Consider the following 72089-nt stretch of genomic DNA (forward strand, 5'->3'; position numbering starts at 1 on the left):
AGCTAACGACCAACCTTGAAGACAAAGCTGAAAACAACCCTATGACAAGACTGCACAAGGTCATGTCAAGGGACGACACAAGCTAGGAAGGGGGGAACGTTCGAGGATTGACTCAACGGGCACCCACCTAGCCGTACACCACATTTGTACTCTTATTAGTTTGTCAAGCTAGTGTAGTGATACTCTGTGTAAATCCTAATTCCAGAGTAGCAGTCAATTCCTTGAGTTGTAATGATGTCATTTTAATTGTAAAGGTCTATGTGAACTGGCCACTGGCCATTTAGAAATCCCTAAGTATAAATGTCAATAACTTCAATATGAAAAGGAGGCCTTATCTTGAGATTGAAAAAGAGATCTGTTGTATGTGCGCTCATGCTACGAATCTGCTCCAACTTGTAATCATCGCAACTAATGATTGGGTAATCCATTTTTAGTTTAGAAACTTGCATTGTGTTCCTCTCTCTTTGCTCTTTCATTCAAGTGTAAGTATTGTCAGATTTGTTGTGGTTTGTGACTACGCGTTAGGGAGAACAATCATTAGATTTGAGTGCTTAAATCACTGTTTTATGATGTTTTGACTATAGAAGAGTGTTCATAGACCATAGGGCGACCTTTCTGGACTGAGCTATTGCAGTTTTCAGGACCTTTATCATGATGGATCGTGATTTTGGGACCTTGTCAGATTGCAACCAGAGTTGGTAGGATGTGTCCCTAGGTGTCCTAGACCTCCTCCTAAAGTTTTGTTGCATTTCGAGTCCGTTCGAGTGCCAAAATGGTGTGATAACCTAGAGCTGTGAGAAAGGACATAGGCACATTTCCTTGATCTTTGAGTGTTGGTTTTCTTGTTGAGTTGGTGTGTTTGTTTGTTAAGGTTCACTTCTTGAGATTGACAATCTCAAAGAGTCTCCGTGCCCCAACCGAGTCACTTCCCTGAGTATTGATGTTACGTTAGTGCCAGATCGCTATGCTACAGACGTTCAGCGCAGCAACCCGCTAACACTTGTACTCATCTTCACAATGTAAGGTGATCACAATGAGATTCTTCTTTCTCAAACACGATATTCATGAGTTTCCAACCATAACAAAAAATATCCTCCTCATTCTAAGGGTCCCTTCTAGCTTATAATGTTAATAGTAACCCATACACATGTAAAAATATATTTCTCCACACTGCGATGGGTGTTGGGAACAAAATCATAGTCCAATCATTGCTATGGGCATCAATATCACAATGGATATGAGCATCAATAGCAAGTTTAGTGTATCAAAGTCCATACTACCAATTTTCATCCGTAAACGACTATTTCTTCAAGGGGTTCCTTCCAAACAAGAGAAAAGGGAACCTCCTCTCCTTGAGGAAACAAATGTTTTTTGTTGTATGAAGTTTTTCCAAGATTTATCCATGCTCAATTAAGAAATTTGAAATGTAGAACCAACTTTACCATATCAAGATAACAGATCTCCCCTATTAGTCATGTGATGAACATGTTGGGATGTGGGCCAGGTGGCCGTGAGAAACCACCCTTACAAGTTTTGCATTTGAAATAGCCTTAGAATCTACAGCTGCATATGCAAGATTCTACCCGAACTTGTCATACAAAGTGAGCTTATACAGCCCACGACATAAAATGCCAGATGCAACAATTTCATCACCAAATTTGAGATCAAGGCAAAGTTGCATTCACTATTTACAATAATGGCAATGGAAATTTTTTTTAAAAATCCCATTACCAAAATTCCCAGACGAATTGTTGCCGGTAGAAGCATTAGGAACATGGGATTTACCACTTGCTGAAAAACCATGAGAAGTGGCCACATTGATGTTACCACCTTTTTTTTAGCAGCAATAAAGGCATGTTCAACTGCACACTGTCTAGTCCTGTTTTTGGGGGAAAGTGACTCTTGAAACAACAATGTGCATAATGCATCAAACTTGATAGCTTCTAGATTTCCTTGGGTTATGAGTCTCCAAGTACTAGCAGAAGTCTTGTAAGGATCCGGCAAGGCATTAAGATCAGTCTACACAAGGGAACTGTTTGAAGTGACTTCACTTGCAAAAATAATTTTCTCATTGATATCAATAAGGAAAGTGTCCATGTCATCTTCCTTGTGCATGATCTTCAACTCCAGCTCTTTACGCATCAATGCAATTTTTGCCTCATTGCGACTTGCATAAAGACCAGCTAGAATGTCCCAAGCTTGTTTTTCAAATTTTTCTAAACAAATGTGAGGAGTAATAGTGCACTTCACAGACAATGCAATCAATGCATGAGCCTACACATCTTTGACATCTCAACGAGCGTGCTCAGCCGTAGGCAAAACAGATCTGACGACAGCAACCCCTACCACCAAAACCTGCAACATCGCCTACATCATCAGGACCAAGACGTACATCAATGCCCTGCACAATGTTCCAAACTCCCTTTGACACAAGAACATGTTGCATCATGTAAGCCCACATAGGGTAATTGTCCCCATCCAACCTATCCGCATAAACATCTTGAATCCATATGTGTTGGTGTTAGCCATGGTGAATGTTGCACCTGACGTGAAAACTGCCTAAAAAGAGGAAAAACAGAGTGGGAACAACACGTGATATATAGCACAAACCGTAGAAGACTATGGGATCTATTATGCAAAAAAAGACACTAACAGATATTTTGCACAAAATGACAAAAGAGTCTATGCAGTACTGCTTGTAGTGGAAATGAAGGTAGAAATGAGCACAAAATGACAAAGTAGCATGTGCAATACTTCTTGTAGAGTTTGCACCGACCTAAAAACGCTTGAAAAAGCTCATAGAAATTGGAGAAAGTGAGCAGACGTGTGTTGGAGCTGGTGGCGACTAAGCCCGAGAGGATGCAACCTGCTCTGATACCAGTTGTTGAAATTAGGATTGTAAGAAAACACATATAGCTTGGAGAAGACAAAGGAGTCTCAAGGCACACAACAAAGAGTATATTACTTAGTTTGCAATGGAAAGATAAGTTAGCCCTAGAGTGATGGGCGTATATACAATGCATGGGGGAAAAACCCTCCTAGTGAGGGAAAAAATGCCCCGACGGTCCTAAGTGTGTTCACACACATCACTTACACATGTATATGGTAACATTATTGAAGTGGAACTAGAGATCCATAGGTGGGTTGTTGAGCATAAATTTCCAGATGTTCAGGTTGGTTTATGGATGCATATACGATAGTCAATTGTATAACTACCTACTGAGTGAGTAGGTTGTTGCTCAATGGATGGTGCTTGACACATACCACAATTGGGGACTCCCCATTCTTTAGTTATGATCATTGTACATGTAGACCTTTATTCTCAATGTTTTTTTATGAAAGATATCACACCAAGGTGTCTTGTACAAGCACTCCAAGTCTACACATCCCTCCCTTGCATAGTTTCCACACCAAGTACCAAGACAAAAACTCGATAACACAAACTTTCTACTTGCACTACTCATTGCTATGTTGCCAGCTCCTTGCCATTGGGCTAATCATACCTAGGAATGGCTAAGTTTCCATTTGTATACTATTTTCCCCTACATAGTGTGGAGCCACACCTCCCTAAGTACTCATGGAAGGACCACTTACTTGGATGATGAGAACCTTGAGACATTGTGCATTCCACATCTTCTCAATGAGAGCATCAATGTCATGGTAATAAGGTTGATATTGATGCACAAAATATTAATATCTAATTCTATGATAAAATACTCACACTCCACTAGTGGAGTAGGTCTATTTATTGCCTCAAGCTAATTCACCATGAGTGCTATCATTGTCACTAAAAACAGCATTTAAAGAAAAGGTATCATGCATGAGAAAGAGACAAGAAAAAGTCTCAAGTTAGCAAGAAGTCTGACAATGATGGAAAAGGAAAAGCTAAGATGAAGGCTACCAAAAGGTCATGCATTTTTGCTTGTCAAACAACAGACTTGGCCCTCCGAGGCCCTCTGGATCCTCTGGGATATAGCCCTCACACATTGGGCAACATGAAGGACCCTTCGAACAACATCAAGAGCCCTTTGGGCAACATTAATACACCGACAAAAGTGATATGTGAGCAAATAAAAATAGTGTGAAATTGGTGTAATGATGAGGAGCGCTTCAGTCCAACAATAAAAACGAGTCTCAAGCACTTGTATCACCTAAACCCTCCACAAGGATTCTTCCTACCCAATCGTGTTTCGAGACGAATGGACATCCAGGGGAGGTAACTAGTCATAAAATACAAGTACGTTGGTGTAGTGAATAGCAGCACTCCATTCCAACAATAGAAATGATCCCCAAGAACTTGCACCACTTAAACCCTCCATGAGAATGGTTCCTATCCAAACCTGCTTCCAGACGAATAGACACCTAAGGGAGGTAACTATACGTGGACATTTTTATAGGAAAAAAAAGGCGCAAAAAATTTACATGATAAAGCTCAAGGATAAACCTCAAGTTTTAGCTCTAGTGAGGACTCTAGAGAGTGTGCCAAAAGGGGTGTTTGGGAGGATGGGCCATTTTTATATAGGCCCCTCCAAACTTGGCGTCTCTTTGAAAATTTTGAGCCCGTCGGGCTACTAAAGGGGCCCTCCGCACAAATCAAATATCTCTATAGACAAACAAGAACTCTCGGTTTCAACAGGTTAATGTGAATTTGATGTTATTGACACTCCCATTGCGTGTTAAGAACGTGAGTTATTACCACTTTACAAACACTACATGTAAAGATGTGAATGAAATCCCTATCAATGTTCTAGTCCTTATCACTAGAATGGTAACCTAACAGGACATAAAAGTGTCCTTTCAGGGTTTTGGGAAAAATTTTCAAAACCATAGTAGACCCACTCATTTTGAAAAATCCTTTCATGAGCTTATAGTTCAATAACTACTACATATGGAAAAATGAGAAATTTGTAATTTTTCTCATCCCTTGGTCACTACAAGCCTCCAAAGTTGATGGACGAGTGCATTTTGCCCAAAACAGCAATTTCTTACGGTTGATTGCATATAAATAAGACTGAAGAATTTTGTAGGACATGAGATAAAATGCCCCGTTAACTTCAATGGGTTGGTGACCAAAAAATATGGTTGCTTTTACCTCACTAATTTGTTTTTGGGCAAAAAAAAGGTACAAAAAAGTTGCATTTTTGCCATTCTGTGGACCTATCATCAAAGTTTCTATAGTCACGCTCAATACAGATACTATATACATGTTTTCTTAGTTCCCTTTGGGCCTCTGGATTCAAAAGGAGCCATGGAGCATGTCAAAAGGATAATGGATCTCTTACAATTGGAACCTTGGGGGCAATGATAAAGTGCTAAATACAGCAAACATGAAAAAAATGGGTTTAGCATTATGACCTCTAGAAACCCATAGAAACTACTCAATATCTAGCCAAGTTTGTAGTCTATGATTAGATATGGCTACTACCTACAAAATACACACAATTGGCCTAAGAAACTAGCAATATTGAGAAAGTTATACTTGCTACTCTAAAATGTATCGTATTCTTCAGCAATAAAAAAAACTCAACCATCATCATATACTATGCTATATAGCATATTAGGTCCCCCAAAACTTTAACACGTTTTGGTTACTTTTCAGTGTTAAGTTATTCTAATTTTTCTATGTGTGAGCATTGTATTTATGCTATTCTAATTTTTCTATGTGTGAGCATTATATTTATGGCAAACAAACTAGGAACGCCTCATCGCCATCGAATAGGAAGCATTTGCAACCAATAGAACTTGTTCATAGCAATGTTTGTGGTCCTATGCTAACCAAGTTTCTAGAGGGAGCCAGCTGTTTAGTGACTTATATCGAAGATTCCACTAGAAAAGTGTGGGTTTATCCTTTGCATCATAAGGATTGTCTTTTTGAATTTCAAAAATTATTTGCATTGATAGAGAATTGATATGACACGAAGATAAAAAGATTACGGACTGATAATGGTGGAGAGTACGTCTCCATGGAGTTGAATTTTTGTAGCAAGAGAGGTATTAAGAGGCAGATTACTACTCCTTACACACCTAGTCAAAAAGGAGTTGCAGAAAGAATGAATTGAATGATTTAGGGGCGAGTCATAGCGATGCTTTCTATGGCAAATTTGACTTAAGGTTTTTGGACAGAGGTGATGCTACACATCATTATTATAGAACACAATTGAACTACCAGATTTTAGAGGTGCTATGGTCCAAAATGAATTCATGTTATGATCATTTGCGTGTTTTTGGATGTGAGGCATATGCACATGTGCCCAAAGAGCTTCAAAAAAAGCTAGATCCAAAGTTATACGTGCATTTTCTTGGTTATGGTGCAGATGGAGAGCTGAGATATCGTTTCTAGCACCCAAAATCTCAAAACTCACTTGTAGTTCACGTGTTACCTTCAATGAGTCAAAGATGCATAAAAAGCCTATCAAAGAAGTTGAGTATAGAAAAGCCACAGTCGAGGACATTTTCTTAGAATTTGTGAAAACTAAAAGGACTAATAAAGTACCTTCCACTAACAATGCTCCAATTGATAGGCCCAATTGCAGTAGGCATACTTTGAGAGGATCTAGTATATCCTTGCATCCACCTGAGAGGTTTCAGCTAGGGTTGGACTATGTCATGCTAACAAAGTGCGATAAGCAATTTTGTTACAAAGAAGCCATGCAAATGGATGACAAGGTCAAGTGGGAGAAGGCCATGCAATCACAGTACAACTCGATTGTTAATGATGAGACATGGGACTAGTTGAATTTCCACAAGGCAAGCATGGCTTACCTTGCAAATTGGTTTACAAGAAGAAGTTTATATCCAATGATCCTAAGCCTAAGTACAAGGGTTCATTCGTTGCTAAGGAATTCAAGCAGCAAAAGGCAGTTTATTTTGACAAAATCTTCTTGCCATGGTCAAGATGACTACACTGCACACAGTGCAAACTTGGTCTAGTAGCCATTGCGGACATGGAGCTTGTCCAATTTGGATATGAAGACGTCCTTTCTTCACGGGGATTTTGAATTTGATGTTTACATGAAGCAGCCTCAAGGTTTTGAATGACCTAACAGGGAGTAGCTTGTATGCAAACTCAAGGAAGTGCTTGATGGCTTAAAGCACGGTTCAAGCCAGTGGAATCAAAATTTTGATGCTTTTATGAGATCCCAAGGATTTAAAAGGAGTCAAGAGGATCAATGCTTATTAGGCACGGAAACTTGGTTATGATTCTTTGGTTATTTTACTTTATATGTAGATGGCATGCTCATTGCAGGAAAGTTCCACTCAGGAGATTTTCAAACTAAAGCAAATGTTGAGCAAAATCTTTGCTATGAAGGATTTGGGCAAAGAAAGTCATTTTCTTGGTGTGAATATTAAGAGAGACAGGGAAAAAGGCATTCTTGGATTGTCTCAAGAATCTTATATCCACAAGGTCTTGCAATGTTTCGATATGAAAGGGGGAAGGCAATGAGTACCCCACTACAATCATATTTAGCAAGGAAGATTCTCCAAATTTAGATGTTGAGAGAGCAAAAATGGCAAGTGTGCCATATTCTGCAGTCTTATGTATGATATGGTAGCCATGAGGCCATACATTGCATTTGCAGTGGGAGTGGTTACATGGCTAATCTTTGCAAGTAGCATTGGATAATAGTAGTGAAACACATCCTCAAATACTTGAAAGGTATAGCGAGAAAGTATTTACACTACGATGCATCTATTGTTGGTTACATGGATGCAGATTATGTGGGTTGCAAAGACAATAGGAGATCCATGTTTGGCTACATATTCATATTTACAGGAGGAGCCATTTTTTGAAGATCACCTCTTCAAGATTATATGTCTTCTTCCACTACAACGGCTTAGTACATTGTTGCATCAAATTCCAGCAAGGAAGCCATATAATTGGCATGTTTAGTGGGATATTTAGACATTCAACACGTTCCAATTTTGCATTGTGATAGTTAGAGTGTCATTGCTTTGGCAAGAAATCCTATGTTTTTAAACACATTGAGGTGCAGTATCACCTCATTCACGATGCATTGAAGGATAAGTGATTGAAGTTTATCAAGCTCTAGATGCTGTTAAAAAGAGCCTGGTTATGGAGCAATTTGCACATTGTATCGAGTTAATGGGTGTAGGGTGAACATAGTTGCATAAGGGTGAAGTTGTCGTGCTTCACGATTGTACATACTAGATTTAGGCATAGCCACTAATGACCACAGTGCCTTTTAAGTGGGAGATTTTTGGGGTAAAGTCTTGTGTGGCCGCCTAACCACATGACTAACACCACACACATCAACTCTCTCAACTCTCCATATATATATATATATATATATATTTTATATATATATATATATATATATATATATATATATATATATATATATATATATATATATATATATATATGCAATAAATAAAAACATACACTCCTCCTTCTTAGTGCGTTGTTTCCCACAATCATTGCTCTCTTTGTCTTCTTCCTCTTCCCATACGCACGCATGGACACACCACAACTTGCCCTTTACCATGTGCTATGATATAGAAATTATGCCATATACTGTTGACTTGCATAGAGACATTCAACAATACAGAGTACACAGATGCTCCAGGGATAAATTTTTTGGAACAATCTTCAAGACTATGCTATGAAATTTTAAAGTAGCTCTCATTGATGTCTTGTTTGGTTTCTATGCCTACACTACATTTTGACCATCATATTTTATGGAGACCTTTGAAGAGGCATTTTGTGCTAGTTTCTTTGAGCTGATATCCCACATGTTTGGACCCACCATTGTAGATCTAGGGATGAGGTTTGTGTCTTACTCCTACATAGACCTTAAAAAAACATCATCAAACATACTCATCATAGAAGAGAAGAAGCAACGGGCTAGCTAACCGTGCTTCCCTTCTAGAAGATCCAATCGTAGCGCAAGAGGATATCGCCAAGTCCATGGTTTAACATGATGCGTCGTGGCTTGGAACAAATCTAATTGTGTTGATGCAAGTAGAAGTTTCTCCATCATACCCATATCTTGGTAAGTTATTTGTGCAAGTATGGGTGCTCTTTTGATGTAGGTCTGTTATCTCTTTAACTCTTGTAAACTACCATCATCTAGTATCTTTTACCTGGCACAATCATAGTGGACTATCCAATCTTCAACAATTGCCCCAGCCAAAGCCACAAAAAAATTCCTTAATGATCACATATAACTTGTCTGCTTTGGCACTTGGAAGTGCTGCAAAGCAATCTATAAAGACAACTTCATCCTTTTATTATCTAGATACTTGAAGGTGAAATTTTTGGCATGATATCTTTATGAAAGCTCTATCATTATCCAAAGGTTGCGTGTAACTAGCCAAACTATATGTGCCCTTTGGTATGCTCAGGATTTCCATTATCAACTCCTAGATGAGCTTCATAGTTAATGGTTCACCACTTTTGCAATTATAGTTTCATTTATGTACAAGACCATGTCAAAGATTTGTTTAAAGGGAAGAAGCACCTTTTGGAGAGGTGTATTTAATGAGTACAATTGAGTTCTTGAGCTTGTGGTTATCTTCTATGTTGAGCAGCATATGTACTATTGCAATCTTATTCGTGAGCAGCATATATAGCATATGAGCATTGCAATCTTATTTGTGACATCTTTTGAAACATTGATAGAAAGATTATTAATAAACCAAAATAATCATAAAGTAATTTTTTAGTGAGATACGATTGTGCAACACCATGCTCTCTCTTTGAATTTTGTGCCTAACAACCAAAACTTCGGTAAAATTGTTCTTATCACAATAAGGATATTATGGGTAGGATATCAATGAGAAGAAAAAATGCCATTGTCCAAATATTAAGAAGGGTCTTACAAGAACACTAGCAGTCGTGAATCTTGCATCCTCTTGTGTCATCATAGAGTATGAGGCATTTATGGTGTTGGGTGTATTAAATAAGAGGCACAAGTATGATCAAAATGAAGGCCAAAATAGTAATTACGTTTAATAAGGAAGGATGTTTCACATTATGAAGAAGATGTGTAACCAATTGAATATGGAGAGCAGGATCAAATGAATGAAAAAATATACTGAAAAATTGCCTTGAATTGAGGATTTCAATTTGCATAATCGATTTTCATAAACAAAGTTTTTTTTAGTTTTAAAGTACTACTTTCACCTCCGTCATGGTCGTGGGTCGAAGGGCGAGCAATCATCACCATACATTTAGGGACAGTCGAGGCAACATACGTCAGCATTTGTAACGTTAGAGCCTAGCAATTTGTAGTAATTGTAGGTCTGACACGTCACCACTTAGGGCCGAGTCCCCCTTGGCACTAATATGATTAGTGGGATGAAGAAACACTCCAAATAAAGTAACATGACAAGTTGCCCTCGCTTTTAGGCATAACTCTACTCGTGCTTCTATTTCAAAAGAAATGGTGTGTATTAAGCAAATACGTTTAAATTCAATGGCTGGCCCCCTTTGTAGGAAACAAGTTTAGAACGTTCAAGGCAAAAAGGTCTTTCTTGTTTTGAGGAGAAGGCAACTTACCTTCAAATATGTGGGACTTTGCATTAGTTTAAATACCACTAATAATCTTAACCATAGTGAGACCCGGCTCTTAGAAGGTAGCCTCAACTTATTCAGGGTAGCACTCTGTCTCCGTGTGCAGCCACTACGCGCAGTGTTGTCCCTGCTCCCCACGACACATGACAGACGGTGTCCTTTCCCCACAATGCAATTCCTCATGGCGGAGGCTGGGATGTTGTCATTTTGTTGAAGAGACTCTAGGGTAGAGGGGCCAGTTGTGGTACGGCCCCCAGAGAAAAGACACATGAACCCCTAATTTTATATGTTTGGGGACCAAAAGAAGCACAAAAAAGTGGAGTTGAAACGGCTAGTTCATTTGAAATAAAGCCTTCTCATTGGCCAAGGCGTTGTGGCTGCATTTTACCTCTTTTGGCCCCCATTGGTGTTCTTATTCATGCCGATTTTTGATACACTTGATTCCGAAAATCGCGCCGCGACTACCGACTTTCAAACCCGACCAATCCCAAATTATTTTTCCTGAAAGCTTATGAAAAGGCGATTAAATTGAGCTACTCATCGCAAAAAATTGAGCTCGGAGGAGGGAGATTCAAGCTCCCCAAGTTACCCGTCCCCCTACTGGCTCCTCTACCCTACTAACACGTTTCTTCATATTTGCCTCTTGTTGTGCACAAATGTTCTTTCTTATACTAGCAATGTTCGATGATTAGTTTCCAAGAATTTTGGTCAATTTTAGAATCCCATGTAAGGTAAGTATTCACCTAATTTTATGAATGTTACCATGCTCTTAAATCCCAGCCAAAACTATTTGTTGATTGGAGTATTTTATCAAATGTTGTGAGTATTTAAGTAAACAACACTTCAACTAACAAAACATGCACTATTCAACATGTAAACAAAAACTATAATTTGTAATGTTGCAGTTCTCTATGTTTGTGTGAGGTTGTATCGAAAAGTTTTTTGAACCAGCTATATCTTTATATTCATGTTCATAACGAATGATCTCTAAAATACTCTTCGAAGTCATGTTCTATAACCATTCAACTCATTGATGGAATAGGGAAAGGACCTGCAGTGTCCTTTCCCCACAATGCAATTCCCCATGTCTCCCGGCCTCCGCCAGCCGCCGCCAATGGGTCACTTGCATTATGGAGAAAGGACACTGCAGGTCCTTTCCCTACAATCTTGATACTTTCCTCTTTTTGCCAAGGGTCCGGTACCTTGGAGAGAGAAAAAGAAGAAAAAGAAGAGAATTTTAACGTTTTAAGAACTATCCCAAGAGATCAAAGACCAAAAGTGGAGACAGCATACATGTTTTGAAGCACTAAATCATATTGGTCACAATCACACCGATAAAAATTAGGCTGAGAGCTAGATACAACTCCAACACATCAAAGAAATCATGCATTGGTCAAGAAATGCTTATGCATTAATATTCTCTGGATCCTCCATTTTGAGTTGTTTACATCGCCATTTAGGCTCTAAATTGAAAGCACACAGGACATCCACATCATAGTATATTTGGATTGGTAATGAAGTATTAAAGCCTTTTAATTGTGCAATCTGCATTCTTTCTCTGTAGACTTCGCTACCTACAGCCTCCCCTCTCTCTCTTGATTCTCATAGTAACTCGATGCATCCATCGCTTTAAGCTTGACCTCACTCATCAGCAGTCAATAAGGTTTCTTATTCCTCACTAGGTGACTTCACTTTAACGCTGCTTTTAAACCTGTCCATGGCTTGTATGATGACATTACATCTTAAACAAGCTCCATGTCTTGTACTCTGTCATAGAGAGTACATACAACTTGTGCCCAACTTTAAAGACAACACGCCTAGACACCAACAATCAACTGCCAACTTTCTAAGTTCTTCAGAAGTCGGAATATATAAACCTTCTAACACAACAATTGTTCATGCCAGATGGTTTCTGTCATTAAACATATAATTTTGCATTACTGTCATCTCTAAAAGACTTGCTTGGTAGCTACAACCCCTAGCATTGGAAAAGCTCCACTTATCACAAGCAGATACAAGCAGACAGATTGTGCATGCTTGCATTGTGCGCACACATTGTTCAAGATCACAAGCTTCACTTCTTCATGTAAAATTACAGACAAATGGAATAGAACATAACCAAATAAGTCCAACATTAGATTCATACTGCCTAGATAAAAGATATGCTCTTGCTTTCATACATGGAATATAGAATATGTCAATTTAGCTCGACTGTTGGATTGTCAGTAATTCCCCGCATGCAGCACCAGCTGCCAAAATAATTCAACAAGTTGTCACCTCTGCAATTTGTGTAAGGGTTTGCTGTACGATCACCTCGTGTCACATCTATTCATCATCCTCAGCATATTTTTCCACGCGTCAACCATACGCCGGCCTAGGACAGGTGCAGAAGTACAGTAGTACGGATCACACCCCCTACGGAAAACCAATCAGACCCCATGAAGATTCCATATGTCAGGTCTGATACGGTTTTAAATAGTTCACATACGACACAACACAGAAGAGCACAAAACCATACAATGTAATGAAACACCATAGAAACTTTAAAACCTAGCTCAAGATCAATCATCATATTACATACAAATGACCATGATAACTAAGTCTGACAGTAGACAGTGGTTTTCTGGAGTCAGAAAAACCCAATCATAGTTCAATTGGGATGCGTCCGGTAGTATGGTTCCCCATCGGATGGGTCCGGAAAAAAACTATGATCCTGGATGGTCCAAGGCCTTATTGAATCTTACCCTTCTCAAGATAGTATTCCAATACAGTTTGTAAGGACTACTTACGATTCCAAGGTTCAGCTCATCTGAGAAATTGAGCGTGCGAAAGCATGCCGAATGTCCTTCATTTACGATATCATGCATACCATGAAACACATCAATTCCAACACAAATCTTGTGAGATAGATGCATATTAAGCATGCTGAGAGCTATGACAGATTCTCTTCGAAATACAGTCAGCAGACAAGCAAGAAATTGTGCAAATGGTAGCACAAGAGCTCATAAGTGCTCAATCACTTTTAAGTACCCAATCAGAAAGAATTTACATGATTTGGCAATCCATATAGCAGTCGCCGTGCTGAAAGCAACACAGAGCACCATTTAAGCCAAGATGGTGACAAACGTTTACATTTACAATCCCAATAGAGATGACAAATATGTACTTTGGCATGAGGGAATGAAGTATCAACTGCCATCAGGCCAAAACCATGCCAAAGGTGCACGCAGAGTGCCAAAAGGCTTTCAACTGGTACAGCAAGAGTGCCGCCCTAACCCTTTGACATGCCACAAAAGGAATGGCATGAAACCGTCCTTCATGAAATATCAGCATCATTTGCCACAATCTAGCGACCTTGGTAGTGACAACGCAAAAACTCTATATGTATTCTATACCAACCAATGCATTACAAGCCAAGGGATTCCCTTGAGAGCAAGTCATGCTTTGTCATCATGGAACTCCCAGATAGTGAGCTTAGGAGACTTTCCTTTGCGACATGTCTTCACGTAACGGTCATTATCAGCAGGCCTTTCCTGCCAAAACACAAAAGACACTTTGATCGATAGCCATCTCCGATCCTCCCTTCTTGTACTTATTATTAACTCTCATGGTATTCTTGATGCTCTGAATTTACAATAGGCAATAGGAGCTTAAAAAATACTTACTTTTTCTGTTGCACTTGAGAGCATGGACAAGATGCTTATACATACAGAGCTCATAGTCATTGCAGGAGACCAGGAATCGTAAAGAATGTCTGCAAAAATTTGAGTAATCAGATCTTTTCATTAATACGCTTTCACTCATTAAGTTCTTCTCAACACAAGAAATTACATACAACTCTTTTCGCAAGATTTTGCTGCAAAGAGGTAGGCCCAAGACTAATTGAACCCGGGTGCCTTACAAGTTATATAAATTAGTCACAAAATTAGGAGTGAAAAGTATTTTACCAAGACAGATATGCCCATTGCTATAAATGTGTGGATGCACAGGAGGATTGCCCGCAAAAACTACCTGTGTTTCAAGTCTCATTAAAACAAAAACATGGCACTGTTTATTCAACTTTAGAAACCAATGAGAGAGAAAAGTACCTCAGGTGATTCCAATGGATACTTTTCTGGAAATTGAACTTGAAGCTGAAAATGCTCTCCAGCATAAAACGAGTCTGTTGCCCCATCAAACTCGATAGTCCATCTAAAAGTAAGAAACGGACACCCCTAAAGACAAGTTGTCACTTCTATCTTATATTATATGGACCAGAAACGTGAGTATACCTAGAAAGATCGTCAGTTGGATTGAGCTTGAAACCGGGAGGAGGATTATTCTGCCACTCTATAATCTCCTTCTGAAGCCGCTTGACTGCAACTCTGCCAAGATTCTGCTAGAATTTTTATCAATGTGTCACTAGATCTCTCTATGTGGTATATTGTTTATTTATCATGCAGAAGTTTGAAAGGACAACACTAAACAAGAAAATTCTGTCTTAACACATGTATGAAACAAAACCGTGTAGGTCAAAATTCAGAATGGCCAGAAGCAGATCAGATAGAAGAGCAAATAATGACCATGCAGAGATGAATACCATGATGCCAACAAAGACCATTCACCATCACTGATAAGAGAAAATGAGGCATTATTTGAGACTTGGAGCCTTAGAGGGACGCTTTGAAACACAGGATCTGAGGACGACCCACATGGGCAAGCATTAATGCAGTGTACATCTCCACCATACGTGACCTTCCTATTTTACCTCTTGTAAGGTGAGAGCCTCCTTAAGGTCGGAGTCTACTAAGCCGTATCACTTTAACTGCTTGATACATGACTCCAGTTCTCTCAATGCTTGGCAAATTCAATCATTACAATCCATTTAATTCAGCCTGGCAGTTCTACTCAGATCTAGTAGTTACTTGTTGGGTTGGTGTTAGGGCAGCACTATTCTAGAAACAGAGGTATAATCACTTGGAAATAGTGATGCGTCAACACTGGTTGCAGAGCTTGGATCCAGATCTCTCTCTCTCTCTCTCTCTCTCTCTCTCTCTCTCTCTCTCTCTCTCTCTCTCTCTCATGCCATGTCCAGAGATGCATTTTCTTTACCGCTGAGATGGTGAAGCAAGCTATTGACATGATGAGGACTAGGAGAGCATATGATCATGATGGAATGGTAGTGGAGCACGTTAAACATGCCCGAGATATGCTTGCAGAACTTCTAGCATTGATGTTCAATCGAGCCATGTGTGAGGGTTTTCCTGATACTTGGAGTATGTCCACAGTTGTGCCTATCTTCAAGGCAGGAGATTCAATGATGCCTAGGAACTATCACACCACTATGATTGGGCACACACTGGCAGGTTGTATGCTTCTATTCTTGAGCAGCAATTGAGTAGATGGGTAGAGAGAGCAGGCATACGAGATCAGGACAAGTGTCACGAGGACGTGGCAATTGTTAACTACGTCACGAGGACGTGGCAACTGCTAACCTTAGTTGTTGGTTTCTTTCCAAAGATTTTTGCTTTATTTTTTAGACCCTCTTTTTGAAGTTGCAAAAGTTGGGCCAAATTGCATTTTTGGATGCAATCCCAATGGGGATAGATGGTCAGAAGACCAGTGGAAGCTTCCGTTAACGGAAGCATCTCCTAAAAATTATTTGCAGCTTCTATTTTGGGCCATTACCTTCGGAATGACAAGGGGAACATCTTAGAACTCTGCCGCAAAGTCAACTGGGCAACCAGTCGGGAAATTTTTAGGCGGCAACCCCGAAACGGGAAATGGCCTGTAAACGTGCCAAGTGGCACATATCTGTGCACTTTCCTCGTGCATGAAGAAGTGGCGCTGAATTTATAGCTGGGAGGCTCATTTGCAAGTTTCCTGTCACACGTTAAGAGCTATGGAGTGCATGATTTCCACTCTATGTACAGTGTGGTGCTAGGAGTGATGACCTACACACTACACACTACTCTCTCTCTCCCCTACGTGCAGTTATGTGATGCCCCAAGAGGGCTTTTCATTTGACCTATGTACAGTTGTGCGGGTTCATGCACGATTGCCGAGGCAAGAGCCTCTTGCACAGGTACTGGATTAGCTAGTTGCTAATCCCCCGCAGGTACAAGTGAATTCGGAGAGGTTTCACGTGAGAAATCTCGTCCAGTTCAAAGGGCAAGTAACCCTACAGGTGCGGGAGCTCAAGGACTTGCTACGGATGCGACCAGCTCGCGAAACGGAGCCCAAAACAAGAAAATACAGCCTGCTGTGTATTTTTGCAGGTTTAGGTTTTCGGCCCTAAACGGTCCCTAATACCCCCAAGAGGTCCGGGGACGCGAGGGGGCCGTTGTAAAGGTGATTTTGCGCATTTTCAGGGCAGAAAACAGAGGGATACTGTGTGTCAAGTGTCCTATACAGTTATGTTGCCGAAATCAGGCCAGAACAAAGCCCGGATTATGCGGGACAGGTCGTAAGAAATCACAGGTTTTATTCCCTCTGTTAATACAATAAAGAAATACCAAAAGGGGCGCCAATTTTGGGGCCTACGTTGTTGCCATCTGCTCGGAGCATTCTAGCTTCCAAGCCGTATGTGTACTGAAGTGTTAATTCCCATCGCAGCTTCCTTTTGCAAAGTACTCCCTCACTCTGTGTGTGTCTAAAGTAAAGTAAAGAATTTCGGGTGAAAGCCAAAGCCTACCGCCCTACGGGCCGGTTTCAAGGTTCCGTGGCCGGGACTACAATCATAAGGTTGTTTTAGGTGAACACACAGAGTACAGGAACGCGGGACTACACTATGGCCGACAAAGGGAAGGGCATTATGGAAGAGGGCTCCTCTTCGAAGGACAGACAGGAAATTCCTATGGTGTTTGAGATTGGCGAGAGCTCACGGCCACGTCAGTCTGTTGAAGGAGTATGAGCGGAAGTGCGACGTGAGAGAGAGTGCGAGAAGAAGAGCACGACGATATGGTGAACTCGCTCTGTTGTAATGTGTAGAGCATAGTGAGTTCTTATTAGTTTTTTACAAAAGAATATGTGTACATACCTGACGGCCCGCCCACTTACCTGGGCGACCACATTGGGCTTTATACCCCAACAACCTCCCACTTAAAGTCCAATGTGGTACTTTAAGTGTGTGAGAAGCTACTATACAAGCTAATATACAAGAGATGTAGAGAAGTGATGTACTACCCTACACCTAACTGCTTGCGAAAATGCGCAAAGCTCTCTGAGGGAAGTCCTTTTGTAAGTAGATCAGCAGGATTTTCTGTGGTGTGAACTTTGACAAGCTGAATTTGCTTATCCTCGAGCATTTCCCTGATGAAATGATACTTCACATCCACATGCTTTGTCATTGAGTGATAAACTCGATTGCGAGCCAATTGTATAGCACTCTGACTATCACAATATAACACGGGCATCTCTTCTTTGATTCCCAAATCTGTTACTAGTCGATTAAGCCAAATTGATTCTTTGCATGCCTCTGATGTTGCAACATATTCAGCCTCTATAGTAGACTGAGTAACACAATCTTGTAATCTAGAACGCCATGATACTGCTCCACCAGCCAATGTAAAGACATACCCTGACGTAGACCTTCGGTTGTCTAAGTCACCTGCATAATCTGAGTCTGTAAAACCCTTTACAGTTAGCTCCTGACTCCCATAGCATATACGCATACTATTTGTAGCTTTCAGGTATCTCAATATTCCTTTCATTGCCTCCCAATGTTTCTTGCCTGGGTTTGACATGTATCGACTTACTACTCCCACTGCAAATGCAATATCTAGGCGAGTAGCAATCATTGCATACATCAAACTACCCACTACAGACGCATATGGAATCTTATCCATTTCAGCCTGTTCTTCCTCAGACACAGGACAATCTTGTTTGCTAAGTTTCCCATATGGTGACATGGAACACTCAATGCCTTTCCCTTCTCCATATTGAAATGTTGCAAAACCTTGTCAATATACTCTGTTTGAGATAACCAAATCAACTTCTTTGATCTGTCTCTCTCAATGCGCATACCAAGTATATGACTTGCCTCACCCATGTCTTTCATGTCAAACGATTTTCGCCATCTTTGACTTCACAGCTGAAATTTCTTCCAAATGCTTGCCAGTAATCAACATGTCATCCACATACAAAATAAGGATCAGCCAACTGCCATCCTTAGCCTTCTTTGTATATAGACAGCGATCGAACTCACTACGTTTGTAGCCTTGAAAAAGCATAAACTTGTGGAACTTATGGTACCATGCCCTCGGTGATTGTTTTAAGCCATAAAGACACTTTAACAACTGGCATACCAAATCTTCTTTGCCTTTCTCAACAAACCCTTCTGGCTGCTGCATGTAAATTTCCACATCTAAATCACCATGCAAGAGCGCTGTCTTGACATCCATTTGGTGCAACACCAAATCTAATATGGCAACCAATGCAAGAAAGCATCTCAATGTAGTCATCTTGACCACCGGAGAGAAGACTTCATCAAAGTCAATGCCTTGTTCTTGCTTAAAGCCCTTGGCAACAAGCCTTGCTTTGTACTTTGGCTGACTATCATGAGCGGTGATCTTATACCTGTAAACCCATTTACAAGGTAGAGCCTTTTTGCCCTGTGGTAATTTAACTAGCTTCCATGTCTGGTTTTTATGCAGAGCTGTCATCTCTGACTGCATGACCAATTGCCAATTCCCGGAGTCCTTCATTTGCACTGCTTCCTTGTAACATGAAGGCTCATTGCAATCAGTCAACATGACATAGTTCATAGATGGAACAAACCGATCAGGAGGTCGCGTGATACGTCCAGATTTACGCAAAATAGGTGGTTGAGGCTCAGCCACAACCTGTGGTTCCACTCTATCATGTCCTTGCTCCTCTTGAGCCCTGACATTTTATCTTGCACGTGCAGGTCCATCTTCTTGGAAGACAACTCTTCTAATCTCCTCAACCCTCTCTGGTTTAGAATGATATTTGGCTTCATTAAAGTGAACATCATTGCTGCGGATAACCATTCTGGATTCGGGATCCCAAAGTCTGTACCCCATCTCACCAGAATTACCATAGCCTAGAAAGATGCACTTTCTACTCTTTGGCTCAAGTTTGTTCCTAAATTTCTTTGGAACGTGAGTATATGCCTCACAGCCAAAGACTCTGAGATGCTTGTATGAGGGCACCTTGCCTGACCATACCATCTCTGCCACCGAATCCTTCTGCAAAACCTTTGTAGGAGATCTATTTATAAGATGAACAGCTGTATCATGATACAGCTTCAACCCAAAACCCATTTGGCAGCTGTGCATTAGACAACATACTTCTGAACTTCTCTTGTATGGTCCTATTCATCCTCTCAGCAACACCATTTTGAGGCTTCATCCTTGTGCTTGAGAAAGTAAACCCATACTTTATTCGAGTAATCATCTATAAATGTCATAAAGTAAGAAGCTCCCCCTAGAGATAGGTTAGGCATAGGTCCACACAAATCACTATGAACAAGTGTCAACTGTGTATCTCTTCTACTGCTTCTATGCTTATGTGGCTGCTGTGTTTGCTTACCATACAGACAATGTTCACAGAATTCAAAATCATTAAATGAAAAGCCAGGCAAATAACCAGAACGAGACAAGATTTTCATTCCCTTCTTGAACATATGTCCTAACCGGCTATGCCACAAAGAAACGTTCGGCTGCTCGGTTACATTGATTACATTTTTAGAGACATTTGATACATAAACCATGTAAAGTCCTCCAGACTTTGGAGGACTTTACTCCATGTGCTACTCTCATAGAACCCTTGGATATCTTCCACATGTTCTGTCCAAAAGAGGTGACGTAGCCAGCATCATCAAGTAAACCTGTGCTGATCAAGCTCTTTGTAATTGCGGAAACGTGTCTCACATTCTTCAGCGTGAAAGAAGAGCCATTCTGAAACTTCAATTGAACATCTCCAACACCTAAGATCTCACATGTCTGCCCATTGCCTTGCCGAACATGATCTTTAGTGGTCACATAAGAGGTAAACCACTCCTTTTTGGAGACACATGAAGTGATGCCCCTGAGTCTATAATCTAGTCACTCAGTGCATGTCCATCAAATGCTGTAAGAAGAGCTGAGTCCATTGTATTCTTCAAGAAGTAGATGTCTCCTGACACTAGACTGTCATCCTCTGCAACAATGTTTGTCACATTTATTTCTTGAATTTTCACTGAGAACTTGTTCTTCTCACCATGGTCTTCAGCTTTCTCTTTGCCTTTTTCTGCTTTCCATTCTCTACAATCTCTTTTCATGTGACCCTTCTTGCCACAATGGTAGCATTCTATGTCACTCTTGCCTTTAGCACTACGGGACTTGCTACGAGACTGATTCCTCTTTCCACCTTTGTACTTTTCTTTGGTCCTTCCCCTGACAACTAAGGTTGTTCCTTTGCCTTTGTCCATTGTCTTTCTGTTGGTTTCTTCAGTAAGCAGACTGCCTTCTACACCTGCTGTGGTCAAACCATCTAGAGGTGCAGAATTACTCAAAGCTGTGCGAACAGTGTCCCAACTTTCCGGCAATGTGATCAACAAGAACATAGCTCTAACAGGTTCATAAAACTTGACACCTTGAGCTGACAATTGACTGTAGATGGTGTTGAATTCATTCACATGATGGGACATAGGTGTCCCTTCTTTCATCTTCAAGTCAACAAGCTTCTTAAGCCAGTATACCTGTGAAGCTGCACTCTGCTTCTCATAAAGATCACTCAGCTTTGTCCATGCTCCATAAGCCGACATCGCGTCTGCTACATTGAAGTAAACGCTTTCTGCCAAAGTCAGCATAATGGTAGAAAGTGCCAATTCATCCATTTCGCTCCATTCATCTTCGTCCATATCTTCTGATTTTATCCCCTTGAGCTTTATAGGTTTTATCTGCTTCTTTTGTACCAACACGTGCTAAATCTGCTTCTTCCACAATGAGAAATTGGTTCTATCCAGCTTCTTGATATTGTAAAGAGCAGTGTCCTGTGATCCAGCCATAGCTACGCTTCACAGTAGTTTACTTTCCTGGGAAAAATTTGGTAGAGTTTCCCCTGTAAACTGACCTCTGAACCAATATCAACCTGTCAAATGAACCAAGAAAGCTTCAGATTCTGCAGAAATTTCGACAAAGTCTCCTTTGTAAAATGGCTCTCGTGTACTCAAAAACAGACCAACAACAACTCAAAAAACCACTGTCTCTCTAACACTGTAAGCTGTGGGTAAACCTGTCCTGCACCTGTACTGTCTCTCACTGTCCTGTAAGCATAGACTGCGACAATGCCTCAACGGCAGTAAAGCAAAGATGCAATCCCAACTGTCTAACTCACAGTCAATACATCCTAGCTGCCTATCTAAGGGTGCTCGAGGGATCACTCCAAGACCTGTATCACCGAAAGGATCTCAACATTCGAGAATCCCCCAGCTCAATAAAACCTCACTCACCCTCAACAAAGGCTGCAGTAAATTTGACAATACATAGACTTCCCACAAAGTCATACATCCACAAATTTCCCACTGTATGATGTAACCGTTGCGGCGGTTGTTTGCTGCGTGACTCACAGCCAGCAAACCCTCAACAGACATGCATCATCTCTGACAATACATCTCATGTGAAAGTACCTGCAATGTCAAGATGAAATCTGGAATATCAAGCAACAAACACAAGCTACCTGATGAACTAGTGGATGTCGCCTACAGTCTGTGTGTAGATGCGCCCGTGTCGTATGTGACGCCTCCAAGAACTGTGAGCCGACCTTCGATGTGTAGACAGCCACAAATCAGCACTCTGGGAGTGCCGATATTCTCAGCACCTACAGTCGTAGGCCGAAACCCCAAATTTGCAGAGTCAGATCCGCACCCGCCTAGACCACGTAGTCGAAAATGGCCTGCGCAAAACTTTGTCGAAGCCGAACGGTGGCCAAGATAACCTCAGAATAAAATTCTGAGAACACCGAGCCCTTAGGGCTCACCCACAGGATTTGGGGCCGTGTCTTCGCCTGTCGAATCTCACTCTAATCTGAGCAGGTGACTCTAGCTTCCTGCAATGCTGCCCCAAGCCTCGATCTGAGCTCTAATACCAGTTGAAGGAGTACGAGCGGAAGTGCGACGTGAGAGAGTGCGAGAAGAAGAGCACGACGATATGGTAAACTCACTCTGTTGTAATGTGTAGAGCATAGTGAGTTCTTATTAGGTTTTTACAAAAGAATATGTGTACATACCTGGCGGTCCACCTACTTACCTGGGCGACCACATTGGGCTTTATACCCCAACATCTGTACCTCCTGTTGATGTGAATGTCCCTCCAATACAGGGCGTTATGACTGGGCAACTCGAGGATAATGCGTTCAGGACTCAGTTAGTTGTCGCGGTTAATGTCTTTTCGCAACTGGTGCAGAACCCAAGATTTATGGAGTTCTTGCAAGCGCCACCAGTGCCACAGCAAAATAGGCAACCTACACCGCGAACAGAGCTTGTTGAGGCTCAAGCCCAAGTACTTCATGCGTCTCAACAAGATAGGGGACACTCGCATGTTGCGGAGTCAGGGGCTCCAAAACAAGTTCCTCCTGTCCTTGAACACGTGGTTAGGACGCCTATTCCACAGGCTATGCCAGTTCAGCGCCACCTTTCAGAGCCCGCATGCTGTCTTGAATGGGCAGGGAACTGGTTACCAGGCAATGCACCCAGTTTTTCCACCACCCACAGTACATCTTGGGTATTTCGGGGGTGGATCTGTGTTCCAGAGTACGGTTGGTTATGCGGCTGGAAGTCAACCGTACACGCTAGGAACAGTGTTTAGGGGTATGCAAGGCACGATGCCAAACCCCATGTATGGTAGCATCTGCATGCAACAAGGTTTTCAGTGCAACCAAGGCCGATTTGGGGTGCCATAGGGTCATTTTGGCATGGCTTGTTTTTCTGGATAGCAGCCAAATTTGGCACCTCTGATGCAAAATGTTAATGGCCAAGATGTGACGATGATGCCTACTACAGTGTCCATGTTGCAGACTATTCCTTATGACATTTTGGGGGCACTGGAAAAGCTGAAAGATTACAAAGAAGGTGGTGCAGCTGTAAAGTTCAGCACTTTTAGTGGCTTCGAGGATAAAGCAAAGGCGCAGTTTGATACAGCTTATGCAGAAGGGAATTTTACAGAGACCTCTAAGGTCAGGAAAGCTGCCACTTTCTTGAAGAACAATGCGTTTACATGGTGGACGACATTGTTAATGCAAAGACAAGCACCCGCCACATGGGTCTACTTCAAGCAAATGTTTGCATCTGCTTGGCTGTCAAATGAATTTGAAGCCGACGTCATGACAGATCAGCACAAGCTTACTTCGGCTACATGCAAGGGCTTGCTGGAGTACAATCAGAGGTTTTGTAAAGCGTTACTCTCAATGACCTCCTACAGATTTGTGCCATTGACAGAGCAGATAGAGAAGTATTGTTGTGGGTTGGCTAAAGGGCTTCGGGACTAATGTACCAAGAACAGAGTGGCTACCCTCACCCAGCTAGCGTAACAGCGAAACACGTTTCAGTAGGCCTGAAACGTGAAACGGGTGAAACGGCCGAAACGTTTCACCTGCAAGGTGAAACGCCTGGAGTGAAACGCCTGAAATAAAGAATTTTCTTTAGAGAATTTGTCCATTAAATATTTATTTATTTATTATGTATATGCTATTTCAAGGTTAACATAGTATGTGTTTCTACTCACTGCACTATGAACACCTATTTTGTTGATACATAACTCTATATATACAAAAAATTGGCGTTTCGGTCAAACGTTTCAGTGAGGCCTTAGCCTAGAGTGAAACGTTTCGGGGTGAAACGCCACGTTTCGGGGTGAAACGTTTCGCTGTTACGCTGCACCCAGCTCATGGAAGCTGTTAACACTGGTCTTGCCTTGTTGAAATGAGAGGACAGTGGGTTTCCGAGCAACGAGAAAGGAGGGCAGCAAAAGAAAAATTCAGAAGCTCTTTGTGAAAACGGCTCTTGAAGCGTCACAAGGCTCAGAAAAGGCCACCGAAGACAAGGATTCAGCCGGGACTTCCGGAGCGCAGGCAAAGAAACAGAAAAGGAAGTCTTTTGTGCGTAAGTCGCTCGAGGAAAAGAAGGTCCTAATGGCTCAAAACAAATGCTTATATGCGAGCAGCCTGGTCAATTTGCTACCAATTGTCCACAAAGGAAAAGACCGGCTGACTCAGATGATAAAGAAGACAAGAAAGGCAAGAAGCCTAAAACCACGGCAAGTTTGGTGCCAGATATGGTGGGTGATAGGCCTAGTACAGATGCCAGTGAGTTATGCAGAGCATGGGGTAAAGTTAGAGATCAGACGACACTCATCTTCTTTGATCCAGGTGCCAAAGCAAACTTTATCTCACCAAAGTTAGCTATGAAGCTAGCTATGAAGCTGGGCATCAGAGCTGAAGAGATGGGGTACACGGCAGAGGCAAGGTTGGCATGTCCTGGCCACTCAGAGTGTGTTACTCCCATTATTGGAAAATTGCGTCTGCATATTCAGTCATATGTAGACACAGAAGAATCATGCCATTGGAAATGGTGCGATGCGCTACTTGGAATTCCTTGGATGTCCAGAGTACATGGCGTGCTGAATGCCTTCGGCAAGACGATCACCCTTCAACATAGGGGCAAAACTCATGTTTTGGATGTACAGCTCAAAGGGGAGTCTGTCCCTATTGTATCTTCTTTTGTTATCACTTCTGTAATAGAGAATCATCTTTCTGTGTACTTGATTTTTGCACGTGATGTCTCAGATAGCTGTCAATCAAATTTATTTGTGTTAGATAACGAAAGGTCAACATTTTTGCAAAAGTTTCGTGACTGTTTTTCTGATTCATTACCGTCGCAATTGTTGCCAGAGAGACCTGAGGACCATCAGATAGATTTGGTGTATTCCTAGATTTGATGATTTTCTCGATCGTTTAGAGGATGCTGCAACTTTCAACAGGATAGACCTAAAGTGTGGGTACCATCAGATTTGTATAAGGCCAGAGGATGTGCACAAGACTGCGTTTAGAACGACATTTAGTCTTTATGAGTTTCTAGTGATGCCGGTTTGGGCTAACAAATGCTCCTGCCACGTTCAACAGAATGATGGACCGGATTTTCCGCTCGCATCAACAGTTTGATGGGACGTTCTTCGATGACATGATAGTCTATTCGAAGAATGAAGAGGAGCATAGATGTCACTTGACCATTGTGTTCGAAGAGCTGCGCGGTCTCACAAGCCACTTGTCAATCCTAAGAAAAGTGAATTCTTCCAGGAAGAGATCCACTTTCTTGGCCACATAGTCTCAAAGGATGGTCTCAGAATGGATCCTGCAAAGGTCAAAGCTATCAAGACATGGCCAGACTTGAAGACTGTGCACGATGTCAGAAGCTTCTTGGCATTATGTTCCTACTATAGAAGGTTTATCAGGAATTTTGCAGAGAGAGCATCACCTCTCACGCTTTGCAAAAGAAAGAGGTCACTTTCAAATGGACCCAAAAAGAGATTTCAGCTTTTAGTCTCTTAAAGGAAAAGTTGGCTTCAGATCCAGTAATTGTTTTGCCGGATCTCAGGAAGTCATTTGTAGTCCAGTGTGACACGTGCGGCAGTAGCATTGGAGCAATGCTAATGCAAGATGGACGGGTAGTAGCTTATGAAAGCCAAATTTTGCAAGGGCCAAAGATGACTATGCAAGCCTATGAGAAAGAGCTCTTGGTCGTGATTCATGCGCTTTCTAGTTGGAAGCACTAGCATTTAGGTGTTGATTTTGTTGTCCAAACAGATCATCGAACCTTGCGATACTTCTTGACACAGTCAAAGCTATCCGAAAAGCATATGGACAAACATTCTTTCTATGTTCCACTTCCAAATTATGCATGTGGAAGCCAAGAAGAATGTTGTGGCTGATGCGTTATCAAGGAAGCCACAAAATTCAGCTGTGTCAATTCCTTATCATCATGAGTTAAATGACATGAAGGAACAGTATGCTACTAATGAAGATTTTGCAACGATCTTTGAACAGTTGCAAGAGGGGGAACATCATAAGCACTACCTCCTCGGAGATGGTTTTATGATGATGCATGGCACACTTTGTGTCACTAGGCCATTGCGACATAAGGTCATGGAAGAGAGTCATGTCCCACCGTATGCAGGACATCGTGGTATTGATGCAAGAGTTAAAGCAGTAGACATTCTTCTATTGGCCTACCTTGAGGAGAGATGTGGATGCCTTTGTGCAAGCATGCATAATTTGTCAAAAGGTCAAGTTTGACAGGCAAAAGGCACCAGGGTTGTTACAACCACTGCCGATTCCGGCCACTGCCAATTCCGGATAAGCCATGGGAAAGCATTGCTATGGACTTTATCTTTGATCTTCCAAGAACTCCAACAGGGAATGATGGTATATGGACCATTATTTGCAGGTTCAACAAGCAGGCCCATTTTATCCCTCTTAAGAAGAAGATAAAATCTAATCAGATGGCACGCTTTGTTCATGTACAATGTGTACAATGGTATGCCACAATCAATTGTCAATGATCGTGATCCTCGCATGACCAGTTTGTTCTAGAGAGGATTGTTTGAGAACATGGGCACTACGCTCAAGTTCTCTTCTTCGTTTCATCCACAAACTAATGGACGGTCAGAAGAGGCTAATTCTACTGTCTTAGATCTGCTGAAATGCTATATGTCAGATAATAAGGACAAGTGGGAACAGTATTTGCTTATGCTTGAGTATGTGTACAATAATACGGTGCATTCGTCGACTGGCAAGGCACCTTTTGAGATTGTTGAAGGCGACAAAAAAGTTCCTCCCATTTTGCATACAAAGGATAAGATCTTTGAGGCAGATTTATATGTTGAGAACATGGATGAAATGTATAAGGAAATTAAGGTTGCCTTGGAGAAGACTTAGGCAAAGCAGAAGAAGGCTGCTGATCGTCACCGTCGTGAATTGCTATTGTCACCTGGTGATCGGATTCTGTTAAGGTTTGAAAAGGCAAGGTTGAAGAAGATAAAGGGCAAGGAACGATGTTTCCTAAGCTCAGCATGCGTTACTATGGGCCTTTTCAAGTGCTTGACAAGATCAACGATGTGGCTTACCGGCTGAAATTGCCTGATGCGTGGAAGATTCATACTGCGTTCCATGTGAGTCTTCTAAGACCCTTCGTGGGTGATGTGCTAGAAGATATGTCAGATGAGGATCAGCCAGAAGTTGAGGAACTTGATGAGATCCTGGTACCTGAGCAAGTTTTGGCACATAAGAACAGAAAAGTTAAAGGACAGGTTGCAAGACGCTACTTGGTGAAGTTCAAGAACTATCCGCCTATGGATGGAAGAGCATGAACTGTTAGAGTCACCAAATGTATTGCAGCTTTACCTTGAAGCCTTTGGGTTACAACCTACTTATGCCCCAACCCAACGTGTGCAAAGGAGGAGTAATGATAGGGCTAGCACATCAAATGTACATATGAATTCAGTGTAATAGATGGAAATGACAAAAGTATGAAGGTCTCATTAAGTGATTTGTATCTATGTGTTACGACCTTTCTTGCGGATACATACGATGATAAAAGAGTGCTAACAACAAAAGATCATCAGTGGCATGTATTTATGGTATGCAATCGAATATGTTTGTGATTTCAAGAGGGGAGTATGTCACGAGGAAGTGGCAACTACTAACCTTAGTTGTTGGTTTCTTTCCAATGATTTTGGTTTTATTTTTGAGACCCTCTTTTTGAAGTTGCAAATGGTCGGACATTGTATGGCCAATGTGAACGGTAGTATTACCCGCAGTCAGAAAGTTGGTCGGCACTGAAATTCGTATAGTAAGAGGATGTCTAGGCTCAGTTTCAAGATCATGTAGGTGCCCCCGTCGCACTTAGCAAGTTGGTGGATACTAGGAAGTGAACTCAATAAAGGCATAAAGCCAAGATGGGATCACCAAAAGAAAATACCTGACAGTTGGGCCACATTGTATTTTTTGATGCGGTCCCAATGGGGATAGATGGTCAGAAGACCAGTGGGAGCCCAATGGAAGCATCTCATAAAAATTAGGCTATTTTGGACCATGAAATGTGTTCGCGTCATTACCTTCGGAATGACAAGGGGAACATTTTAGAACTCTGCCGCAAAGTCAACTGGGCAACCAGTCGAGATTTTTAGGCGGCAACCCCGAAACGGGAAATGGCCTGTAAACGCGCTAAGTGGCATATTTCTGTGCACTTTCCTCATGCATGAAGAAGTGGCGCTGAATTTATTGCTCGGAGGCTCATTTGCAAGTTTCCTATCACAATTTAAGAGCTATGGAGTGCATGCTTTCCATTCTATGTACAGTGTGGTGCTAGGAGTGATGACATGCACACTAGATGTGAGGATTCTAGGTAATAATCCTGTATCAAGTACTTAAACTCATGATTAAGACTTAAGAAACTAAACTGAACTCAAAGAAAGACTCAGAAGACTCTGTGTTTGATTGATTAATTGAAAGTGTGATACAAGGCTCCTTATATAGGAGACGAAGAGACATAAATGAAAAGACATCTCTTGGTGAAGAGACATGACTTTAGATGTAAAGACACATCCTTTCGGCGAAGAGCTACAACCATTGGGCGAAGAGTCGCACCCGTAGAGCAAAGGGGTGTGACCAGTCGTCAAAGATGTGTGGCTTTTGGCGAAGAGGTACATCTCTTGGGCGAAGGGGTGTAACCATCCAAGCGCAGGGGTCCTCCTTGGCATGGCACTTCGCGTATCTGCATCAATGAGTAAGTATTGTAATCTAGTTAAGTCACAAACGTGACATTCCTCCCTCTTAAAATAAAACCCCTGTGTCAAATGAAAGTCTGCCGTTTGTCGAAGAATTCTTGGAGGAGGTGAGGATATTGTTGCATTTCTTCATCAGTTTGCCAAGTAGAATCTGACTCATCTAAGTCCATCCACTTAACAAGAAATTCAGTTATGATCTTTTGTCTAGTTTCTTTTTGACGAACATTGAGAATCTTTCTGGGACAAGAATAATGTGTTCATCTTCAATTTCTGACACATAAGAAAAGTCTGCAACAGGCGAATCTCCTTGAATATACTGTTTGAGCCAGGAAATGTGAAAAGTTGGAGGATGAATTTTAAACTTGTAGCTGAGAACTGATACAATAAGACCAAGTCACCTTCTTTAAATTCTGCATATCGACGATGCTTATTTGCTTGCTTCTGATAACTTTGTTGAACATGTAGTAATTTATCTCGAATCTGTAGGAGGACATCTTGCATTTCTTGAACCAATTGATCTGCTAACGCTACTTTGTGTTGAAGAACAAAGTTCGTAGGCACAAGAGGAGTATGTCCATATGCTGCTTAAAATGGTGTCATTCGAGTTACCGAATGAGGAGAGTTATTATAAGCAAACTCCACAAGTGGCAAATAATCCTCCCAAGATGCCAATCGAGTCTGAATGTAATGTCGAAGCATCTCTTCTAAAATTTGGTTCACTCTTTCTGTTTGACCATCTGTTTGAGGATGGTAGGCTGAACTGAACAATAGATTGGTTCCAAGAGACTTGAATAATGATGTCCAGAAATGTCCTGTAAACTTTGGATCTCTATCGGATATAATGGATTTTGGTAATCCGTGCAATCTGAAAATATGTTGTACGAACAGTGTTGCAACATCTGAAGCAAAAACTGTTTTCTTGCAAGGTATAAAATGCGCCATTTTGAAAAATCGATCAACTACCACAAGAATTTGAGCATTGCCTTTAGGGGATCGAGGCAAAGTGGTAATAAAATCCATGGTAATACTTTCCCATCTTTCGTTAGGCACGGGTAAAGGTTGAAGTAAACCTTGAGGTAACTATCGAGAAGCTTTCATGATCTGACATGAGTGACAAGCTTTCACAAACTTAATAACATCTACTTGCATCTGCGGCCAAAAATATGTTGCTGACAAAAGCCGATATGTTTTGTTAATTCCACGATGTGCAGCAAAAGGTACTTCATGATGTTCCTGTATCAAAATCTTCCTCAAAGAGCCTTTGTGTGGAACACATTTACGATCCATGTAGTAGATTAACTCATCCACTATTGTATATGTTGCAAACATATTCATCTCTGACGGAGTGGGATTTAGAGATTTGAGGGCTCGAAAAACATCTCCAAAGTCTTTGTCTGTCAAATATTCTTGAAACACGCAGGAATTTCCATCTGCACATTTGTAATGGCAAAATTGGTTGCTTGAGGCATGCGGCTCAAAGCATCTGCTACCACATTTTGTAGACAGGCATATACTCAGTCACCATGTGAAAATTTGCCAAAAATTCAACCCATCTTCCTTGACGAGGATTCATCACTGGTTGAGTAAAAATATACGTTAAAGACTGATGATCTGTTTTAACCACTGAATCTGCGCCAAGAAGGTAATGTTTCCAAGTGCGGTAAAGAATGTACGATAGCCACGAATTCCTTATCATACACTGGGTATCGTATTTGTATTGCTGAAAATTTTCGACTGTCAAAATCAATGACACGATCATTTTGCATGAGAACACCACCTGATGCTTGATCAGAAGCATCGGTCATCACGTCAAATGGTTGAGTAGGATCTACAATTGCTAAGACAGGTGTTGTCGTCAAAGCATGCTTGAGTTCATTGAAAGACTTTTCTACTCCAAGAGTCCAATGTAGCTTATCCTTTTTTGTCAATTCCGTTAGAGGAGAAGCAATATCTGAGAACTTATGGACTTTGGTGTGATAAAAATTAGCAAGACCCAAGAAAGATCGCACATCTGTAATAGTGAGAGGTAAAGGCCAGTCAACAATGGCCTTAATCTTCTTTGGATCCACAAAAATCCCTGTAGCAGAAATTACATATCCAAGGTATTCCACATGATCCTTGAAAAACTCGCTTTTCTTTTTGTTGATGTACAACACATTTGTACGTAATGTCTCAAAGACAATCTGCAAGTGTTCTTTGTGATCTGCCATGGTTTTACTGAAGACAAGGATGTCGTTGAGGTACACGATCACAAATTTATCCAAATAAGGGCCAAAATTTTCATTCATCAAGGTCATGAAGGTTGTTGGGCCATTGGTTAACCCAAAAGGAATGACCAGAATTACCATACTTTGTCCGAAAAGCTGTTTTGTATTCATCGCCAATTCTAATGCGAATCTGGTGATAACCTGACTTCAGATCGATCTTGGAATAGACCATTGAACCCAATAGTTGATCAAAGAGTTCATCGATGCGAGGTAAAGGAAATTTGTTGCTTATTGTCAGCTTATTAAGAGCACGATAGTCAATGCAAAGACGCATGGAGCCATCCTTCTTTTTTACCAATAAGACTCGAGCGCCAAAAGGACTTTTGCTGGGACAGATATGACCTTTATCCAATAAATCTTTCAATTGTCGCTGAATTTCTTGAGATTCTGAATATGAAACGCGATAAGGAGCTCGAACTGGAGGAGGTTGTCCGGGAATCAAATCGATTGTATGATCCACAGGATGACGAGGAGGTAATGTAGTTGGGAGCTCATCAGGAAATAAGTCCACGAATGGTTTAAAGAAGGGCTGTTGCAAGTAAGCAGTGGGTGATGTTGAGGATTTTGAGGTTTCTTCCGTTTCTGCTTCTTTTTCTCGCAACATAATCAAGGCTGTTGCACAATCACGCTTGAGAACCAAACACTTAACTTGTAAAGCTGAGACCAAGGTGATAGGATTTGCATTAAAAAGACCACGAAGTTCCACTTCTCGATGATCATGATAAAGCCGAATGGAATGATCTCTGAAACTGATAACAGGATCATACTGATACAGCCAATATTGACCAAGAATCATGTCGTAGTGCGATAAGGGCATTACTGCAAAGCTTAATTGATCTTGGTAATCCTGAATTTGAAATTGTAACTGTTGAAGTTTCTTGTTGCAGTTCAAAAATGAACCATCTACAAGTTCCACTTGAAAAGCTTCCACACTCTGTTGGGTTGGTAGATGAAGCTTGCTGACTAAAGAGGTGCTAACAAAATTTGTGGAACATCCACTATCTATGAGCACATTGATTGGATGTTGACCAATGAAACCAAGAAGACTGAGCACCTGGTTAGAAAGATCAATAGGAACTGAGGTGCGATTGTGGGCATTTAGCATTAAGGCGCTAACCACTTTGGATACTCTAATCGCACGTCTGCTTGTTTGCCTTTAACCTTTATAGGAGGTGGACAGTGTTCTACATCTGTGCATGACTCCATATTTAAATTTTGTCGTATATTTGAAGGGTTTGGACGCTTCGGGCATACATACCACCTGTGTGATCCACCACAAATTGTGCACAATCCTGTGTTGCTGGACTGAGAGGTGGAGGGAGCCGATGAAGAGGCTTGTTACTCTATTGAACCATTACGACGGCCACTACGTCGGCGGTCGGACCGAAACTGTCCTCTATTCCGATTGTTGTTGCTGGAAGAGGAAACGTTATATGAAGCTGCTGCTTGTCCAGAGAACTGAGGCCGAAAAGACTGTTGTCTAGAAAATTGTTGTCCAGAAGACTGAGGTTGCTGTAGTGAGCGCCAATTAGGATTAAAGTTGCTTGGGTGAACACGTTGAGGAAAGCGGCCACTGGTTGAAGACTGATTGCCCATAAATGAGCTCCGTGTTGGACGGCGATTGTCTCCAAGCCGTTCGACATAAGCAATGGCAGCATCCAGTGTAGTTGGGTTAAACTTTTGAACATCATCCTTCAGGTTGGGTTCTACTCCGTCGATAAAACTGTGTAGTTTATCCGAGGAACTGAGGGTCTCTATCTCCAGAGTTAGCCTTTGGAACTCTGTGATATACGCAGCCAAGGAATCTGTTTGGTTCAGGCGGCGGAGAGCAGACCGGGCATGAAAGCCCGCATTCGCAAGTTCAAATGCTTTGCAAATGGAGCGTCGGAATTTGTCCCATGAGGGAGTGTTTTTACCGTCAGCAACTCTACGTTGCCACCACAGGAATGATGTGTCTTTTAATAAAGAACTGGCTACTGCAACTTTCTTACTTTTCACCAAGTCCGTATTGGACAGGTAGACTTCCATCTTAAATATCCACTGGTCTAGCTCGCGCTTGTCGCGGTGACCATTGTATGGTTCTGGCAGCTTAACATCGAGCTTCTTTTTCTATGCGGAATTAAAAAAATTTATAAAGAAGCTGTACTTCATGATTGTCTACCTCCACTGTAGGATCTGGTTCGTCTTCGTGTGCGTCCACTCAAGCTTCTGAGAAGAGGGTGTAGCAGCAGAAGGGTTTGCTCGAGAAGAAGTGTGTGTCTGCTGCATCTGCTCGAAACGAGTGTTGAGGGAAGCAAGACTTGTTGTAAAAGTCTGTTGTGAGGCTTCCATTTGTTCCTTGAGGAGAGCAAGCATTTGTGCCTGCTGGCCATCTTCTTCTGCTTAGGACATGGTTCTGCCTCAGAGAGAGTATCGAGGAGACGTTGGAGAAGTATGAGGCATGTAGACAAGAGAAGCTGGTTCTAACGATTCGCCAAGCTCTGCTAGAAAGTCGGAATCGAAGTCCGAATCCTCTAGATCCTCTATCTCTTCCACTGGAGATGTTTCTGCTTGAGCGGGCGACAGAGGTGTGTACTCCGGAATGCATAACTCACTATGAACACGTACCAGGGGCTGGAGGGATATAATATTGTTGACAACGGCCACTCTGCACTCTGTCAGTGAGTAGGCAAGATGGGGGTAGCGCCCAAGGAGAAACTCATAATGCTGAAGGTGCTGAGACTCGCAGGTTAGAAAAATATGCCACACCACCCAAGTCTGGAACTGTGTCTCGTGGCGGTGGGTGACGTAAAGTAAATATTCCTGCTGGACCAGCACGGCCTGTGGCACGAGAACACATGCAGGGACGGGTTCTAGAACGGTTTCTCGAGAATCCGGAATAATAATGACCCCTGGTGCGGGTACGGCCAATTGTTCGGGCTCTGGAGTATCGAAAATAAGAATTACCTCGGGTGCCGAGAGCGGGTGCGCCGGCAAAATTGCGTCGAGAATCTCGTCTATGTACGAGAGATAGGGGACTGGAACGTCGAAAGCATCGTCGGCCATGATGGCGAAGAATCCCGCGCGCGCACAGGGCGAAGGCCAGACTGTGTAGCGCGGATAATTAGCAGAAGAGGGGGCGGCAGAAGTTGCTCACGCTGGTGCTGAATTTTCATTGCGCTGGCTGTTTCGCTGGTGGCCTATTCTTTATTTTTTTAATGTTTGGTACCCACTGGATGCCCACCTAAACTATTTGGGCGGCCGGCCAATTCTCTTAAAATTTTAATGGGTGGCCAATGTTTAATAATCTTCAGCGATGGGCTTTAAAAAAACGTTGGTTGGACAGTGAATTTTACACAACGCTGCCTTATTGCCTTGCGTAGCACATTATTGCCGAAAAGTTGCCATCGTGGGCTTGTTGCGCTGATGCCCCTTGAGAAGGGTGTCGTTTGGGTTGGGTGTACCGTGCGGAGGGTCACCAATGAAGAGACACCGGCGAAGGGGTGCAAAGCAGCCCGCATATAATTCAGCCTGTCAGACCAGGAAGTCCGCCCAGGGGTGCTCACACGAAGGGGTACTCACAGGTACACCTTGTCACTTGAAAAGGCACACACTTCCGCTCTTACCCATGCAGCAGCACGAGAATCACGTATGCACACAGCCATGCTGCTGCTTCTGGTTGATTGTATTATGTTTTTTTATACGAGAACAGAAATAATTTATGTTCCCTCATGTCGAGATGTGTACGTAGGCCACCGTTCTTCAGATTCCATACAACGCCGAGAAGGGGGGTAGAGTGTAGTGTCAAGGGTGAGAGGCTCACAACCGTAGGGTCTCGGGAAAAAATTCTGCTCTGATACCACTGTGAGGATTCTAGGTACTAATCCTTTATTAAGTACTTAAACTCATGATTAAGACTTGAGAACTGAACTGAACTCAAAGAAAGACTCAGAAGATTTGTGTTTAATTGATTGATTGAAAGTGTGATACAAGGGCTCCTTTTATAGAAGACGAAGAGACATAAATAAAAAGACACATCTCTTGGTGAAGAGACATGACTTAATATATAAAGACACATCCTTTCGGTGAAGAGCTGCAACCATTGGGCGAAGAGTCGCACCCGTAGAGCGAAGGGGTGTGACCAGTCGTCGAAGGAGTGTGGCTTTTGGCGAAGAGGTACGTCTCTCTGGCATGGCACTTCGCGTATCTGCATCAATGAGTAAGTATTGTAATGTAGTTAAGTCACAAACGTGACACTACACACTGCTCTCTCTCTCTCTCCCCTACGTGCAGTTATGTGATGTCCCATAAGAGGGCTTTTCATTTGACCTATGTACAGTTGTGTGGGTTCATGCGCGATTGCCGAGGCAAGAGCCTCTTGCACTCGTACTGTATTAGCTAGTTGCTAATCCCCCACAGGTACAGGTGAATTCGGAGAGATTTCACGTGAGAAATCTCGTGATTCAAAGAGCAAGTAGCCCTACGGGTGCGGGAGCTCGAGGACTTGCTACATATGCGACCGGCTCGCGAAACGGAGCCCAAAACAGGGAAATACAGCCTCCTGTGTATTTTTGCAGGTTTAGGGTTTTGGCCCTAAACGGTCCCTAATACCCCCAAGAGGTCCCGGGACGTGAGGGGATCACTATAGAAGTGATTTGGCGCATTTTCAGGGCAGAAAACAAAGAATTCAGCGTGCTGCAGATTCTCACCAGGTTTTGCAAAGTGTTCGTATGCGTCGGGAAAGTCATCTATTGCGTGGGGATACTGTCTGTGAACCGTCCTAGTACAGTTATGCTGCCGAAATCGGGCCAGAACAAGTGGTTTTCAGCCCGAATTATGTGAGACAGCTCGTAGGAAATCACAGGTTTTATTCCCTTTGTTAATACAATAAAGAAATACCGAAAGGGGCACCAATTTTGGGACCTACAGGTTGTCGGCGTCTGCTTGGAGCATCCTAGCTTCCGAGCTGTGTGTACTTAAGTGTTAATTCCCGTCGCAGGTTCCTTTTGCAAAGTACTCCCTCACTCTCTGTGTGTCTAAAGTAAAGTAAAGAATTTAGGGTGAAAGCCAAAGCCTACCACCCTTCGGGCTGGTTTCAACAGGCAGGTTTCAGGAGAGGTTTTTCCACTCTTGATCACATATTGACACTCATAGCTATGATTGAGGAGGGCAGATCACATTGTAGGAGGATTTACTGTACTTTTGCGGACTTCCGCAAAGCCTTTGACACCGACTGATGCGAAGGTTACGGGAGATGGGTGTACCCACAGAGCTGATTTGGGGGATCATGGCCCTATACAGGACAATTGTGGGTCAAGTCCGCACCCCCCAAGGGATGTCTGAGCTTTTTCACTCCACTATTTGGGTGAAACAGGGTTGTCCAATGTCCAGTCTCCCCTACTTTATTTGGTATTTATGTGATGAGGTTTCAGAATACATTGAGGGGGGAGGCGAAAGAGGAGCACAATTAGCAGGGACGTGGACTGCTGATGTAGAAAGCAGCATGCTGGGTGCCGCAAATGGTGGAGCAGGCCCAGCTATGCCGCCTTCGGCAATCTGAAAAAAGTAAGATGCTTTGAAGGTGTGTGAATGCCCAAGCTCTCCCTCACCAACTCAAGATCAGCCACCAAGGTATGCCATATGCCCGAAGGAAAAGTGAGTGGAAAGTGGTGTAAGTGATCGCGTAACTACTGGTGTAAGTGACAGACGACAAGCAAGGCTAATAACCGTGATGGGTGGCAGCGTGCACCTCAAAGGCAAGGTTGGGCGGCATCCTAATGTTTGAAGCAGGTGGAGAAGGGGTTCTCTCTCTCTCTCTCTCTCTCTCTCTCTCTCTCTCTCTCTCTCTCTCTCTGGGAGACTATAAATGCTAAGTAAAACAGCATTGACATGCATATGATATAATTAGTTGAACACCCCCTTAAGGTAAAATGAGCTCCCAGGTTGCTTCCTGTCTCCTTTGACTCTGTTATCAAAGTATGCTTCTATCCCCTACCTCAAAGACTTCCTTGTTTTGATAACGAAATGCAGAATGCACTCATGCCGAATGTGATTAGTTGGACTGCGCACATCCCACCACCATAAGGTAAATAGAGCTCCCAGGATGCTTCCTGTCTCCTTTTAATGATGGGATGACTCCTGGTATCCTTGTTCTAGTAACAAAACGTAGAAGGAACTACTGCCTAAGGCTTCGAAAAAATCAGAAGAAAAGGTAACAATATTGATCTCTGGTAAACCCTAACACACCAAATCGAATGAGCACTAAACCTAACACGCACAAAGCAACTACAGGAAACAGAATGATGACCTGAGAAGCAGGAGTTGCCATGCTCGTGAGCCTTCACGTCGGGACTCGGCGGTGATCAGCTCGCGCGAGAGACGAGGAGAGCAGACGTGACAGCAGCCATTCTTTCACCAACTCCCGTTGTTGCGAGGAATTTATACCTTTCCACGTGCGAGAGAGAGAGAGAGAGAGAGAGAGAGAGAGAGAGAGAGTCGCCGGAGAGTCTTAGGTTGAACCAGTTGGGAAATGCGGCTGTCTCCAGCAATCATGTCACGACTCAGTGCTCACTCAAACTTCGGTTGTGTATTTTTCACGCCAACCTAATGTTGTGATAGCTGCTATCTGCAGCCAGTGTGAACCAGGAGGCCACGTAGGAGTAGGAGCAAGCATTGCCGACAGGCTCATGTGAAGCCAATCCCAAGGGACCTATCTATCCGACGAGTTTTGAACTCAAGACCTATCATTCAAGAGAGAATTGAGATAACTAATCTGCCACACTTTTGTGTGTGTGTGTGTGTGTGTGTGTGTGTGTGTGTGAGAGAGAGAGAGAGAGAGAGAAGAAGAAGAAGCAGAAAGTTGTTTTTTAAGGAGGAGGTAAGGGGATTTTAACCTACGAGAATTGGGCTAAATATGAAGGACATAAACCAGGCAAGTGGTTAGATGTCTTTGCTAGGGCATGGTGTCGTGATCAAACCTTGTTTCCTTCTCTTAAACTTTTGTGGAGGGTGTGCTCTTTCTTTCTTGCATTATTGCAATTGCTCTTGTGACACTATGTGCATGCTTGTGTGTATGTGTGTAGAGAGAAGTGATCTCTCCAATGTTTGTGTGTGTGCTCTCTTGAATGTGTGCACGTACTTCGTTGTGCATTCCATGTTTAATTGATGAGAACCAATGTTTGCTTTGTTGATTGTAGAGTGTAGATGAGGATTGATTAAGTGAGGAGGATTGAGAAGAGTTATCTTAACCATAGATACACTCTTCATGAGAAATGTAACTAGCGAAACTCTCATATGCAAGTATGGTCGTCACCAAGCACTAGTGCAGCTAATTGTATTGATGATTTAGAGGATTAGTGCCTCAATAACCACACAATTTCTTACACAAATAATTTTTTCTATATTATGCAGCATGTCGATGACCAACTCCACCATTGTCCAAGTGTGAACCAAGACCAATTGTAACTACTAATTGCCTATCCAGTTTGTTTGAGTTGGTAAAGAGTGCTTGGGCACCCATTTTGGAGAGTCTTTAGCTCTTGAATTTTTGTTGGAATGGTCCTCGAACTTTGTTGCACTTGGTTAGTTGTGGTGTTTCCTTGGAACTTCTTCTTTACACTTGTGTTTGTCTTGTTAGCTTTTAGACATGCAGAGATAAGAGGACTTTTACCTTAGCCTTTAGGATCACTACAGGTTGCAGAGTCTTTAGCTCTTGATTTTTTTGTTGGAATGGTCCTCAACCTTTGTTGCACATTGGTTAGTTGCTGTGTTTCCTTGGGACTTCTTCTTGACACTTGTGTTTGTCTTATTATCTTTTAGACCTGTACAGATAAGAGGACTTTTACCTTAGCCTTTAGGATCAATAACAGCTTGGAGAAAGTTTATTACAATTGCATTGACTATCTTTGTAAACTCCTCATGAGATTGCACACATTCATCTTAAGCAAAAGGTTAGACAACATAAAATTGTTAAGCTTGTTCTTTCTTTGATAGCTTTGGTCCTTACATCACTTGAATTTTCCTTACTAGTACAATGGCATAGCCATTTTCATCACAAAATTGGGTCATAAACTAGAAGGCACATGTATCAATTGTAGCCAACATGTGCATCCATTCATGATTCATTGAATCATCATTAGGGAACTATTGGAAGACATAGTCTTGTATTAAGGGGATGTTGGCTCCCATTTTAGTTGTGTTTATATATCCAAAAAGTCATTTTTCATCATATCATTCTGATAGGGATGCAATTGATTCAAAATCTTCTATTGATATTCTTGTTATGTCCTGATAAGCATGAATGATTAGATTAACGCTTGTTGTCACTCCCTCATGATGCAAATAAATGAATCCATAATACCAATCTTGGATAACCATAAATTGACTCATGAAAGGTCATCCCAAAAGCACTTGGTAGTTCGGGTCCCTACCAAAGTCCACCATGGCAAATGTGTGCATATATTTTACCCCATAGATAAAGACTTCACTGTCCTTAACGAATCCCATGGATTTTGAAATCTTTCCATCTGCTAGCTAAAGAGCCATTTTGGGTCCTTCTTTGTGCTCGTCTCCCCATTTTTTGTTTGTAGTGGCTATGCTAACTCACGCCCCAATATACAATATTGTCGTGACCTTTTGCTTGTTGTATTCTAGTCAAAAGGTTGCACTCCCTTTTAGTTTGTTGTTTTTGTAGGATACTTTATGTACTGGTATTGGCTCTTTCCTTTCGTGTTTCCTTTATCGTATTGGCTTGCAAAACTCTTGGTCAAGCACGTGTTCCTCACAGAAATTAGTGTCAATTTTTAGGTTTTTCAACTCCTTCAATAAGTTATGTTTCACCTTCAATAAAGCTATCAGGAAAGGAGTGTACATTGTGAAGGATTAGGGGGTGGCTCTACAACACCTCAAACCACCACAAAGAAAAGATGTTGAAAAAGATAGCTTGGTCAAGAGGACATGGGCTGATTTTACTCACAATTTGTTTCAAGCTTACTTAATCACAACCTTGACTAGCCCCAACTAGCTTCCCTCTCACTGTTGTGACTCTCACTCACTATACTCAATCGCACTCAAGGAAGTGAAGGGACCAATAAAATTTTAAAAAAGTGAGAAAAACGATGATAAAGCCCAAGGGCTTCACTTTCTCAAACGGCCTTCCATTTGCTAGCAGAGACTCCATAGATGCTCGTATAAATACTATCACATGTGTCAAACATGGCACCATCCAATACATATTTTGGTAGCACCTACAAGGACTCAAATGGTCTATATTGGCAAGCCATGGAGAGGTAACTCTATTTCTTATCATCATTGAGCACACAATCCTCAAATACATTATCACATGATTCCAAGTACTTCGTCGAGTAATTCAATTCTTTCAAAATCTTCAAATTGTGAGAACCCAAGGCCTTGATTTGATATGCAAATAGATGCCAATGTGTACTTCAAGACCCTGTCAAAATGACTCGCTTCTTCTTAGTAGGGGGCACCAATATATATGAAGGATTGGGGGGCTTGGTCTCCAACACCTCAAACCACCACAAAGAAAAGAGGATGAAGAGAATAGCTTACTCGAGGATACGAACTAATTTTTGCTCATAAATTTTATCGACCTTAATTACACACAACCTCGATTAGCCTCTACTAGCTTACCTTGACACCGCTATGACTCCCATACGCGATCACACTCAAGGAAGCAAAGGGATCAATTAAATCAAAGAATAAACTGAGAAAAAACAATGGATATGTTACTTTTGATGATAAATATTCACTCTTTTTCAAACACCCTCCCATATGCTAGTTGAAACTCCCTAGACACTCACTTATATACACATAATGTGACCAAAACCCATTCAAAAAAAGCTCTATTCCAACAGACTTTAAGCTCAAAAAAAAAAGCTCAGAAAAAGTGATGGAGAACATGGGGAAAACCTCTAGGATTCATAGCAATACCAAAGGGTTTTAACTATGAAATCCTAGAAGGAACGAGAGCGTAAAAGAGAGCTTTGTTCCATGTAGCTTTCATCACCAAATTGTTGGGGTTCAAGCCAACTAACTAGATGCCTACTACTAACTCATCATCACTAACTCATTCTCTATCGTCCACCCACTCCATACTCTCCATCATCACATAGCACTACACTCACGCATATGTGTGTGCACTTTCAAGTGGTATCAAAGCCGAAGGTTGTGGTGCTACTCCTCTTCCAATGTTTCCCTCTTCTTGACAAGCTTCTTATCGACAATGGATCTAAGCTTAGAGCTTCCATGGCTATGAAGGAATTGTGAGCTCGGCACATAGAGCTCACACATCAAGGTGGAAAGGGGTTGAACTCCACAAGCCACGAGGGGAGAGAGAATGAGCTTTCCATGAGTTCGAAGAGAGAGAAAGAAACAGGTCGCTTGATTTAGAGCAGATTGGCAGCAGGTTAGAGTTTTGCTCATAGCTTAAGCTAAAGACTTATATTAAAAAACTTTCTTTTATCAAAATGAAGCTCTCTTTGAGCTCTACGACTTTGTAGAAGAGCTTGTTAGTTGATTTGGAGTGGAAGTATGTCTAAAACAGAAAACACAAATGTTGTTTTCTCATGACAGATTGTGTATTGTTGAGTAAAACAGGAGAGAAAGTGTAGAGAGAGAGAGAGAAAGAGATAGCTTCAACTCAACTTCAACATTGAAGGCTCGAGGTCACACACAATGGAGCAATGTGTGTGTGTGTGTGTGTGTGTGTGTGTGTGTGTGTGTGTGTGTGTGTGTGTGTGTGTGTGTGAGAGAGAGAGAGAGAGAGAGAGAGAGAGAGAGAAAACCGAACTCTCCGGATTGGAGTCTCAAACACTTTCGGCATTAGCGACTTTGACATAGTGAGACTGCAGCTCTCTGATTGCGACTACACATAGAGACAGCAACCATAGCTCACCGGCCTCATTACACGTCAGAGACAAAGATAGGGACACAAATATACAGACACACAAGTTGTGCTTTACTGGAGCACGGTTGTCTCTTGGCTTGAGAGATATTTTGTCGTAGCCATACTTGCCACGCTTTATATATGCATTATTTGTGGTCAGCAGTGTTTATACGCTCACAAGTGTTTTGAGATTTCTATGAATCTTGAGAGTGACTTGGTTATGCCATATGCATTTTGGACGCGTATACACTTGTGGTTTACTTTTGAGATTGCGAACTCCATATCTCCACATGTGCAATGTTACCATATACATGTGGTAGTGATGTGTGTGAACACACTTAGAACCGCTGGGGCATTTTTTCCCTCACTAGGAGGTTTTTCCCCCCATGCATTGTATATACGCCAATCACTCTAGGGCTATCTTATCTTTCCATTTCACACAAAGTAATACACTCTCTATTGTGTGCCTTGATCTTCCTTCGTCTTCTCCAAGCTGTGTGTGTTTCCCTGTAACCCTATTTCCAACAATTGGTATCAAAGGAGGTTGCATACTCCCGAGCTTAGTCGCCAACAACTCCAGCACACGCCTGCTCACTTTCTCCAATTTTTGTAATCTTTGGCAAGCATCAACATGTCAAAAAATACTTCAGGATAGCTTGTGAGCCTAGTTTGCTCAAAATTTTCATTTGGGCTCATTTCGCCCTCCATTTCCACTACAGGCAGTACTGCACAGGCTATTTTGTCATTTTGTGCAAATTTTTTGTCAGTGCTATTTTTTGCGTAATCGGTCCCTTATAGTTTTCTATGGTTTGTGCTATATAGCATGTGTTGTTCCCGCTTTTTGTCTCCTCTTTTTGGGCAGTTTTAGATCAGGTGCAGCATTCACCATGGCTGACAACAACACAAATCTGTTCAAGATGTTTGCTGTTGAGGACAGATTGGATGGGGACAAATACCCTCTGTGGGCTTACATGATGCAACATGTCCTTGTGTCACCGAGCGTAGAAGCCATAGAGGACTTCTTCGGAAGGCTGACCACTGAGATCATAGCATAGCCCTTTATTTCCCTCAAGGAAAAGAGATCATCAACAAAAAATGATGAAAAATAACCGGCGTCCGGAACATCGTGTTGGGCATTGTTTGACGTACGTCTTGGTTCTATGGATATAGGCGATGTTGAGGATGATGCAGGTTTTGTTGCAAGGATTACTGTTGTTAGAACTGTTTTGCCTACGGCTGAGCAAGCTCGTTGCGTAGGCTCATGCATTGATCGCATTGTCTATGAAGCGCACTATTACTCCTCACATTCATTCCGCAAAATTTGCACAACAGGCTCGGGATATTCTGACTGGTGTTTATGCAAGTCGCAGTGAGGCAAAATTGCATTGATGCGTAAAGAGCTGGAGTCAAAGATTATGCATGAGGAAGATGAAATGGACACTTTCCTTGCTAGTGTCAAGGATATAAATGAGAAACTTATTTTTGCAGGCAAAGTCGGTTCCCTTGTGCAAACTGTTCTTGATGCTTTGCTCGAGTCGTACTAGACTTTTGCTAGTACTTGGAGACATATGACCCAAGGAAATCCGAAAGTTGTCAAGTTTGATGCATTATGTGTTGGAATGAGGGTTGCAGAGAAACACACACAGCTTGGAGAAGACGAAGGAAGCTCAAGGCACACAATAGAGAGTGTGTTACTTAGTGTGCAATGGAAAGATAGATAGCCCTAGAGTGATGGGCGTATATACAATGCACGGGGGAAAAACCTCCTAAAGAGGGAAAAAATGCCCCGGCGGTCCTAGTGTGTTCACACACATCACTACCACATGTATATGGTAACAAATCCCCCCTGGAGTGATGCGCTGAACGAGACCTGGCACATGAGTAAAGGGAAGTGCCATGCCCTGAGGACAGGATCAGTCCACAAAGGGGAGTAAGCCCAAAGCTTTGCGGAAAGCTTCAAGCTTCTCACGAGACAATGCCTTTGTGAAAAGATCTGCAAGGTTGTCCTGTGTTGGCACATAAGCCAAGCTGATCTCTCCTGCTGAGAGCCTCTCCCTGACATAGTGGTAATGCACCTCGATGTGCTTTGTGCGAGCATGAAAAACTGGGTTCCTCGCAACTGCCAATGCGCTCTGACTGTCAGTGTAGATAGTGTTGGCAGTGTCCTGTCCAACACCCAAGTCAGCCATAAGGCGTCTGAGCCATACACACTCAACCGTAGCTGTGAAGATTGCCCTGTACTCAGCCTCACAACTCGAAGTGGCCACAGTAGGTTGCTTCTTGCTCAACCATGATATACATGAACTGCCAAGCATGAAACAAAAACCACTTGTGGACACTCGCGTGTCAAAACAACCAGCCCAATCTGAGTCCGAAAAAGCATGTAAGTCTGGCGGCAATGATCCCCCTTGGGATAAAACAAGCCAAGATGTAAAGTGCCACTAAGGTAGCGGAAAATCCTCTTGACAGCCTGCCAATGCTTAGACCCTGGGCTATGCATAAATCTGCTAACCTGCGAGACTGCAAACTGAATATCTGGCCTCGTGTTGCATACATAAATGAGGTAGCCAACAGCAGTTTGGTAAAGAGTGACATCAGCAGGATCGCCAGCATCATGTAGACTCAACTTCAAACCTGTTTCCATGGGAGTGGCAATAGGTTTGCAATCCTCAAGTCCAAACTTACATAGCAATGTCTCTATGTAACTTTTCTGACACAAGGCAATACCACCATCACACTGCTTAAACTGTATACCCAACTAATGATGCAATAGCCCCAAATCTTTCATCTTGAAAGTAGCATTCAAATCAGCCTTAAATTCAGCAATATGTCTCTCATTTGGTCCAGTGATCAGCAAATCATCAACATAAAGAACCACAATGAGAAATACATCATCCTCACGCTTTACATACAATGTGCTTTCTGTTGGACTGTTACGAAACCCTCGTTTAACCAAATGAGTGTCAGCTTTCTCATACCAAGCACGAGGAGATTGCTTCAACCCATACAAAGCCTTCTTACATTTGCACACTTTGTCCTCTTGTCCTTTTATGACAAAACCGCGAGGCTGCGTTACATAAACTTCCTCAAATATGTCACCATTCAAGAAAGCAGTAACAATGTCTGATTGATGTACATCCCAACCAAAATGAGCTGCCAATGCACATAGAAAACGCACAGTAGTCATACGACAAGTGGGAGCAAAAGTCTCTTCATAATCTATGCCTTTTTGTTGTGCATAACCCTTTGCAACAAGTCGAGCCTTATGGCGATCGATCTCACCATCCGGCTTGCGTTTCAACTTGTAAACCCACTTCGTACCAATGGCCTTTTTGCCAGGAGGCAAATCACATAAAGTCCATGTGTCATTCTCTATAAGTGCATCATATTCTGATTTCATGGCAGCAATCCAATTTTCTGAATTCTGTGCTTCATCAAAAGACAGAGGCTCCTCAACATCATGTAAACTAGACACAGCCAAAGCATAACAATCTGATGCATAAGATGCATGGCGAGAGCCTGAACGAGTACGACTAGATAAAGGTGCATCCAATTTACTGTCACGCAAAGTGTGCACCAGCCATTTTGGCATACCTCTAGCCTGCTCATTTTCAGCCCTTTCCTCATCAAGTACATCATGTACATCTGCATCAGTAATAGGCTGTTCTAAAACATTTTCAGAAACCCCCATAGGCTGTACATTTGCCTCATTGGAACTTACATTCGTATTTCCACCACTGAAAAGAGGCAACAAAGTGTCATAAATGTCCTGTGAGCTTACATTACTGTCTCTAGTACATGACAGCAAGGGCTGAACAGAGTCTTCCACAAACACTACATCCCGTGAAACCAGAATACGTTTTGTTTGCGGATGATACAACCTGTAACCTTTGCTTTCAGCACTATAACCAACAAAAATACATTTGACAGCCTTATCATCCAATTTTATGCGCTGCACTTGTGGCACCAAAGCATATGCCAAACAACCAAAAACACGCATGTGCTCAATAGAAGGTTTTCTATCATGCCATGCTTCATATGGAGTAATAGACTGCAAAGCTTTCGTAGGACACCTGTTAAGTACATAAGTGGCACACATGATGGCCTCAAGCCAAAAAGAATGCGGCAAAGCTTGACTTTTGACCATACATCGTGCCATTTCCGTTAGTGACCTGTTTTTCCTCTCAGCAACACCATTTTGCTGAGGTGTATAAGGCACTGTACATTAGTGTTTTATCCCACGACTAGCCAGAAATGCATTAAATTCATGAGACATATACTCCCCCCCTCGATCGGAACGGAGGGTGCCCATAGTACATTTTGAGACATTTTCAGCCATAGCCAAAAATCGTTTGAAGCACATAAAAACTTCGGACTTCGCTTTAAGCGGAAATACCCATGCATGCCTGGAGTAATCATCAATGAAAGTCACGAAGTACAGGTAATTGCCCAAGGACGGAGTTTGCATGGGCCCACAAACATCACTATGCACAAGCTGCAACCTGCATGTGGCCCTAACTGAACCATCCTTTGGAAACTTAGAACGCTGCATTTTACCCAGAATACAGCCTTCACAAACATGTTTGATAGGTGCTTCAAGAGGCGGCAAAGAAGCAACCATATCAGATTTCTGCAAACGCAGCAAACTGGCAAAATTCAGATGACCAAAACGTGCATGCCAAAGTTTTGCATCTGAAATAGCCCTTGAATCTGCAACAGCATTTGCAAAATTTTGTCCACACTTGTCATACAAAGTGAGCTTATACAGCCCACGGCACAAAAGCCCAGATGCAACAATTTCATCACCAAAACTGAGATCATGAACTGTACATCTGTCATCCACAAATTTGACTACAAGTCCAAGTCTAGCAAGTGCGGATACAGACAAGAGATTCTTCTTGATCCCAGGTACATAAAGTGCATCAACAAGTGTGAAGGAACTGCCATTAGCAGCAGTGAGCACAATCTTTCCAACTCCCTGAACTGGATAAGAGGCGTTGTTGGCACAAGTGACTGAATTCCCATGAGGGACAGACTCGAGAGAGGTAAACAATTCACGATGTGAGGTAATGTGCTTTGTAGCACCACTGTCGAAATACCACACATGTGAATCTGCAGCAACTGACAAGCATGCATCATGGACAGCAGGATTGTAAGTGCACTCTGCGCTAAAAGCCCATTCTGCATCAACATCAGCATCACAATATCCTTTCACAGAAGACTCAACAATGGCTGCATTTGTAGTGGAACCAGCATTTGCAGTGGAACCACCCTCTTTCTTCTTAGCCTCTTTGGCCTTCAACTTAGGACACAACTTGATCAAGTGATCATTGGCTTTACAATAATGGCAACGCATCTTCTTTTTGCCCTTATCACCAGAATTGCCAGACGAAGTGCTGCCACCAGAAGCATTAGGAACAGAATTTTTGCCACTCGCAGCAGAACCATAAGAAGTGGCTGCATTACTGTTACCACCCTTTCTTTGAGAAGCAATAAAAGCCTGTTCAACTGCACGCTGCCTAGTCCTGTTTTTTCTAGAAAGTGACTCTTGCAACAGCAATGTGCATAATGCATCAAACTTGACAACTTCAGGATTTCCTTGGGTCATCAGTCTCCAAGTACTAGCAAAAGTCTGGTAGGAATCTGGTAAGGCATCAAGAACAGTCTGCACAAGGGAACTGTCCGAAATGACTTCACCTGCAGAAATGAGTTGCTCATTGATATCCTTGACACTAGTAAGGAAAGTGTCCATATCATCTTCCTCATGCATAATCTTCGACTCTAGCTCTTTACGCAGCAAAGCAATTTTAGCCTCATTGCGGCTTGCATAAAGACCTGCTAGAATATCCCAAGCCTGTTTTGCAGATTTTGCTGAACGGATGTGAGGAATAATGGTGCGCTTCACAGACAACGCAATCAATGCATGAGCCTGCACATCCTTAACATCCCAACGAGCTTGTTCTGCCGTAGGCAAAACAACTCTAACAGCTGCAATCCTTGCAGCAAGACCTGCAACATCCTCAACATCGCCTACATCTTCAGAACCAAGACGTACATCAATGCCCTGCACAATGTTCCAGACACCTTTTGACACAAGAACATGTTGCATCATATAAGCCCACATAGGGTAGTTGTCCCCATCCAACCTGTCCTCAGCAGCAAACATCTTGAACACATCTGTGTTGTTGTTGTCAGCCATGGTAAATGCTGCACCTGATGTGAAAACTGCCCGAAAATAGGAGAAATGGAGCGGGAACAACTTGTGCTATATAGCACAAACCGTAGAAGACTATAAGGCACCTGTTATGCAGAAAACGGCACTGACAAAAAATCTGCACAAAATGATGAAATAGCCTGTGCAGTACTGCCTGTAGTGGAAACGGAGGCCGAAATGAGCCCAAATCAAAATTCTGAGCAGACCAAGCTCTTCGAGCTTGCCCAAAATATTTGTCGACCTGCGAACGCTCGCCAAAGCTCACTGAAATCGGAGAAAGTGAGCAGGCGTGTGCTGGAGCAGCTGGCGACTAAGCCCGGGAGGACGTGACTTGCTTTGATACCAATTGTTGGAATTAGGGTTGCAGAGAAACACACACAGCTTGGAGAAGACGAAGGAAGCTCAAGGCACACAATAGAGAGTGTGTTACTTAGTGTGCAATGGAAAGATAGATAGCCCTAGAGTGATGGGCGTATATACAATGCATGGGGGAAAAAACCTCCTAAAGAGGGAAAAAATGCCCCGGCGGTCCTAGTGTGTTCACACACATCACTACCACATGTATATGGTAACATTATGCACATTGCTGTTGCAAGAGTCACTTAAAAAAAAAAAGAAGGTCCTAACAGTGTGCAATTGAACAAGCTTTTATTGCGGCCCAAAGAAAGGTGGTAACAGCAATGTAACCACTTCTCATAGTTCTTCTGCGGAGTGGAAAATCTTATGTTCCTAATGCTTCTGCTGATAGCACTTCGTCTGGAAATTGTGATGATAAGGGCAAAAAGAAGATGCATTGTCATTATTGTAAAGCTAATGATCACTTGATCAAGTAGTGTCCGAAATTGAAGGCAAAAGAGGCTAAGAAGAAGGAGGTTGGATCAACTATAGGGTCCTACAAGTGCATCTATTATAGAGTCTTATGTGAAAGGAGATTGTGATGTTGATGTAGACGTAGAGTGGGCTTTTAGTGTAGAGTGGGCTTATGATCTTGATGTCCATGATGCATGCATGTCAATTGTTGCAGTTTCACATGTGTGTTATTTTGATAGCGGTGCTACAAATCACACTACCTCACATCATGATTTGTTTACCTCTCTTGAGTCTGTCCCTCATGGAATACCATCACTTGTGCCAACAATGCCTCTTATACGGTTCAGAGAGTTGGAAAGATTGTGCTTACTTTTTCAAATGACAATTCTTTCACACTTTGTTGATGCATTGTATGTACTTGGGATCAAGAAGAATCTTATGTCTGTATATGTACTTGCTAGACTTGGACTTGTAGTCAAATTTGTGGATGACAGATGTACAACACATGATCTCAATTTCGATGATGAAATTGTTGCATTTGGCATTTTATGACTTGGGTTGTATAAGCTCACTTTGTATGACAAATGTGGGTAGAATTTTGCAAATGCAGTTGTGGATTCTAAGGCTATTTCAAATGCAAAACTTTGGGATGCACGTTTTGGGCATTTGAATTTTTCCAATTTGGTGCATTTGCAAAAATCTAATACAGTTGCTTCTTTGCCGTCTCTTGAAGCACATGTCAAACATGTTTGTGAAGGCTGTATTTTGGGTAAGATGCAGCATTCGAAGTTTCCAAAGGATGGTTCAGTTAGGGCCATATGAAAGTTGCAGCTTGTGCATAGTGATGTGGGCCCATGCAAACTCCATCCTTGGGCAATTACCTTTACTTTGGTGACTTTCATTGATGATTACTCCAGGCATGCATGGGTGTATCCGCTTAAAGCAAAGTCCGAAGTGTTTATGTGCTTCAAACAATTTCTGGCTATGGCTGAAAATGTCTCAAACTTGGAAAAGAAGATAGCCCTATGAGAATAGAGGCATTGTTTCCTTGGCCGCCGCAGCAATGCGCGGGTCACATACTAGTGTAACCTAAGATGCTTCTAACTTAATCGCTCATGAGGTTGTTTTGATTTTGAGCTTTGTTTCATAAACAATCACAATCATAGCTTGTTACATTAAAAAAAATAAAATGATATTTGACAATTTTGGCCACTTGAATCGTTCTGGATACATTGTACCTTGAAATAATCCTCTCAATTGTAAAGTGACCAATACCAGGGGGAGTTCTCATGATACATTATTAAATATGGGTGCTAGTGTCTTAGTCCATGAGAACTCATAGTCTCCACATCTATGTGGATTATGTCCCATTATAGTGATGTTAAGAAATAGACACCTGTGCTTATTTTCCTACAAAAAAGGAGAACCGTGTGTGGACAATACCTTAACACACTCGATAAGAGTTAGAGGGACTCTCGTAAAAAATTGTTTTATAATGTGTGACTTGGCTAAACTGAATCTCATGAGCTCCTAGACCATGCTTCCCACCCTTGTGACTAACATGCCTCAAGGTGGTCACGTTTTGAAGTGTTTATCATATCATGTGAATTAATCAGAGAAGATAATCAATAATTCCAAATATTTACTTTTTTGTGTATTTGAACAAATTTTAAACGTTGAAGCAACAACTACTAGGTGTTGATAAAAAGATTCCTAATAATGAAGCAATTGTAGTTCTATTCAACAACGTAGATGAGCCTCCCTTTGATGTCGTGGTCTCTACCTGTAGAATCTAGCTAAAGTGGAAGCTTTTCGTTTAGAGTAAAAGATGGTTTTATGATTTAATCTTTCTTATTGTACAATGTTAGCACTATGCCAAGATTCAAGCTAGCCTATAGGGATAGTTGATTTGGTCTAGACTAGTTAGAGCTGCCTATTATGGGGTAAATGGACTAGTTCGAGCTACCCATTGTGGGATAAGGGAACTGGAAGTCGAAGGTTGTCACAAGGTTGATGTATTTGTAATCATTGTTCAAGTTCTTTAAGAAGGAATGTTTAGGCTGAAGGGTGGGTCTTGAGCACCTCCTAAATTTTAAATCCCATTGTTTTTAGTCCAGGAGAAGATTCCATACTACAATAAGATTCCTATGTAAGCGAGGATATGGGTTTCAATCATGCTTAAGGGAGATTTGTACCTCAACTATAGCACACTCATATCTAAATTGTCGATACAACTATTGTTCCTACTCTCCGCATTCAGGAACATGCTTATCCTTTGTGTAATAAGGTGAGCCTCTCTTTGAGTGAGATCCATGTCATGATCGAGTTCTTCCTTTTACGTGAACCTAATGTGGTTGGCATTCCAAACAGTCTTCTTCCACACGGATATGTCATTTTGTGATAAACTTTAGCTTTCCTATAGTATTGAGGAGGGACCCTTAGAGTCCTAATCTAAGGAAGACCACAAGAAAAGTCAAACTTGATTAGAGATGAGGACATGTTGAGTGACAAATTGTAAGTTGTCAACTGAGTCGACGTTAGTTAACAGAAGCTGCTAAAGGCCTGAGCTTTATGGATTCACATCGAAGATCAACATGAAGAAGTAGTAAAGATTGGAGTTACACATTTTTCACATTTTCCCAAAATGGTCATGTATTGTAAATTCTTGATTTATTTCAAGCCATTGTAATATTTTTAATGTGTTACGAGCTCAATGGGAGTTCCAAGCTAGGTTGCAGATACAATAAGTTGTGGGGCCTCAAAGGTCATGGGCGTCAGACATTACTCATTTTAAACCTTGGCTAAGGTATAAAAGAAAACTTTGTAAAGTGTTAATAATTTTTTTGGATAATATAACACAACGTGAGATAACAACGCTCACTTCTCCCCTTCTTGCCCTTCCTACTCCCTTCCAGATTGTCACATTGCAGTGACGTCTGTTGCGTTGCAATCTCAAGTAAGAGCTCTACACGTTGACGTAAGCATTTCATGATAATCCGTAGCTTTTGGCATCGCCGACCCGCGGCCCTAATCCCATCATAAGTAGGCATTTAAGCTAGAAAATCATAAAATAAGTACAGGCAGGGTATTGTGGCATCATTGCTAAGCATTTAGATGCATTCTGGGTCGAAAATAACTAGGTCAAAAACTCACTCCTGTTAATAATCGTGATTTTTGCACTTGACCTAAAGTGAGATTTTTGAGACCAGAAGCATGTGTGCTTAGGTCTCATAAACATGCCCTAGAAGTTTCGTAACGTTTGGATGTCGTTTGATGCTGTAATGGTTATGATTTGTTTGCCGATTAACGACTAGCTTTTGGTGATTTCTGTCATTTGAGTGTAGCGTGAGTTAGATGGGAGTTGTCTGCTGTTTTCCAAGACATTGACAACCTCTTGTAGCCTCTATGCACTAGTCGAGTCAGCTTCATCCCGTTGATTGACAATTATATTCGTGGTTCTCGTTATGTCTGCAATAAGATAGGAGTGAGGTTAAACACCCGTCCCACATTTGGTGCCGCTGCTGGGGATCGAAGAGACCTAAACTAGGGAAAACACGAACGTCTTGTTTAGTTGTCCTTTAACTTCCTCTAGGATCTCATAGAGTCAAAACTCTTTCTTTAAAACCGCATAGCTTAAGATTGTCGTCTTTTGCTGTGTAGAGGTAGCTTGGAAGTAAGTGTACTTGCTAACTACCTTTTAGGATTGTAGGATTGTAGCATTAGATTAGGATTTTGAGAATGATTGATGGACGAGACAAACCTTAAGATCAAGGCTCAGAAACCATAAGAAACAAGAAAACGAATGTTTGTGAACACTTTCTACAACCCCATTGCAGTAGAACCTAGGAGTAGGGTAAGTAGAATCCGAGGTGGGATCTTGGAACATTGCTCTCTCCAAAAGAATCAATTGTGAGTTGTTTATGTGAAGTTGCAGAATTTCAGGTCTACGGCTTAAAATAGCACCAAAAGACTGTTAACCACTAAATCCAGTTGGAGATTATGCTTTAAAAGTTGTATGAACCAGTGGATAAGCTTAAGGATCCATTTGAGGTAAATTTTCTAGAGTTTGCAAAAACTCAGATTATTTACTTTTTCTTGAGATTCTAAGCCAAATTAAGTTTCAACTTGACTCAGAGGCTTAAAACAGGTCATGAAAAGACTGTCCCACTGAAAAAATTGCAAAAAGGCTTCATTTTAGGCCAAAAGTAAATAATCGAGATTATTTACTTGTTGCTCGAAACCGACCAAGGTTGATACCAAAGACTCTATGCATGATTACAAACATCTTTTGTGAAGGCTCATAGAGTTTGGATCACAAAACAGGCCAAAAATTAAAATTTGTAATGATTGTCGAGAAATTGTGTCTGACTTGATAAATCTTGTTCAAATTTGGTGAAACTTCGCTCAGAGGCTTAGATTGAAGTGTTAAACATGTGTATATGCTCAGATGACCAAAAAGATGCCAAAATTTATAAGAAGTAAATAATCGTGATTATTTACTTTTGTCCTATTTTTCACCTTTTTTACCAACTAAGCATACCACAAGTTTTATCATGTTGTGTTGAGCACATATATCAAATTTGGTAAGATTTAGATCATTAAAGTGAAAATTGTGGCCAAATTTGTAAAGTCAGTTTGCGAGCAGAAAATTGTTGACCAATTGAACGGGGATTATCCAAACTTGATGAAACTTGGTTGGGGAGCTTAAGTTGAGTTGCTTAACTAGTTTGTATATCAACATTTTGGCAAAAAGTTACAAAACATTCCCAGAAGTAAATAATCACGATTATTTACATCTGCTCCAGAATTGAGAATTTTTGCACAACTGAGTATACCACAAGCTCAAGCATATCAAGTAGACTCCACAAATCAAAATTGGTGAAACTTGGATCACAAAATTGAGACTTAAGCTAGATTCTTGGAATCAGAGTCTGTGGACACTATTGATAACTTGGACAAATCTTGTTCAAACTCAGTGAAACTTATCCAAGCACTACAACAAGGTGTCTATATGGCAAAACAAGCCTAAAAAGTGTAAAAACTGAGAAAAGTAAATAATCGTGATTATTTACTACTGAGACCCAGAGACAAGATTTTTGAATTTTGAGCTTGTACAGTGTTATAACAACATAATACAAGGCCACTGGTCAAGTTTGGGTTCCATCGGGTCCAAATTAGTACGTGTTCACTCAGTTTCCAGATTACAGATTGGGCTATTCAAAGCCCAAATTTTCATCAATTTCGACACTTTCGAGCTAGAGTTAATAAACTCTTGCGAGTCTAAGAGCAATCAACTGCCAAAAGTACTTTGGCAAAAGTAGTCTTATCAAACTCGAGCAGGAGTAATTGTACTAATCAACACCAGGATCTGCTAAGAGATAGTTCTTAGAGACCAAGATGACATGGAGTCAAGTCGAGCCGAGAGTTCAAATGCATGAGAACCAAAGCTAACCAGTAGTAGTAGCAACACATGCACAATTGCAGCAGAGCAAATCTTATAGCTCTATGGATACATTGGGGATAAGGTTTTGTATACAGATTTAGAAGGCCATAGGTATCTTATGAGTAGCAAAAGCAGTACAAGAGCCACGATCCTATTGATTAGAGTAAAGCCAGATTCCGAGAACTCCTAGTTGTTCACAGACTTCATTGGAGCCACATATTGCAAGCTCAAAGATGAACTGCAGATAGAAGTTCAAAAAGTTACCCCAAGTGTCTATACAAAAACCTGTACAAGCCCGCAAAGCATCCATTTAGTGCATATGCAATCAGGATTGTTGTACATGGATTACATTCGTCAAATCTACAATCAAGAGCCAGTAATGGAAGATCCAACAGATCAAACAATTGAAGCCAATTTAATTGGAGAACTAAGTCAAAGACAATATAAAGGTTAGGATGAAGCAGTCTATAGACTGATGCTCAGTGTTTGAAAAGAAGACGTCAACAACTTGGCAAGTACAGAAGTTGAAACTTCTCAGCTAGAGCTTGACATGACAGAATTAAATGAAATATCACTAGTCATGGCGTTGGAGAGGGGGAAAGGGAAACACACCCAGCACACAACACAATGCCTCACTATAGCACAGGGTATACACAGCACCCCAATCCACTAGAGTTCATCTTCAAAACTCGAAACTATCCGCAAGCAAACCATCACCTGCACGCGACCATACATACACATGCTTTGCAATGCACCAAACATTACGCTCTGCTCAAATCACAGCCTTCCACACACACACATCCTCTCTCTATCTCTCTTTGCCCGACAAACTTCGAGAGGGCACACATTCTAAGACACAGCCAAAAACACATGCACCCAAGCAAAGAAGAGAAGGGGGAATGACACCCATAGACAACAATGAATGGCCTTCTTGCATATACAACACCATGTATAACCAATTCTGTGGGACGCATGTCTAACCTCACCATCCTATCTTATTGCACTATTAGCAAGAACCACGATTAATTTGTCAAACCATGGGACGAAGCTGACTCGACTAGTGCATAGAGGCTACAAGAGGTTGTCAATCTCTTGGAAAACAACTAACAACTTGCATCTAACTCAAGCTACACTCAAGTAACTGAAATCACTTTTGGTGACTGAAATCACCAAAAGCCAATCGTTCATCGGTAAGCAAATCACATCCGTTACAGCATCAAATGACATCCAAACGTACCGAAACTTCTAGGACAAGTTTATAAGACCTAAGCAAACATGCATATGGAACTTTAGGTCAAGTTCCAAAATTGCAATTATTAACAGCAATGGATTTTTGACCTAGTCGTTTTCGACCCAAAATGCATCTAAATGCTTAGCAATGATGCCCCAATACCCCGCCTATGCTTAGTTTTTGATTTAAAAGTGTAAATTCTTAGTTATGATGAAATTAGGCCGCGTGTGTGCGTATGTCGTACGTGTCAATGCAAGGAACTTGTCGATACACTGCGTGCAAGCCACAAATGGCTCCAAGCACACAACAAGCATAAACTAGTAAGCTCAAAGAAGGCATTTGTGTGTCACTCACCACTCTACGCTTCCTGTTGTGGAGGATTCCTCGCTGTGAAAAAGAGAGAGACGCCACTACGCCGCACTCAACCGCCTCACCGTCGTCGTGCCGCCGCAATGCTCGATCGCACTCTCTCTCTCTCTCTCACACACACACACACACACACACACACACACACACGCATACACACGCACACACACACAAGGAGATGAAGAAGAAGAAGATGGAGCAAGAGCACTCTTCAATTGCACAAATGAGAGAATAAGTGAATTTTAGGTTTAGTTGACTTTTATATGAGCTCGCCCCATTCACACTTGGGCGTCCATGCTTAGCCAACTAATCCCTTGAATGTTCCAGTTAGAGTGCGCCTCTCATCGACGATCACTCTTACCCTTTTTCTATTGGACCGACAAGCCCGGTACCTGACTCACCAAGTAAATAATACAACGTCCGTCGTAGGTGATAGGGTGTCCGTGAGCTGTGAGGGTTAACATGCCCCCCTTCTTGATGTAGATTCGGTCCTCGGAAGCTATCGAGCTGAAGCTCGTCTGTCGTGGAAGAGCATTTGAGATGAATGTCCTTAGGCTTCTTCAGTCACTGCAAAATCAAACAACATTGGCACAGTAATTGCATTCTCATAAACAATTAAAAAGCATATGCAGTTGTAGATAGACAATTTGATTGGTAACAGAATTTTAAACCATTTATCAACAATAAACATTAAATTACAATTTAATCAAACGCATAAACAGCTGTGAAGGTAAAAAATTAAACAAGTATGGGGTCGCTAATTTAACGATCGAAAGGCACTAAGGATCGACTATTAATACCATGGGTAAGCTTCTCAATTTTCTCTGGTCAATTAAGTTGTTTAATCGCGAGAGCCAAGTATTTTATGTTCAAGGGCTGACTAGAGGCTATACCTAGAAGACCTTGTACTTAAGCTACGATAAAAGGAATTTCTCATGAAATCATCGCCTGACTTATTTTCTTTTCTTTGACCCCCCAAAGTCTTTTCACAGTGATTCAATTTTGATGTGTGTGCTTATTTTGTATGCCTTGGGTTTTTTGCTTTTCAAGGAAAAGCGCCCACACTGGGAACCTCTAGGGCTCAAGTACCATAGGCGATACATGTGAGTGAAGTACCAAATCAAGTTGAGATTTCTCTTCCAGCTTAAGATTTTACATTGTGGCACTTTGATTGTTTTTTTTTTTGGTTCGTTTTCAACATTTTAATTTTGTAACTTTGGGGGGTCATATAAAACTGTTACACCTCCCCAGGCTCATCACACTAGTAAACTCCCTTTATAATACTTAAGCTAAAGGTCAATTGGGACTAAGACCACTAGAAAGCCCTAGTACATTTCACACAATGCTGCCTAAATCAGATTAAGAACGTAAGTAACCATTGATAATTAGGAAGGCATTCCCCATGGTATTAAGAGAAGATCTCTAACATCTAGCTTGGTCAAACTAGCTTAGTCCGACTGCTTGATTTTAAACCTAGACAAGTGATTATGACAAAAAATTACATTGAATTTAAATGTTTGATACTAAGCAAATGTGTTGGATATTATGCTACCAATCACAATTAAAGCAGACAAACATGGATACAAAAAGATAAGGAACAATGCTAATGGACAAGAAACACCTGTTTGTGTTGATGGTCACGCTTGATTTGAAGTGTGAACGAGAGAAAGATTCCATGAAGGTCCAAATCCTAACAACAGCAACACGTTCCTGTACACACTAGAAAACACAAAGAATACCTCTAGGAGGCACATCAGTGGGAAGAAAGAACTTTGCTAATCACTTAACTCTAAAACAGAAACACTCCTATCGTACTAATCCTACCTACCCTCCATCACATGAGTGATGAGGATCAAAGGTGTTTTATGAAATAGGTTTCTGCTTCAATGTATCGGATGTGAATGTGTAGGTCCGGGTCAATGTTTTGACTTTTATTGTGCATACTTGTTTGCTAATTGCTCTTGCTCTTTATTATTTTTGTTTTTTGTGAGTATAAGGCTTTATATATACATTCCCTAAGATTGGGAGATTGAGAGGTCAGGGAGGAAGGTTGAGAGGGGAGTGAGTGAATGATGAATGTCAACAAACACTCCCCCTTCCTTGGGTAGATCATACCGTTTGAAATGTGCTCGTCACCCTTTGAAACCAATTGTTCCAGTTGGTAATAGGTGAGGATTTTTGCCAGTAGTTTTCTATTACCTTAGGTGCCTTGTCGAGTTGCAAGGGTGGTAAGGTACTCTCCCAGGATCGAACTTGAAGTGGTTCATCAGGTGATTCTTGAACACTGGGAGGTGTGGATTGCTTTGTAGCTTTATGGAGGTCCACTATTGTAGGTGGAGGCTGTGAAGAAGCTTTTACCTCTATGGATGCATTACATGAGGAGCTAGAAGCTTCATGGGACTCCCCCCTTTCTGAGCTAGGTGGAATAAATCGTTCTTTCTTCGGTACCCAAACTAGCTCTAGAGCGGGTGTGTAGCATTCTGTGATTTTTTTCTTTCCACGATTGTCAATTTGTTTTGGAGCTACAAGATTGGGCTCACATGGATCAGGTGACAAGTAAGAGCACAATTTACGTTTTGGCACCCAGATTTGATCATTTCCTTTATAGTAGCCTTGGGCTTCCAATAGTTTTTTAGGAATCCAACGCAACATTTCTTTACATTTTTTGGGGCGAATGGGACGTCTCTTACCAGGCTCCTGTCTTTTAGCACTGGCTATGGTCGCTAAAGAAGCTTTAGAGACCCACTTGTATGTTTTCTTCGTTATATTAGGATGAGTCTTGTCAGAAGCTATATGCATTGATTGTAGCATATTTAAGGGTACAAGTGGTGGCATTTCATCCCCCTCAGGTGTTACCCAGGTCGTCCCCCTATTTCCCCAAGTGTCTATGGTTGCTGCTAGGTGGACCCAATCCACATTGTTCGACTCAGTCATCCCAGGTAGTACATCCATATAAGGAGAATCTTCCCCAACATCAGTGTCCGCTTTACACGTGTAACAATACTGCAATGGGGCCGAGTGAAATGTGGTGTCAGATCTATGATTAATTATAAACCTGTTTCTTAGGGGATGTGCTCAACCAGTCACAAGATCCACTCGAATGACAGAGTCTTGGAACTGCAAGTAGACATGGTTTTTGGACCAGTCATGTACCATTTTTGCTTCCCTCATGAAAGGACGTCCTAGGATAATCTTCGATGCCATAGTGTGTTTGGAGAAATCCATAACAATAAAGGTAATCCTTATTTTATGTCCAAAGACCTTGATCTTGAGATCTTCTAGCATCCCAATAGGTTTAACAATAGACTCAGTGGCCATCTTCACTACTATGGTTGTGGTCACAAGGTGAGGTCTTCCCATAGTTTCCCAACAATTTTTAGTCACAATGCTAACCCCAGCGCCACCATCAAGGATTCCCTTCACAGTTAATCCCTTACAAGTGATTGGTATGGTCGCATTGGATTCATCACCCTCAAACTATTGTCCCAACTTGTTAATAGGTATTTCTATAACAAGGTTCTCATCTAGGTTGGGTTGTGGATCTAAGTGTTCCTCCTATATTGGCATCTCCCCATCTGTGCAAATTGTGGTAGCCCACACTTCAGTTCTCCATTGAGGAAGGCTCGAAGATCTGAGACTAGCTCAGGGGGTATCTTCTACCAAACTCCTTAATTGCTTGACTCTCTCAATCTCCTTTGTAGGGTTTGGATAAGTTCCTATCTTCTTCTTGGATACTGGCTACTGTGGCTCATGAAGATCTTCCTTGTTGGTTTCTATCTTAGTGGCCGTTTTGGTCTCCATGGTTTCACCTGAATCGGAATCCTCTTCAACGTCGTTTATATATATGGGGTCGTCACCAGTCCCTATGTTGGTCTTTGAACTGGGGTCTGACTTCGCTGCTTTTTGCGATCTCTTCCTTCGTGTTTTCTTCTTTTTTTGAGATTGGGCAATTGATGTTGTGTCTCTTTCCTCAAGGATATAATTTTGTTTTTGGAGCATCGATCGTGTGAGTACGTTTACTGGTACCACAGGTGTACTTTGTGATGGCTCCTCGATAACTTCAATCAAGTTTAATGGCGTGATCGGATTATTTGGACATTGGGCAATCAAATGATCTATGCCACATCGATTACACATGAGTATCGGCATTGTAGACGTGCTCGCTTGATTGGTTTGCATTAGTGTGGCGTTCTTTTGTAGCCTAATAGGACACTTGGCTACACGATGTGGACCTCCACACTCATAGCATTGAAGAGGTGGTCTCTTAGCAGTGTAATTGATATTTTGGTCTCTAGCCGCAAGAGCAGCTACTTGATAGACAGGTTTGACTTGTCCACAATAGTCCTCCATGTAGTATTATGGACTTTCTTCAAGCACATCCATCCCATAGGCACTATTAGGATCTATATCTTCCTCACAGCCTTCCAAACAAGAAATAGATGACAACCCACTTGATTCACAGAAGTGATTCTCGGATGTGGTGGTTGCGGTCCTAGCACTGGAGGTGGTAAGGGTGTTGTTTGAATAACATTTTGGGCCCTAGGGACCATGCGTTGTGCTGTTTGTTCAAGAGGTGTGGCCGACATCAATGCAGGCACTCGAGGTGTGTCTGTCCATGCTAAGGTTGGTCTATTGTCCATCGCGCGCTTAAATACTATGCAATCCTTAGCTTGATGACCATACCTCCCACATGCATTGCAGTTTCCATTGAATTTTACTCTAAAAGTAGGGCATTCTCGTACTATGCGGTCCATAGCATACTGAGCACCATTGTTGCTCCCTTCTTGGATACATATGATTGTTTTGCGGAGCACGATTGTCTCTAAGACTCTCTTGAATAGCCTTGGTGAGATCTGCTAAAGTCATCTCAGATATCTTTGGCTCCTTAGCAATAGGCTTTAGGGTCATTGGCTGATGCCTTGATGCTTGCGAGCTAATAGATTTAGGCTCAACAGACACTCTTTCTCCTTGAATCATTAAATTATCCTCCAATTGGATCGCATTGGTGGTGACTGCTTCCCAAGTGGTGATACCTCTAATGACTAGGCCATTCTAGATATCCTCATGTCGTAATCCCCTAATGAATCTATCAAGAAATTGGTTATTGTTGAAGAGCTCGTTTGGATTACAACGAGAATTCAAATGCTTCAAGTGACTAATAAAGTCTCTCACCGACTCTCCTTCCTCTCGTTGGGCTTTCTGGACCTGAGAGGCTACACCCCAAAGTACTCCCTCTCATATGTATTCTTTCAAGAACAGTCTCCTAAGAGTAGGGTAAATCATTTTTTCTTCCACCCTTAGGGTTCTATACCAATCCCCAGCCTTCCCACTGAAGGTTAGGCTTAAAGCATTGCTCTTATGTAGGTCATTGTGTTCTCCTAGAGAATCACATATTTGTTCAAACACTTTGATATGCTTTCTCACATCCCCGTCTCCACTAAATTTTTGTGTGAGCTTGGCTATTTGTACTGCCTTACTTCTAGGCTCTCTATCAGGCGTGTTATGCATATTCTCAGCAATAGATCGACCAATAGCTTGAGCAAATGTTGCCAAGTCAACTAAGTGAGCAGGCATCGTGGGTGAAGGCGCTCTAGAGACTACATGTGGAGTAGGTATTGGCATTGGGCTTGGCGCATAGGAAGCCCTTGGGTTCCACGTTTGGTATGATGGTGTGCCATGTGGTGGCCCCCAAAGTTCATATGTGTGGCCCTAGGCATAGCAGACGTTGGATGTGACATGCTAATGCTAGCCGGTATGGTCCCATGGAAATAAGAACTTGGGTGTTGTGGTTGTGGAGCATAGGTTGTTGAAACAATGGGAGGAGTAGGGACTACATGAGTACGATGACCCATAGGTGCATACGATTGGTACACACTTGTAGGTACTATTGCAGGCATTGAGCTACCATGTAGCGGTGCTTTACTAACAAATGAGGTCCATGGTGTGTTTCTCGGCATGCCCATCATTGGGGTAGGCATGGTAGCCGTGGTGTCATCAAGGGAAAGATGTGCTAGACTTGGAAAGGTGAAGCTATCACTTGTGGGCTCAGATTGCACTGAGACCCCTGGAGAAACAACATATGGAGGATCCATCGGACTTACCGAGGGAGTCTCCATTTGCGATAAGGTCGGTTGTTTAGCCTTTCCTGTATCCAAGAATCTCATGAGACCCATTGAAGGCATGTGGATCCCCTTGTTCTGTGTCTCTAACTCAATGACCCTATGGATGACCTCAGAAACTCTTTGTTGTTGATCCTCTATACTAGTAGCACCCATTTTGGATTGTAGGACATCTAACCAACCGATGTGTTAGGTGTGACCTGTGTATAGGTCGGTCAGAGTTTCCATTTGTAGTTCGTACTCCCAGTTCTCATTTAAGAACGCTCCATCTAGGATTGAGGTGCTAGGGGTGTCCTTTCAGCTAGATGCAATGTTGCTTTCTAGAGGTTGCTAAGTCAGGAGCACTTGATTGCTCTCTTAGCAAGGATATTGACATAGGGGCTTTCGCTTTTAACTCTCTTCGTTGCTCCGCCTTGCGTAAGCTCTCGACTTCCTTTTCCGTAGCCGCAATGATATATCGCTCAACCTCTTGCACTTCCGCAAGGCTTCTACCATCAGGTAATATGACCTCGGAGGGAAATAACTCTGAAGAGTCAGGAGGTGTAGTGAATGAAGTATTCACATGTACATTCTCTAAGGGCATAAGGTCTACTTTGGTCATGAATGGAGAATTTACTTCCCCACCCCCCTCATTTACATCATTACCTCCATGTTCGGAGCGAGTGGCTCTACTAAAGGTTTCCTTCAAGCGGCTAAGCACGCTCGGCCCGGACCGTGGGCCCATGGCATGCATGTCTTGGCTTGAGCTATCGAGATTAGGCATTGGAAAACCCTCCATGACGTCGTAGTCAGAGGAAGAGTCACTAGCCGCTATGTTCGGGTCTTGGTTTGTACTACCTTGGGTCCCAACCGAGGGCCCGGAACCTAAAGTAGGTGGATAATGAGAACTCGTGTAAGTCAAAATTATCTCTAGTTGCTCTGTCTCTAGCACACGACCAGAGCGCAGATGCATGTGCCTTTCGCACCCTACAAGCGTCGGCGAATAACCTCGAAGGTTAACCACTTACTTTTTTAGGCCTTCGTTTTCACTCGTTTTTTTATGTTTTTTAATGATCAATTTTTTTATTAAAGTGTGTGATAGCTCAAAATGAGCATATCACTCAGAGGGTCGTGGTGTGCTTTACAACACAATGTTCGGTTACCTGAAGCTCCGTTGGTCCTCAAAAAATCGATTTTTAGCTACGTGTGAAGCTAAAATTCGTAATTTTAAATGATGACTAAGGCCTAAGCTTGAGCGTGAGCTTGGGCTTGGGTATGGGAGATATTCCTGATCCCGGTCCTACCTTTAAAATTATTATTTTTTTGAAAAAAAATTAAAATTTTTCTATTTTTTTTAAAAAAAAAGGATAAGATCACCGCGGCCTGCGCGTGAGCACACACACACTCTACCTACTTACTTCCAACTAATACACCTATTGTTACACACTAATACACTCTATTAGCTCTCACAGATCTACTTCCTACTTACTGTACATTACATTACACAGAACTAACAACCTTAATACTAACACCTTACACAGAGAAAAAACACAGTACCTTTGAAAACTCCATTAACAAAAAAAATACACAGTAGTAACACAAAATCCTTCTTCTCAACACACACACCCTCCTTTCTTACCTTTCCTACAATTGAAATTGCACCACAAAAGAAGCACAGAGTGCCATTCAAGCTTAGTGTATGGCATTCCTCGGGAACGGCGCCATAAATGTGCATGTATGTCGGACGTGTCAATGCAAGGAACTTGCCGATACACTGCGTGCGAGCCACAAATGGCTCCAAGCACACAACAAGCATAAACTAGTAAGCTCAAAGAAGGCGTTGGTGTGTCACTCACCGCTCTACGCTTCCTGTCGTGGAGGATTCCTCGCCGTGATGAAGAGGGAGACGCCACTACGCCGCACTCAACCGCCTCGCCGCCGTCGTGCCGTCGCAATGCTCGATCGCACTCTCTCTCTCTCTCTCTCTCTCACACACACACACACACACACAAGAAAATGAAGAAGAAGAAGATGGAGATGGAGCAAGAGCACTCTTCAATTGCACAAATGAGGGAATAAGTGAATTTTAGGTTTAGTTGACTTTTATATGAGCTGGCCCCATTCACACTTGGGCGTCCATGCTTAGCCAACTAATCCCTTGAATGTTCCAGTTAGAGTGCGCCTCTCATCGACGATCACTCTTACCCTTTTTCTATTGGACCGACAAGCCCGGTACCTGACTCTACCAAGCAAATAATACAACATCCGTCGTAGGTGATAGGGTGTCCATGAGTCGTGAGGGTTAACACCGCGGGTCGACGACACCAAAAGCTACGAAATACTGTGAATGGCTTACGTCAATGCATAGAGCTCTTACCTGCAGTTGCAATGCAACAAATGCAATCGCAATGTGACAATAGGGGAGGGAGTAGGAAGCGCGAGAAGGAGAGGAGTGAGCGCCGTTAGCCGCTGTCTATTCCTTATCCAAAACTTATAAAAAAATTACAAAAATTGGCTTTTATACCTTAGCCAAGGTTTTTGAGTGGTCAAAACTATAATTTGGAGTTCTACCAAAGCTGGTAATTGACTGGCTAATACAATCTAGAAGCTTGTAGCCCCGACTCATTAATTACAAAGATTACCAAGAAAATAGGAGTTACAATATTTTTGATTTATCAAAATATTAATTGTTTTACAAGGAGAACTCCAAAAAATGGTGTCTGCTTTAGCTTGCCGCTAACATTCCCCCCTCCTCGCCTGTGTCGTCTCTTGACACAGCTTTATGGGCTGAAGTAGTCTTCGGGTTGACGGCGGGCGAGGCGGTCTTTAAGTGCTTCCAATGCCTTTTGGTATCTGATTCTTCGTTCTTTGTCAGGCACTTGCAAAAATTGCATGGTGACTTGGTTTTTTAGTTCCACCGCTGAGTAGCCTACAAATATGGATGTGAGGTTGCTTATCATCGGTGCAAATATTTTCGTTCGCCAGGTGAAGAATCGAGTGTAGAATGCTTCTTCAAAGGCAAGCATATTATGCGAGGGCAGGAACATGCATCTGGCATAGAATCCGTAAAGGATTTCTTTTGAAGATTTCCCACACAGATCATAACATAAACCTTTGTTTCCTTCCAAGAATGAGAGCCATGGGGCTCCTGTCTGCTCAGGCTCATCGAAAACTTGTATGCATGTGAGTAGCATCCTGCAGATCTTATATAGCATTGTACAGGAGAGATCTGGCAGACTCTTGAAGAATGACATGGCGCCCGTTAGGGTTTTCACCATGTATTCCTCTGTCGCTTGGCCTCTCTCTGGAGCTGGTAGCATGGGGAACTTGAGCCAAGTTGGCCTCTTCTTCTGTAGTGCTTCATGCGCTTGCCATGTCCTTACTCTGGGTACATGACAAAATGTTGGATCTTTTTGTAAGGCTGTAGGTGCTCCTATGAACAGAATCAGGTATCTCGGATTCTTGTTCAACCAGCTTAACCTCCACTTCGGGTGGTCTTTTTCTGCGCCATCTTCTTGCATATCCTTGTACATCCTTTCTTTTACCTGTAAAAGTTCTACCTTGATGAGAGGGTACGGCAGGGATAGTTGGTGCCATTGAGCGTTGATTTGATTGGGAGTGAGTTGAGTGATGGTGAAAGAGTGTAAAACTCTCAACTCCCAATCCATAGCGGCCTTCCACTTCTCATCCACCTCTAAGGTGATCTTCTCCTTCAGTGCGTCTTCTTCAGCTTTTGACAGTTGGACCATTGGCACTGTATCTTTGTCTGTAATGTGTACCTGAAAGTCTTCATCACCACTCGGATCTGCTGTGGACTGCGTCTCAAATTCAGCAAACGAGACCAAGGGAATGTCTATTTGGGGCACCTTTGAAGTGCCTGCCTCTTCCTGTGTGTCGGGCTTTCCATCTCTGAGGAGTTGATTTATGCGCTTGAGTTCTGCTATCTCCTTTAGGAGCTCCTCCTCTCTTTGAATCCGCATCAGTGCCAGGTCTTTGCGCTGTGACTGTTCGAGCTTTAATTCCAGTTCTAAATCCTTGTTTTTCTTTTCAAGTGCCTTGTACACTTCATCTGTTCCCTTGATCAAGGCCATGGCTGGATTTTCTCTGATTTGCCGGAAGAAAATGGCATGATCATTGATTCTCTGTTCGGAATATTGCAGAGAAGCGTTGGCTACATCTAGCTGCACTTGAATTTTTTGAGCTGACAGAGAGCTGGTAAGAAGTTCATTTGTGACTTCTGTTAGCTGCTTGTCTTTCACCTTGAAGGCATCATATAATTAGGTGAGGAGGTCACCTAACTCCTCCATTTTCTTTTGTTGTTTGTCCCTTGCTATCTGGTGCTGTTTCGCTTCTTTCTTTAGCTTTTGAACTTGCCTTTGGAGATAAGTGATGATAATCATCTTGTCTTCGAGCTCTCCTTAAAGAGCATTGATGACCATTTCTAGTTCCTTGGCCTTTGTGGTGCGGTTTAAGGCTGCTGAGCGGAGTTACTCCGTCATGTCTTGCATCTGCCTTGCATACTCGTTTACTTGTAAATAACTTTGTCATTGGACTGTCACTCGTCCTGTCTTGCTAGTTGGGATGTGCTTGTAGCCTCCTGTGTTGCTCCTGTAGCCTCCTATGTTGCTTCTTGCTGTGTTGTAAGTGCTGGTGGTTCTGTAGAGGTAGATGGTTGTTCTTCTCCTTGGCCATCCTAAGGCTTTGATGCCTTGGGAGTTTCTGGCTGAGTGGAAGTAGATGGTGTGGTCTCAACCCTTACAGTCTCTTCAGGTGCTAGCCTTTCTGCTTTCTCTGGCTCGGGGCTGCATCTCATGTGTAGTGGTATGCTCTTTTTTTGTATCTACTTCCTTATCAGTTTCTTGCACCGGCTTTTGAGTTTCTTTTGCTGCCTGCTCTGGTTCTGGCTCGTCTTCTCTTTCCTCATGTCCTTCGGTGTGGTCAGCTTTTTCTGTAGCTTCTATTCGTTGGGTGAATTCAGAATCTTTTTCTTTGTCAGTCTCTGCTTCTTCATTGGTACCTTGGCCTGGTGGTGATGGTGATGGGCTAGGCATGGGTTGTTCCGGTGGCGGTGAGGTGGGTCGGGGAGATGCCTGGCTTTGCTCTTGAGTAGCCGCTTCCTCAGGTTTCTTTGCCGCTTCTATTGCCTCTTTCAGCTTTATGGCTTCGGCCTCTTGGTACATTCTTTCTAAATAATCTTTTGGATCATCTGCCTCTTTTCTTGTATGATGCTTTGTTCGAGGTCCTTTCAGTCCTGTGGGTACCCACTTTTTTGGGTCCTTTCCTTGTGCTTGCCTACTACGCTGGTAAGTATGTTTTTCTCTTTCGAAATGTGCTTGTTTTTGAGCTGGCTCCTCTTGGTGGGCAGCCACCTCGGGGAGGTCGCTTAATAAAAATGTAACCTATCACGTGAATTCAACAGAAGGGTATTTAAAGTTCTTGAAACTTACATAAATATATATACAGAAGGGAATTATTTTTTAAAAATTTGAAAAAAACTTACAGATTTTAAAAGAAAAGGGTATATTATATTCCTTAAAAAATTCATAGATAAGGGGTTTTACAAACATGTCTTGAACGCACGTGATATGGTAGTTTTACACATAGTGAACCCCCCGAGGGCAGCCACAACTTTCCTCTTTATCTCTTCCCTCCTAGCTCTCTTTTCTTCGTTGTCAGAGCTCTCGCTGCTATGTCGCTCTGGTGAGCTATCATCTGATTCATCACCTCATTCAAAAGATCTTTTACCTGATCTTGTAGCTCTTGAAGATGGTTGTGCTGCCAAGATCCATGTATTCTGATCAGGGGTAGGTGGTAGGTTACCAGCCATGCCGATGACATGATAGGCTATTCTTGCCAACACTTCTGGCGCGCACAAGTATGTTATTTTACCCTCCTTCTTGGTGGCCTTCAAGGTTGTCAAGACATAGTGCGCGTGGTCCATAGGCTGCCTTGTTGTTGACTTCAGAACTTGAGTAAAGATGGTGGCCACGGCGTGATTTGATGTCGTGTACCTTGGTGGCCTTTTTGCCAGGAAATGGAAGTGTTGATGGTACAGACGGGCTAGCTCTTCCACCTGTTTGTGGATGAGATCGACGAATGTAGCTGTGACTGTTTCCTTTGTAAATGTGCCTGCGGTTTTCCTGTCTCTTGCCCACATGGTCATTCCTTCAGTGGGCAGTCTGAGTGCCTTTGCCACTATTTCTTTTGTAATTACTACCTTGACCTTGTTCCCTTGGGTGTCTGATATCTGGGCGGTTTCGTCTTCTTTGATTGTGGACAGAAGCTCGTAAGCTTTTTGAAAGTCCACTCCGCAAGGCTCTTGTTCATAGAAATGTCTGAGCCCCAACCTGCAGTTAGCCTCTTTGGTTTCTGGCTTTGCAGCTACATCATAGACCTCTTTAGGCAGGAGCTGCAACTCCACCTGATGCCCTTCTTCACTCTTGAATCTGCCAGTGAAGACAGTGGTGTGGTGTTCTTCCAGCTGTTCTTTAGAAAGATAGGATGCTTTTGCCGCCTTGACTGACTCGGGGTCCAGTTGATACGCAGGCAGTCTTGTAGTTTCTCTTTTTGGTTTAGCTTCTTCTTGGCCTTCTTCACGGCTTGCATTGCTCCTGTTCAGTGAACAAAGTGCAAAGTTAGCAGATTTGTCGTATTTTTCTTTGGAATGTCCTTTTAGACTGAGCTGATAATCTGGTCCAAATTGCTTCAAATCAATTTTTGAACAAGCAAAGATGCATAAAATCATGCAAGGAACAAAATTGTATCGTCAAAACAAAAATTTGCAACCAAAGTAAATAATCGCGATTATTTACAGCTGAGGAAAAATTCGACTTTTTGCAAACTTGGCTTTATAGTCTTGAAGTATATGCCAAATACATGCTCTGAGTGAAATATGGGCTCATTTGGATGCACTGGTTGAAAACGGTACCAAATTTTGGCTTTAGGTCTCTGAAACAATAGATATAAAGGAAAATTAAGATTTTGAAATCCAAATTGATTCAAAGTTGGGTAGTGGGCTTATCACAACATGTACTTTGGATGTATGATGGCCAAATATTAAAATTCTCCAATTTTGATCAAAAAGTAAATAATCACTATTATTATTTTTTCTTCCAAAATTGACATTTTTTTGGCACAAATTGGTTATAGGCATGGTATAGACCTTGGGTATGAGATATGAGGTGATTTGGATCAAGAAAAGTTGCTCATAACCCAGATTTTGGCTTGCAAAGACTTCTTTGCGTTTTTTGGCAATTTTATAAGTAATGGGTGGTCATTTTGGTTCATACTTGATTTTTGGGATGTAATAGGGTGATTTGACAATTTCCAAGCAAAAATGATGCAAAAGTAAATAATCGCGATTATTAACTTCAGTGACAAAAACTTCGTAAAAACTCATAAATTTTGACATATACATGTTTCATACACCTAATACAAGTCCTATATTGAATTTGGTCAAGTTTGATAATGCCAGCATCACTTTGTGCTATGTCGACTCTAAAATCACTGTTTTTTGTGATTACTCTGTCTGTTGGGTTGGTCAGCCAACTTTGAGGCTTTGGACTTGTCCGCAACATAGTCGTGAAGCTACCTGTCCAATCTGGCTCATTTGGAGTCAGTTTGGCCTCGTATGTCGAATTTGACGCTTTGTAACCTTCGAGCCATTTTTTGCTTTTCGTAGGCTTTGCTTGATGGATTTCACCAAACCAATCATATACATTGTATATGGACCTCATTAGCAAGCCATCTGTGGAGTCAGGTCGGAATTCTAGCATTGCCAAAAACCTAACTTTTCTACTGGGGACCCCCTTTACCCCAGTCGAATGGTCATCTGATGGTATGGAAAGGTTATGTTATGTTAGGGCATGCTATGGTTCAAATCCCATCCGATTTGGTCAAGCTGGCAGGCCACTATGGTCAGTTTTAGGTCGTAGGTCTTCGTGCACTGCTCGGTTTCTAGGTTTTTTTCTAAGGCTTTAGACTAGCTACCGGCCGTACAAAATGGATCATTATCGAGTAAATAACTTACCCCTCATGTCTTGTGTGAGACGGCGCTGAAAAAGGTCAACTGTGGGCTCCGAAAATGTCGCACGAAAGAGGCCGAAATCTCTCTCTGCAAAGGTTCCAAGTGGAAATGAGGTGGTCTTAGCCTACCATGGATATCTATACCTGGACTTCCCAAACCAAATTTCCCCAGATTCCCCTGTTAGTCCTACTAGACTGTGAAATCTATGTTAGATTCAAAAATTTCTCTGATCGGATTCGTGTCGCTCATTCTCCAAGAATTTTGCAAAAGTAGGCTTAGCCGCCTAATTTAGGCTTCCCACTTTCGTCTTCTGATTTCATTGAAAATTTTGTGCTTGTCCGCCTTGCCCTTCTAATCACCATCGTGTCTTCAATTTTTCCATCTGAGATTTCTTGCTATTTATTATTAATTTTGACCTGTTTATTTGAAAAAATCAAAGAAAATAGCAAAATTCTCTAAAAAAGTAAAGTAAAAATCCAATAATTAAGAAAATCACTTGAAAAACACAGCTTTATTGTTTTTTGTTGGATTTCTCCATTCTTAAGCCTCCTTATCAACAAAAATGATGAAAAATATCCAATAAAGGAATATTTTTAATGATTTTTTGATAGTATATACACTATTTACACTCGTCGGGAAGATGAGTGTAAATAGTTTACACTCATCGGGAAGATATTATCAATGAATTTTTCCTTGTTGATGAATTATAAGGACATTATTAGGTAATTTTGCAAAAAATCACACGTTGACATGGAACTTTTTCCTCCCTTTCAAACATTGCCCTTAATTACTTAGTACTTAGTGCCCTTCCACCCCTCTTAGACGGCGTACTCCGGGATGATTGCGTGCATGGGTTGAACAATTGTGTCTATGCATAGCCGTGATTGGCTCTACCATGATATGAAAATCAATGCAATTCAAACCAATATGCTGTGCAAGAGCTGGGTCTTGAGTAAATAACTCAAGGGTTTTCGATGTCGAGGTTTGCTGCTGATGTCTTCCAAAGAGCAAATCTTGTAGCTTTTGTGCCTCTGTTTGATTGTACCATCAAGGTGTTTTAGCATGCTGATTGCTTGAGTTGTTGGTAGCACGTTAGACTGTTGTCGAGCTTTTTCTCTCCATTGGTAGCTCGGTCGGCTTGGTGTCGCATGGTGTGGTGGAGTCTGTTGAGACTTAACTCGCCACTGCTTGATTGGTTTCACGGTCTGTGGAGAAGATAAGTGCTCCTTTTTCTTCCAAACCCTTTTCATGTTAGGTTCCTTGCTCGTAGATGCTCAATTTTGTGTTCGAATCCTTGGAACCGTCTTATGTTTCTTCGGTAAAGTTTTAGGCACCTAGATCTAAATTGGTTTATCCTTAAGTTGTGCTTTGGGTACCCAAATCTGCCTGACTCCTTGCATGCTACCTGTAGCATTTGATTATCGAGGGGATGGAGAAGATTGGCTTCGTGG

The 72089-nt window shown here is 42.0% G+C and overlaps 1 protein-coding gene across 1 annotated transcript; it reads right to left on the reverse strand.

The window, feature by feature from the left end:
- Positions 1 to 13732: 13732 nt before the first annotated feature.
- LOC147442469 (putative ubiquitin-conjugating enzyme E2 16) lies at positions 13733 to 38015 on the reverse strand. The gene is made up of 6 exons (XM_086528622.1): positions 37852 to 38015; positions 14809 to 14912; positions 14626 to 14728; positions 14485 to 14548; positions 14203 to 14291; positions 13733 to 14070 (listed from the first exon to the last, which is right to left on the reverse strand). The coding sequence occupies exons 1-6, from the start codon at positions 37870 to 37872 to the stop codon at positions 13975 to 13977; spliced, it is 477 nt and encodes a 158-aa protein (XP_086384748.1). The 5' UTR covers positions 37873 to 38015; the 3' UTR covers positions 13733 to 13974.
- Positions 38016 to 72089: the final 34074 nt, after the last annotated feature.

The sequence above is a fragment of the Adiantum capillus-veneris genome, chromosome 14, assembly GCF_014529385.1.
Source record: "Adiantum capillus-veneris isolate H3 chromosome 14, ASM1452938v2, whole genome shotgun sequence".
Classification (NCBI taxonomy): Eukaryota; Viridiplantae; Streptophyta; class Polypodiopsida; order Polypodiales; family Pteridaceae; genus Adiantum; species Adiantum capillus-veneris.

Coding starts and splice junctions, on each gene's coding strand:
- LOC147442469 (XM_086528622.1), bottom strand. CDS start 37,872: ATGGCAACTCCTGCTTCTCAG. Junction 14,549..14,625: donor ATCCATTGGAATCACCTGAG/GTACTTTTCTCT, acceptor CTTGAAACACAG/GTAGTTTTTGCGGGCAATCC. Junction 14,292..14,484: donor CAATGGGCATATCTGTCTTG/GTAAAATACTTT, acceptor AAATTTTTGCAG/ACATTCTTTACGATTCCTGG.